Below are 72,089 nucleotides of genomic sequence, written 5' to 3'. Positions count from 1 at the left end.
GTATGCTAATTTAAATATACCCTAGTCTACCATCATAAGCGGGTAAATAAAAGGGAAGAAAGACGTGGGGCTGCAAGACATACACACACTCGCGCACACTTATTACACAATTGCGCTCACTCGGAGGGTCCAAATAAATATTACAGTCCGAATAATAAACACATTAATTATTACAGAATTTCTAATTAATTAACAGAATGAATGCAAAAAGAAAAGGTGGCCACAGCCCCCGCCTCGGGATGCGCGAATGATGCATGCTCGAACCCGTCTCGCCCAGAAAGTCCGTACCATACCACTGCTGCCTCTGTTTACACTGCCCTGCTTCTCTGAAAATTGCCAAAGTTCTGGGACAAGTCCCCTGAACACTGTGGAACACCATCGGCTGGAGGAAATGTCCACCGGCCATTGAAAATATCCATCGGCTGCTGATGAAGTCATCGGCCATTCATCAATGGCCGGTCGGCACTCTATACTGCCGGTCGGCCAAAAATCCCTGCAGAATCTGGTTTTTGACAGCAACAAGGACAGACAGTGTATGGCATGGAATTTCAAGCAAGTGTATGCATAACTACTCTCCCAGTCATGTAACGGACTCAAGGGAGTATGGCCCTTGACCCTCGGGCTATCGATTGTGCATTTGATGCATGATAGCCTAAGGAGCCAAGGTTGCAATTCAATGTAAAATGCATGCAACACACAAATGAGGACCAAGATCCTATCATGCCAAAGTCAAGGGCCTCGGTGACCGAGGGTTGAGGTGTGTTTTGTCACTCGAAGTACAAACACCCCTCATTCCTCAAGTTTGGTTTGACACCTAAACCAAACAATGTAATGCATGTATGCACTTGTGATTCAAGTTATGCAACATGAGGCTAGGATGCAAAACATGTCAAACATGATGCAACCTATCATGTTAAGTATGCAAAGTGCTAATCATATGAGATGTAAATGTAATGCAAACATGGACAAATATGCCCTAAGGCTAGCATGGGACAACATGTAATGAGCCAAATAAGCAACAAGCATATGATAAGCATGTAATGGTGGACTTAAACCATAAATGGCAGACGTCAACCTTGCCATAAATAGAGGCCAAAAATGGTGTACAAGAGCACAAATGATGCATGCAAGTGTGCCCACGTCAAGGTCTATCACCTAAGCATGAAAGGGGGTAACTCTAAGCATACTTGAAGGCGATATAAATGGAAACTAAACCAACATGCTAAGCTCTGAAAATGAATAGAGGATAATGCCAAATCAAACAAAACATGCAAGTAAGGCATGCAACAATGACCAACACTTGAAGCCAATAAAGGGGGTCAAACCAAAGCTATGTCAACCAAACCTTAAAGGACCAAAATGAACTAAAACAGTCCCAAGGGACTCCAAAACAGGACTAAAGCATGCATAGATCATGGTCAAAACATGCCAAGGAATGAGTCCAAAACAAGGGCATTGAAGGCCACCAAAAGGGAGCATCACTCAATACCTATCCCAAGCAAACATGGCATGAATTCTTCAATGCAAAACAGAGTTCTAGTATACAAAAGGGTCCTCAAAACCCACTGATATGGCAGCCCAAGTGACTTAAACATACAAGCATGCACAATGCCCATTTCAAGGCACAAAACTACCACACCTCAAGACATAAAAGGATGATAAATGCTGTCATACAAGCATGATATAGGGACTGAAATAGCATAAGAAGTGACTCCAAATCATTTAAACAACCTAACCAAAGCATGCTAATGACTCATTCGCTCAAGGCCAAAATTCTAGAATGCAAAAGAGCTATGCAAAACACGATGAACACGACAAAAACAGTGGCCAACAGACCTAAAGCATGACAAATCATGACCAAAAGCTTCAATAAGCTAAGCCAAATCATGAAGATATACTAGGCTAAACACATGGCACATTTCTAGGCAAGATAAGGAATTACAAAGAAAGTACAAGATGCATGCTAAGGGCTACAAATCCGACCAAAGATAGAGATATAATATGACTAATAGGCACCCAAAAACCTCTGAGATGGGACCAACAACAACCAAGCATGCATGTTTCCCTTTAAGCCAAAACAAGGATAAAAGAGAGACAAAAGGGGAGAGGGGTGTCCTTCCCCTATGTAAGACCTCAAACCATCTTCTTCACCACTGAAAATCCACTGGATTTCAGTGGTGAAAAGAGTAATACAACAAAGGTCAACAAAGCTTAAAGAAAAGGCACCAAAAGGGGCCAAAAGAGGCCTAGGAGGGGGAGTTCGACCCCCAATGCCAAAACACCCTTAATGAAAGATGTTAAGCACGAAAATATAAGACTTTTTCATGTTATACCCAAAGCCTAAATCAGCATGCAAGACAGGTAGAAAACTAGTGCAAGATTGGGAAAACTAAAGCAAATGTCTCACCTTTGAAGAAACCTTGAAAAACAGAGGATCCAGCCACTCTCTGTTGATCAAAATCAGTCCAAAACCTTAACAAACAACCCTCAATGCCTCTCAATCTCGGAGCAAGGTGTAATGGTGTGTGTTTTAGTGCAAAAGTAAGGCCAAAATGCACTTTTAGGCTTCCAAACACACCCTAAGGATTAGAGAGAGGGAGATATAGAGAGAGAGGGAGATATAGAGAGAGAGGATGATATATCAGATATATAGATAAAGAAGCTCTGGTTTTTTGATTCAAAAGCTCTAACCTCTACAATGGAAGAAGAAAGGTGCTTAAATAGGCAAAGAGCCATGACTTAAGCTTCTCAAGGAAGCTAAATGAAAGGGGCAAAGGGTGCAAAGGAGTCTTGGCTTCTTGGAGAAGCTAATATAGCTGGCCAAGCTTCCCCAAGAAGCTTGGCCAAAGGGTTCAAGCTTCTAGAAGGAAAGGGGGTTCAAAGGCTCACACCAGCCAAAAACTGCACGGGAAGGAGTGATGGTGCATTCCAGCTGGCACAACTGGCATGCACCATGCCTCAAGGGTACAAAGGAGTCACACTGGCCAGCAAAAGAGGTCGCCGGCAGAATAAAGTGCCGGCCGGCCAAATATAGTGCCGACCGGCCATTGGTTTTAAGAAACCATGGCCGGTGGCACCCATAAACAGTCGGTGATGCTAGGTGAAGGCCGGTGGAATGTGGGGATGGCCAAAAGCCATTCCCTGCCTCTCAAGGCAAAAACACAAGTGTTTGGTGCAAAACCAGACACCGAAAAGTCGAGTCGAGAGATCTTGAGGCGAGGCGCGCAGCCGAGACCTCCGGGAACTCGGGATGAACACAAGCACGGATGATCACCGAGTGTTCCAACAGTGACGTCCAGGACTTGAGGACGGTCAAAAATGGGGTGTCTACAGTTGCCCCTCTTTGATAGAACTCGGAAGTCATAACAATGACGGGAGTAAATGTCAAAGCCCAGAGACGACCCATTTTTGACAAGGCCGAAGACTTAGACAGACATGCAAGACAAGCAGGATATGTGCCCGAAGGCAGGGGCAAAATGCAAGACAATGCACAAAGCCGAACATAACTTATGATCATGCAAAGAAAGATGTAATGAAGCATACATGCGACAGTTTTAAGCTGGCATACACCAAACTATACTACAATGCAGAAAGGAAGTAAGAGAATTATGCAATTCTCGATACGTCTCACTCGGAGGATACAATACCTGTGCGGCTCGTCTGGTTACACCAACCGCAAATGAACCGTACATACAATATCGTGCCTGCAAAGAAAACAAACTTAACAGGTACAATATCGTTAGCAACATGCATAATAGTGTACTTGAAAATGCGTGACAACGCGAAGCAAGTGGGAAGCATAACAATGCTGTGAAGGCACAGATATGTAAGTGGAACACGCGGTCTACGCAGGCAACGAAATTGATCATGAGCATGCGGTCTACGCAAGTAATGAAATTGAGCATAAGAACGCGGTCTACGCAAGTAGAACAGGCGGTCTACGCAAGTAAAATATGCGGTCTACGCGAGTAAAACATGCGATCTACGCAAGCAAAACATGCGGTCTACGCAGGTAAAACGTGCGGTCTACGCAAGCAAGGCATGCGGTCTACGCAAGGAAAACATGCGATCTACGCAAGCAAAACATGCGGTCTACGCAAGCAAAACATACGGTCTACGCAAAGGGAAACATGCGGTCCACGCAGGGAAAACATGCGGTCTACGCAAGGAAAACATTCGATCTACGCAAAGGGAAACATGCGGTCTACGCAAGCAAAACATGCGGTCTACGCAAAGGAAAACATGCGGTCTACGCAAGCAAAACATGCGGTCTACGCAAGGAAAACATGCGGTCTACGCAAAGGGAAACATGCGGTCTATGCAAGGAAAACATGCGGTCTACGCAAAGGAAAACATGCGGTCTACGCAAGGAAAACATGCAGTCTACGCAAGCAAAACATGCGGTCTACGCAAGCAAAACATGTGGTCTACGCAAAGGGAAACATGCGGTCTACGCAAGGAAAACATGCGGTCTACGCAAAGGAAAACATACGGTCTACGCAAGTAATGAAATTGATTACAAACATACGGTCTACGCAAGTAAGACATGCGGTCTACGCAAGTAGTGTGATTAATTATAAACATGCGGTCTACGCAAGCAAAACATGCGGTCTACGCAAGTAATGAAATTGAACAAACATGCGGTCTACGCAAGTAATGAAATTGAACAATCATGCGGTCTACGCAAGCAAAACATGCGGTCTACGCAAGTAATGAAGTTGATTGCAAACATGTAAAATGCAATAGATGCGCAAAACCGCGCGATGCGTTTCAGACAACGCGAGCGCACAAGACAGTGCGATTGATATGCGATACGCATGGGGCAACTTTTGAGTTTTGTAAAAGCCAAAAGGATACGAAAAGGATACACCTTGCATGAATTCGAGTGCCACGCACAGAAGACACGACCTGAGGTCACAACGGAGGCCGGTTGAGTGTCGAAGATGCACTTTCTTGTACTTCTTTGAGCTATGAAGACCCAAAACTACAAATCTGACCCAAACAAGGATGCAGGAGGCTCACCGGCCGGAAGAGGAGGCCACCGGCTGTCCATCGGCCATTAATACATTCCACCGGCCAAATATTTGGCCGATCGGCCAAAAATGTAGCCGACCGGCCAAAAATGCCTGAATCGGGGCAGATTCGACTTTTCACCTCGGGTCTTTTAAAATAGGGTTCCAAACCCTATTTTACACATCTTCCTTAGCCGAAAATCCTCTCCCTCTCTTTCTAGAGTGTTCTCCTCCTTCGATTCTCCCATTTTCGTGCGTTCTAGCCCCCGTTTCGTCGTTTGATTCGCGTATATCTTCGCGTTTCGAACATTTTCATCCGAATATTTCTTCATTTCGGTGCTTCCTTTGCCATTTCCACCTTTTGGGGTTTATTCCCCTCGAGTTTCTCTCGACTTGCGTGCCTTTTCCACTTCCCGGCTTCTCGGGCCACTTTTCACCCTCTCGGGTTGACTTTCCGATTGACTTTCTACATTTTCGCCCAGTTTTCCCTTTTTCGACTATTTTCTCACCATTTTTGACATGACCGACGATATTCCACAGGACGGGACTCCCTTGGATCACGAGATGGATCCCGGGGTTGAGCTCCTCCCGTTGAGCGTCCGCCCGTTCAACCCGGCGACCTACCGGCCGACGATTCATGAGCTACCTCCTGACGGACTTCGCCAGTTTCGGAGTTTCGACAGAGCGATGCCACCAGAGCTCCTCCTGCGTGAGCATACATCTCACTTATCCTTCGGCGCTTCTGAGGTAACATTCCTTTCTCTGTTTTATTTTTCGCAATGTAGAATATAAAAACTGCCATAGCTGATTACATTCTTTAACTGCTTGACTCAGATACACTAACACACTGTGCACTGTAGTTGAACGCAACCATACTGGCAACTGATATCTGTTTGAGGCTGACATGTGCACACACTGTAGTTTAGTGCAATCACACCAATGCCCGATATCTGTTTGAATCTGAAAAACTTGCACACGTGCTATATTTGTACTGAACCACACAAACACGCTGACACATCACACGTTGTAGTTCACTATAAGCACACCAGCACCCGGGATCTGTTTGAATCTGAGAAACTTGCACGCATGCTATATTTGTACTGAATTCTGAATGCCCTTCAAAACTAATATATTTAGTATTGCCTCGCAATTATTTGTTTGAAAACAGGGAGATTCTCATACCGTCCGCGGGTATGGGAACATTGCCACTCGGGACTGGTATGCTGAGCTTCCCGACACGATTCGCCACATTGTGGACCAGGCGGGCTTCGGCACTTTCTGCAGGGGATTATCCAGACTCACCGCGAGCAGGCCTCTCCTTGCTGCTCTAGTGGAGAGGTGGTGGGACACCACTGACTCGTTCCATCTATCTGCGACGGGAGACATGACGATGACTCCCTATGATTTCTTGATGCTCACAGGCATCGGGGTAGGGGGTGATCCGATCCCCTTCAACACTGATATGGACGAGTGGACTGCCGCTCAGATCCATCTGCTTGGCGAAGTGCCACCTCTCGCCCGTCCAGGCTTTGTTCGTTACTCCTGGTTCGAGGTGCAGTTCAGGGTCCAGCCCGTGTTGGTGAAGGAGGCGCAGATGACTCAGGAGGCCATGGAGAGATATGCGCGCGGCTTTCTCATGTTCCTGCTGGGGACGACCATTGTCGCCGACCGGGCGAACACCGTGCCCCTCTGCCTGCTTAGTGCACTGGTGGATGTCAGGCAGATCCTGCACTATGATTGGGGTGGCGCCGCTCTGGCCACACTCTACGGGTATATGAGCTCAGCTTCCCGTGGCAGCGGACAGTTGCTCGGGGGCTACTGGCGTGCTTGGGAGGTACGTTTCTTTCCCGCTTTTCATTTCTGCTTTTCTATCTTCTGTACTCTGTACTGTATTCTGTATTGCACACACTGTAGTCTGCTTGTCACTAACTGTATACTGCACACACGGCACACACATACACTCTGCTTTACACTGTCTGTACACTGCTCACACTGTACACTATACACAATACACTGCACAACACACGACTCTGCCATTTCTGCTTTATTTTGTATTTTACTTTATCTGATAGTCATATTGATGTTTTCTCTGCAGTTGTGGGTCTATGCCTACTTTTCCAGGCTTGCACCCGTGCCAGACACGGAGACCCCCCTCGTCGTCCCGTTCTCGCGACGCTTCGACGGGAGATGCGTGCGGAGGCCACGAGAGACATTTAACTTCTTTCGCCGCTACTTCGACACTATCACCCCTGCCGAGGTATGTTTTATTTCAGAATTTATCTAAGCTTTGCTTTTCACTGCATATTTCAATAACGATAGATAACAAACTGTGTGTCACTTTCAGATCACTTGGCAGCCTTGGGCTCCATTGCCGGCGATGATTCGGGACTGATTTGCCGGTGTTAAGGAGACCTCGCGTTTCCGGATCTTACTGGAGAGCCCGATCTGTCGGGCTTGGTACCTGGGTGAGCGTTTCCTACGCCAGACCCTAGGGTTACCAGAGCAGATAGTCCCGGTTCACCCTCCTGAGGACATGAGGGAGACCGAGAGACTCACTACCGAGCAGATGGCCGATTATACCATCAGCTAGGAGGCGACCCGCTTCAGAGGCGTCGGCGACTACATTGGAGTTTGCTACTCGCAAGTAGGCTAAAATACAGATTTCAACGAGTTTTTCCAACTTAGACAATCCAACCTTCACCCACAGGCATTCAAACAGTTTATCACATAAGCATCTAGCCACATGGTAAGCATGCTGTCATGATAGCATTCACACGCATGCGATATGCTAAATACTCCGAGCCAAAACAAAAAAAAACTAGTTAGTAATCATATGCATGATCCTAGTTCATGTTAAGATGGCTAATGCAACACATGCAAGATGCAACTAAGATAGGCTCGGCTAATCTATAATGACATGTGAAATGCTACAACTAACATGTATTCAGTTTGGAATTGAAATACAAATGCAGTTAGAATGATGCGCCGAGCCCGGTGCATGCAAGACAAATGTATGAATGCACGCATGCATAGCATAAGGTATGCTAATTTAAATATGCCCTAGTCTACCATCATAAGCGGGTAAATAAAAGAGAAGAAAGACGTGGGGTTGGAAGACATACACACACTCGCGCACACTTATTACACAATTGCCCTCACTCGGAGGGTCTAAATAAATATTACAGTCCGAATAATAAACACATTAATCATTACAAAATTTCTAATTAATTAACAGAATGAATGCAAAAAGAAAAGGTGGCCACAGCCCCCGCCTCGGGATGCGCGAATGATGCATGCTCGAACCCGTCTCGCCCAGAAAGTCCGTACCATACCACTGCTGCCTCTGTTTACACTGCCCTACTTCTCTGAAAATTGCCAAAGTTCTGGGACAGGTCCCCTGAACACTGTGGAACACCATCGGCTGGAGGAAATGTCCACCGGCCATTGAAAATATCCATCGGCTGCTGATGAAGTCATCGGCCATTCATCAATGGCCAGTCGGCACTCTATACTGCCGGTCGGCCAAAAATCCCTGCAGAATCTGGTTTTTGACAGCAACAAGGACAGACAGTGTATGGCATGAAATTTCAAGCAAGTGTATGCATGGCTACTCTCCCAATCATGTAACGGACTCAAGGGAGTATGGCCCTTGACCCTCGGGCTATCGATTGTGCATTTGATGCATGATAGCCTAAGGAGCCAAGGTTGCAATTCAATGTAAAAATGCATGCAACACACAAATGAGGACCAAGATCCTATCATGCCAAAGTCAAGGGCCTCGGTGACCGAGGGTTGAGGTGTGTTTTGTCACTCGAAGTACAAACACCCCTCATCCCTCAAGTTTGGTTTGACACCCCAAACCAAACAATGTAATGCATGTATGCACTTGTGATTCAAGTTATGCAACATGAGGCTAGGATGCAAAACATGTCAAACGTGATGCAACCTATCATGTTAAGTATGCAAAGTGCTAATCATATGAGATGTAAATGTAATGCAAACATGGACAAATATGCCCTAAGGCTAGCATGGGACAACATGTAATGAGCCAAATAAGCAACAAGCATATGATAAGCATGTAATGGTGGACTTAAACCATAAATGGCAGACGTCAACCTTGCCATAAACAGAGGCCAAAAATGGTGTACAAGAGCACAAATGATGCATGCAAGTGTGCCCACGTCAAGGTCTATCACCTAAGCATGAAAGGGGGTAACTCTAAGCATGCTTGAAGGCGATATAAATGGGCATTAAACCAACATGCTAAGCTCTGAAAATGAATAGAGGATAATGCCAAATCAAACAAAACATGCAAGTAAGGCATGCAACAATGACCAACACTTGAAGCCAATAAAGGGGGTCAAACCAAAGCTATGTCAACCAAACCTTAAAGGACCAAAATGAACTAAAACAGGACTAAAGCATACATAGATCATGGTCAAAACATACCAAGGAATGAGTCCAAAATAAGGGCATTCAAGGCCACCAAAAGGGAGCATCACTCAATACCTATCTCAAGCAAACATGGCATGAATTTTTCAATGCAAAACAGAGTTCTAGTATGCAAAAGGGCCCTCAAAACCCACGGATATGGCAGCCCAAGTGACTTAAACATACAAGCATGCACAATGCCCATTTCAAGGCACAAAACTACCACACCTCAAGACATAAAAGGATGATAAATGCTGTCATACAAGCATGATATAGGGACTGAAATATCATAAGAAGTGACTCCAAATCATTTAAACAACCTAACCAAAGCATGCTAATGACTCATTCGCTCAAGGCCAAAATTCTAGAATGCAAAAGAGCTATGCAAAACACGACGAACACGACAAAAACAGTGGCCAACAGACCTAAAGCATGACAAATCATGACCAAAAGCTTCAATAAGCTAAGCCAAATCATGAAGATATACTAGGCTAAACACATGGCACATTTCTAGGCAAGATAAGGAATTACAAAGAAAGTACAAGATGCATGCTAAGGGCTACAAATCCGACTAAAGATAGAGATATAATATGACTAATAGGCACCCAAAAACCTCTGAGATGGGACCAACAACAACCAAGCATGCATGTTGCCCTTTAAGCCAAAACAAGGATAAAAGAGAGACAAAAGGGGAGAGGGGTGTCCTTCCCCTATGCAAGACCTCAAACCATCTTCTTCACCACTGAAAATCCACTGGATTTCAGTGGTGAAAAGAGTAATACAACAAAGGTCAACAAAGCTTAAAGAAAAGGCACCAAAAGGGGCCAAAAGAGGCCTAGGAGGGGGAGTTCGACCCCCAATGCCAAAACACCCTTAATGAAAGATGTTAAGCACGAAAATATAAGACTTTTTCATGTTATACACAAAGCCTAAATCAGCATGCAAGACAGGTAGAAAACTAGTGCAAGATTGGGAAAACTAAAGCAAATGTCTCACCTTTGAAGAAACCTTGAAGAACAGAGGATCCAGCCACTCTCTATTGATCAAAATCAGTCCAAAACCTCAACAAACAACCCTCAATGCCTCTCAATCTCGGAGCAAGGTGTAATGGTGTGTGTTTTAGTGCAAAAGTAAGGCCAAAATGCACTTTTAGGCTTCCAAACACACCCTAAGGATGAGAGAGAGGGAGATATAGAGAGAGAGGATGATATATCAGATATATAGATAAAGAAGCTCTGATTTTTTTATTCAAAAGCTCTAACCTCTACAATGGAAGAAGAGAGGTGCTTAAATAGGCAAAGAGCCATGACTTAAGCTTCTCAAGGAAGCTAAATGAAAGGGGCAAAGGGTGCAAAGGAGTCTTGGCTTCTTGGAGAAGCTAATACAGCTGGCCAAGCTTCCCCAAGAAGCTTGGCCAAAGGGTTCAAGCTTCTAGAAGGAAAGGGGGTTCAAAGGCTCACACCAGCCAAAAACTACACGGGGAGGAGTGATGGTGCATTCCAGCTGGCACAGCTGGCATGCACCATGCCTCAAGGGTGCAAAGGAGTCACACCGGCTAGCAAAAGAGGTCGCCGGCAGAATAAAGTGCCAGCCGGCCAAATATAGTGCCGACCGGCCATTGGTTTTAAGAAACCATGGCCGGTGGCACCCATAAACAGCCGGTGATGCTAGAGGAAGGCCGGTGGAATGTGGGGATGGCCAAAAAGCCATTCCCTGCCTCTCAAGGCAAAAACACAAGTGTTTCGTACAAAACCAGACACCGAAAAGTCGAGTCGAGAGATCCTGAGGCGAGGCGCGCAGCCGAGACCTCCGGGAACTCGGGACGAACACAAGCACGGATGATCACCGAGTGTTCCAACGGTGACGTCCAGGTCTTGAGGACGATCAAAAATGGGGTGTCTACAGCCCCTGCCCTGACTCTGGCCCTGAGGTCTAACTGAAGAAGAAGCAGCTCGCTGACCCCCTCCCTTCTGCGGCAAACCGAAGACTTGTGACCCAGCTGGCCACACGCAAAACAAGTCAAGCCTCCCTGACTACCTCTCCCAGAGCCTACACTCGGCACTGGAAAGGTCGATCTAGCCAAACCACCCTGAGACTGTTGAGGGTTAGAACCCCTCTGTCTCCTGCCGTCACCCTAACCATCTTAGCTCCTCTTGGAGCCTCTCTGCCCCTCATCTTCCTCCTGCATCATAATCTCCATATGAGCTGCAGCATCAACTAAACGTCTGTACTCTCGGATAAAGGACCCTCTAACCCTCAACTTGAGTCCACGCCTCAACTTTCGCTCAAACTCTAAACAACGGCGTTCCTCGGACGCCACCAGTTCAGGTGCAAACCTGGACAGACTAGTAAAAGTAGCCTCAAACTCGGCCACTGATAGGCCCTGCTGTTTAAGCTGGCAAAACTGCTCCCTTAGCTTCTCCCTAGCAGCTGAAGATAAAAACTTCTCCTGGAAGGTATTCACAAAAGCCTCCCAAGCACCACCAACACTGCTCTTCTCGTACTTCCACCATTGACCCGCATCTCCCTTCAATTGGAAGGATACCAAGGTCACCTTCAAAGCCCCGTCCTCGATGCCAAGCATCTCGAACGTCTTCTCCATCTGTTCCAACCACTCATCAGCCTCAAGTGGCTCCTTCGGATCCCCAACAAACTCGTCCGGATTGGACCGGAAGAATTCCCTCTTCAAGAAGGAAGGCCCTGCCTCAACAACCTAGGCTTAAACTGGAGCCTGAACTGGATTCTCAGCTCGGAAAATACCCACAGACTCCCTCAAAGCATCGGCTATCCCTCGGGCTAAAGCGCCCATAGCCTCCTGACCTGCTGGCTCGGCCACATTGGCCTGACCAACCCCCTCCTGCTGTGTCGGAATATCATCCAGTAAAGGCATCTCCTGCCTACCACGTCTGCCACACCTACCACGTCCTCGTCCTGACATCCTAATAAAGGTAACCAAGACCATTAGCACATTCACAAATGTGCCGAAGCTATAACACTCACGTCCTAATGCATGGATAACTATAATTCACTCCACGTAAGCACATAATCACATAAGCAATTACGAATTTCATTTCCGAATAATGACAGTCCCGAGGCGTTACTAGAGTTCCGGTTAGAAACAGCATTGATCAAGTGCTTTTCCAACAAGACTCCCAGAAACCCAAGGATCTAATCAACATCCTAGAAACTACATTCCATACCCACATAGTCACATAAGCATGTTATCAATTAAGCACATAGCATATGACACTACATCTAAGTCTCTATCAAGCGAGACAAATCCATTGTGATCCTAATCACTTCCCACGCACCCAAAGTATTCGAACCCAGTAGCTCTGATACCAAGTTGTAACGCCCTCAAAAAAAATACATAAAACCCATCACTTTAGACATACATTGATATAAAAGAAACCAACCATTTCTATTCATCAGAGTAATTCTTACAACTGTATTACATTTTAACAACAAAAGCAAATGCCCCATGGGCTTACAGCTTTCCAAGTCAACACCTGGTTACACAAAAAAAGAGTACTAACTCTATACAAAATAAGCCCTTGGCTTGATATACATGTAATACAAACAAAATAAACAAAAAGAGTCTTCAACTCTCATCATCATCCAAGCTATGTCCTTGGAGGTGGCATACTACCTGTACCTGAAAATAATGTCCCATATAGGGTGAGCCAACGCCCAGTAGAAATATGCTAAACACAGTATGAGCAATAACTAAGACATTAGAAATTGCTAAATGTTCAATTTCCATAAATCAATTCATAACCCATTTCCATTTCATGACCACTATGTTCATGTTTCATTACAGTTTCCATTTCTTATCAATTTCACAATTTACATCAACGGCTCAGAACCTGGCCAACCACTTATATGAGACAGCAACTCATATTATACATTTCCCATTTTACAATAGATAAACATATTGGTTGTATCAACATTTCAACAGATAAGCATACAAGCTGCATCCACATTTCAACAGATATGAATATTAGCTATATCAACAATTCCAAAGATAAGCATATGAGTTGTATCAACATATTAACTGACAAGCATATGAGCTGTATCAGTGGAGTCCATCCCTTATCTCCTCCCAAACAACATCCGGTTTAGAGGTCCATCCCCTATCTTCCCCTAAACCATGGAGTACATCCCCTATCTCCTCCCACACACACAATGTACATACACATAGGTCATATACACAATCAATCAATACATAACGTTAATGTATTCTATCAACCGTCATAATCAATGACATGCCCAATTGATTAGTTTTAGTTTACCTAATCATCATGCATTGTCTACAACAATCAAAACTACCCTCCACCGATAGTCCAAGCAATTATTTCTAAACAGATAATAAAAGCTCCAACAGATAAAATATCAATGTTTTCAAAAGTGAGCGATTAACAAATCCAACTCCACAATTCTACTATATAATGAGCAAATTTCATTATGTCCAACTCAATTCCATATAACCACAATTTTCCCAAATTAATCATACCAATTAATTTATACAACCAATTAGGGTTTTCTACTCCATTTCCCAATATTGACCCAATGGTCTATATATCAACAACCAACAACAATATCATTATTTTGAAACTCAAAATACACATTTTTAGAATCAAAATAACAAAACCCTCTTTTAGCATTTTGAAACCCTAAGTCCCAAAATTACCCAACTTCAACGCTTTATCAAAACAACCAAAAATCTATGTCAAGGACCATAAGAGTGAGTAGGAATCCCTACCTCAAATTCGGAGCCCAAGGAAAGATGATGAAGAAACTCAACGTGCTCCAAAACTCAATATTTTCGGATCAAAATGTAGCCCTCGACGATCAACCCAACTCTTACAAAGGCCGAAGGGAAGGAAAGCACTCTAACTAGATCAAACCCTAGAGAGAAGGGAGTTTCTAGAGAGAGGAGCTCTCAAAATATCTATTTAGAAAGTAAGAGAGAGAGAGAGAATGAAAAAAAGTGATTTTAAAATGCCCAGCTGCCAACTGATATACGACATTCCCGCTCGAGCGGAGAACACAACGCTCGAGCGTCAAGAACAAAAAACTAGGTACGCTCGAGCGCCAAGACACAGGAATAAAGTACATCCGCTCGAGCGCGAAAACCAGTCCGCTCGAGCATAGATTTTCCCCTCCCAAAACTTACACCAAAAAGTACTACCCGCTCGAGCGCCATAGTACCCGCTCGAGTGTAAAAATCACACCTGCAGAAGTTTTGCAGGGACTCGAAATACTGGGAGTGTGCAATCTCCGCTCGAGCGCAACAAGGCCCGCTCGAGCGGAACGACCAAACACCTGGCAACAAGATTTTAGACCAAGGTTCAACCCACCTGTTCGAAACATGCCCAACACATCCTAAAACTCAAACAAATGGAATTAAAGGATGACAACAAGATAGATACAACTACCAACTCCACAGAACCGAGTCTGGAATACAACAGAACAGTAAAGGGACAACCGGGATCGCTATAGTAAACTTTTCTAAAACAGAAATATATGGTTAATTACAAACCCTTAGTTCAAAACTCATGGATTTAGTTAAATTGAGTTCAAAACTCCCATGCATGCATGTTCAAAAACTTTTTCCCTCAAAGTCCATATTCATAGAAAAATTGAGCTTCTAGACTTCAACATATATACAAAACTCTTTCTCAAAACATGATTTAAAGGCATTAAGTGATGATTCAGACATGCATGAGCCAATTATCTATAATTTCTACATGAAGGATCAAAATTAAACTTGATATGGCAAAAACCAACATGCATGAAAACTTCTTTACAAAACTCATCAAACATGGAATTTTCTTTCAAAGCTTGATCTAGTATGCATGCATGTTAATTTCATGGTCTCAACTCAACATGATATCAAGGCTTATATTCAAAATGATGATGTAACACTCTTACTTCCATGCATGTAAGAATTATGAGCCAATTCTTCATTTTCTTGATAAACTCATTAGAAATATATGCAAATGATGATAACTCCATGAATGCATCTTTATAACACAAATTCTTCATGAATTATGGATTAGATGCTCACCAAAAGCCTTCAATTACACAAGATCCTTGCCAAACTTGAGCTACTCTAGCAAAATCCACAACTTCTACTTTGAATCTACACTTTCTCTCTCTAAAATGGAGTCTCACTCTCACTCTTGAATAAATTCTCAGATTTTCCCACTTGAATCAAGTTTGTTAAGCACAAATGAGCTTATAAGGCAACTTACATACTTTTGATGTATTAATACATTAATTAGAGCATTTGGTCCATCCAAACACAACTTAATTAATCGATTTGAATCAATTTTTTTTTTTTAATAAAAATTTGCCAAATGATTCTAAAAAATTCCAAATAACATATTAATGTAACTAATTCCGGTTTTCAGATGCCGATAAGGCTTTCAATTTTCATATTAAAGCAGACTCCTTGACAGATATTCCACAAGTAACAGATAGAAAGCCAAAGATCATACAAAATACATAATAAACACATAATTTACTTTACCCACTTAATTAACATCCTTAATTATGGATTAGTAGCTAATTACGAATCGGGGTTGTTACACTTTCCTTAACCCTTTTTTCCATACTTTCCATTCAAAAGTTCTATTTATTTATTTATTTTTAATTATATGTTTTATAAGCAATGAAACGGTGAAGAAAGTTGAAACTTTCAATTTCCTTTTCCTTCCTTTTTCTCACATACCAAACAACAATGCATAAGATTCAAACTTCATTTTCCTCTTTCTATCAACAATCAACAGCCAACTAAAAGAGAGAGAGAGAGAGAGAGAGAGAGAGAGAGAATCCAAAAAACAGAGATCAAAGTACTAACTAAAGCGTTGAGAAACAATCTGCAAGTAAGAACAAAACACAATCAGAAATCAAACAAAAAATTAAAAAAGAACAAAATAAAAATCACAAAAATAAAAAATTCTGACAAACCGTCATTTTGTCAACCCATATTTGGTGAGTAAAAATATGGCTATTGATAATTATGGCCGTTGATAATTAAAAAGAGTCTCAACCCATTTAACTAAGATGAAATAAAAATGATTCTTAACATGAAACCCATTTTTCCCTAACCCCCATTTGATAGAGACAGAGAGAAGTGGGTGTTGAAACCCAATTGATTATTAAAGAAAAAAACACAATACAAAATTTTATTTTGTATTTTGAGACATTTGATAAAATTTTTAAAATCTCTTAATATTTTTGTTTTTGTTATTAAAGCTCATCCTCGACAACATCATTTAATAGATTATGGGTTAGTTATCAGTCCTTTGAGAGCTTTGGTGCCTTATTAGAGGAAGACATCCTTTAATGTTTCAATTTCAGTGTGGTCCGAATGTAATTGTCATTGGTAGGGTTCAATGAGATTTTTGCTTCAAATTTTTTTTTTAAAGAGAGTCTCAACCCATAAGATGAAATAAAAATGATTCTTAACATGAAATCTATTTGTCCTTAACCCCCATTTGATATGATTCTTAACATGTAATGGTCATTTAAAATGTTTAACATTTTTGTTTTTTCTATTAAAGCTCATCCTCAATAGCAGCATTTAATAGATTATAGGAATTATTATCACCAAAAATAGGGTGCAAAATAAAATGGGCTTTTGATTATGCCTTTTTTATTTCTGTAAATAGTTCTCGCAAACAGCCCTATAATGCAACAAAACCAAACCAAAAACAGAATGTTAATGTTTCAATCCCAAAATAGAAACCCATGTCATCAGCAACCATTTACTCATAGAAATCTTATTCAATAATTTTCTGAAATCCTCATAGGCTTAGTTGATGAAGCCCACAAATATGAACCCAAAATCGAAACTCATTTCGTAGAAATCCAAAATCGAAATATAAACCCATTTCCAAAATACAAAACCAAAATACAATCTGTACGAGCACGAAATAATCTTCTCGTATAATCCTGTTGATCAAGTTTGCACTCCTCTAAACGTCATCGCTTTACTACCTGAAAACACAAACGTGAGCTAATCGGTGGGTGTGTGCAGGAAACCCCTCCGATGCCTAAGTCAGCAATTAGAAAATAAACAATAAGCTCTGTGTATTCTAGAGTAAGAATTGGGATACCTGTACATAGGTCATGCTATGAGCTTTTATAGATTCTATCTAGCACAATCCTAGTAGGATTCCAACTCTCCTTATAAGAGTCCTCCTAGGAATCACACACCTTACTCACTACCAACCAAGTGAGATGGTTTGCACAATCTTAGTAGGACTCTACTCTCCTTAGCAGAGTCCTCCTAGGAATTACATTCCCAAGGATAATGCATATTCTGATAACTCCTTACTTACTACTTGTCTAAGTGAGATAGCCACACTCTGTTCGGCTGTTGATGCCCAATCGAGATAACCTGCTCTAAACCGCACTGTGTTTTACCGAGCTGCACACAGCTCGGCCTTTTAGAAATAAAACACCACAGACTCCAAGTTACGCAGTTCAAGGTCCAGTAATCACCACCGACCGGTCTGCATGATCACTTATTGCTTTGAATCCTCTCGCCGGGCTACCTCTAGCTCGACTTCCTATATATGGCTGACGTAACACTTTGGCTCCTTATACGTGGCCGACATAGAACTTCGGCTCGCCCACAGACTGCAACTAGAGCTCACCGACTGGCCTATTAACCATTGTTCCCATACTGAGCTATCCTGAGCTCGTAACTTGGCCCACAACGCGACCCAATATTCAGAAACAATGCTTTCTAGCTCGGCCCAATTTGGCTATACAAATTACCCTCTCACAATCTTATAGAAATCAAAACCAAAACTGAAACCCACTATGATCATAGGTTAGTTGATAAAACCCATCAATGAAATAGAAATACATAAACCCATCATATTTGCAACTAATTTCAAATGTACAAAAAGAAAATGTAAATTTTCAACCCATCATATTTTCTAAAATACATATAGAAACAAAAACCCACTTTAATGAAATCAAAATCAATCATATTTGTAACCCTTTTCAATATTTACAGAAATAGAAACCCATTTCATAGGTTAGAAGAGTGAAAGAGCAGAGAAGAATAGGAGTGTCACCTATGAAGAGTTGCTAGAGATTGCAGAACCGAAACTGAGAGAAAAATTTGAGCTAAAACCAGAGAGGAAAATGGAGAGTTGGTGGAGTATGTAAGAAGAGAGAGAGAGATGAATCTATCTCTTAACATGGGAAAGAGAGACAAAGTAAGTGAAGAGACACATTTTGGAGGGAAAAAACTAAAACAAACAAATCATCTTGACCCATAGATGTTTGATAAATATAATCTCAACCCTCCGAATGTGAGACAAAATTTTTTGCTTCAAAAAAAATTTTTTTTTTTTTTGCTTCAGAAAAAAACAATGGGTGAAGCCATGGAAGAGCAAAATAAATATGAGCCATTGTTTAGCATTCAAACTGAAGGTAAAAAAATCTGAGCCATTGTTTAGCATTCAAAATAAATCTGAAGGTAAAAAAAAAATAATTTGTTCTGTTCTTCCATTGTTTGGCATTCGAACTAAAGGTAAAAAAATCTGAGCCATTGTTTAGCATTCAAACTGAAGGTGGGGATGACGGGATGATGAAAAAAAAACAGAGGTAAAAAAATGAATCGAAAAACAAAAAGACAGTGAGGAGAGAAGAGTGTCTCACATGGTGATGGTGGAGATGAGAGCTTTCGATTGAGCTTTGTTCTTCCTTCTTTAGATCTTTCTTCCTTCTTCAAAGCTTTATCAAAGCTTTGTTCATAGATACATATGATGTAAAGAGTGCCTTACCTGGTAAAGTGCAGTGGGTTAGTGAGAGTTGATAGGTAAACAAATCTGGACCGTTGAATTTTAGCCATTGATAAATCTAAACCATTGAAACTCTTTTCAATCTCAGCCATTGTTTTTAAATTGGACAAATCTAAACCATTAAAAATAGTTTGTGAGAGAGATATTTTTAAAAATAAATCTGAGCCACTGTTTTTTAAATTAGATAGATCTGAAGCATTTATTTCAAAGACATTTTCAAATGAACCCTTCCATTGTTATATATATATATATATATTTGGAATATTATTAGATAATATATCATAATTTTAAAAAATTTAAGTATTATAATTTATATATATTATATTAATACACTAATTAGGGGTGGTTTGGGATGATCTAAATAAGTGCACCTTTTGATTTTTTATAAAATATGGGTTGGGTTTGAAGTGATGTGGTAGAGAGATAATGTGACTTAAATAAAATGATGTGACTTAAATAGGATAGTGACTTTTTAACATTTTTTAAGTTACGACAAACAAGGCCTAATTGTAATATACCAATTCATACATGGAACTCAACTATATCTGTGAAAAAAGACAACACAAAAAGTAATAATATTAGAAGAAGACAACACAAATTCCATAATAGAATAAAAAAGTAAAAGATATATGCAATTTAGAAATTTGTATAAAAATAGAAGGAGTATAAATTCAAATTCTGAAAAAAGAAAAGGAGGAGGATTCTCCAGTACTGAGCTTTAGAAGATCTCGGATATAGTGATTTGATTCTATGAGAAGAGTATATATTGGAAGAAGAAGAAAGGATTAGGAAGACGAAAAGAGAGAGAGAGAGAGAGAGAGAGAGAGAGAGAGAGAGAGAGAGAGAGAGAGAGAGAAAGAGAAAGAGTTCTGTTTTTTTCTGGGTCTTTGTGCAATCGTATCCCAATGGCCTAAGGAGATCACGAAATACCTGTAATCCTTGATTTCATTACGATCTCTTTGCTCTTTCCCTCCTTCTTCTTCACATACACACATCTACATCTACATATATATATATATAGATACCCGTTTGTACTCTCTCTCTCTCTCTCTCTGTGTGTGGAAGGGTTCGTGTTTTTGTTAGAAAAACGTTTCTTTTGCTCTTTTTGTGTGTTGTTTTCTTTAGGGTAGTTTCTGTTTTGTTTTTCTTTTCCAAGGTTTGTGTTTGGTTCTAGAGAAAGCAAAGGAAAATGGTTTGTTCATCATCAAGTAAGGGTATTAAGGAGAAAGAGGAGAGGCCACATGTTTTAGCTGTTGATGACAGTTTGGTTGATAGAAAACTCATTGAAAGGCTTCTCACCAACTATGCATGCAAAGGTATTTCTTTTTTCACTTGTGATTGTTTTTCTTTGCTCATTTTTTTTCTTTTAAAATTTTTTTTTTTGATTGATCCAATTTTTAATCATAAGAGAAATAAAATTTCACAGTGTCTATTTTTTATCTGTTGCATAATGGGATGGTCTTCGTTTGGAAAGTGATTTGATTTTTTTGGCTATTTTAGTTTGGTGTTAAAAAGTTCATTTGGATTGGATTTTTTAACTTATGTGAGAGAAAAATAAAATGATTATAATTTAAATGTGACATTTTATCTCATTAATTTTTTGACTAAATTAACTCCCAATCGAAAAGAGAAAAGAAAAATCATTAAAACATCATTCAAATGAGAGCTAATCAACAGTAATTGGCCTTCAAACCCAATAGATCAAACTGGGCTCAAGCCTATAATGCTAGCGAAATAAAAAATGATTTGCTTATTGAGCCTTGGTTTGAGTGTGGGTTAAATTTTTGGTTTTTTTACTTTTTTTGCTACGAATTTTGGTTTGGGCTGATTTTTTTTTTTTTGGCTATTTTAACTTTTGTGAAAGAAAAAAAGAAATGATTATGGTTTAGATGTGATATTTTTTATTGACTTTTTAGCCTATTTTGTCTTTTTGTGACTAAAATAATCCTAATCTCACATGCCAAACATAGCCTCAAAAGGTCTGGTCTTCGGTTTTCAGTTTTTGGAAATAATTTGTTAAATTTTCAATTCATATTTTTATATTTGTGATAACTTTTTTAAATATTTTAATCAATTATTTTAAATTTTTAGATTCGCTTAATCTTAATATACTTAAAAAATAAAACAATTTGTACAAAAATTTAAAAAAAAATTCATTGAATATAATAAAATATAAAAATGTATTAAATTTTCGTATTTTTTAATTTTTTTGTATTTGGTGAACTTTTTAAAAAATTTCACAAATATTATTTATTTTAAGTGTATTTTAATTAAGTGTATCTAAAAAAAATAAAAATAAAAAATTGTGCAAAATATAAAAAAAAAAATTACTTAAAAAAAAAAAACACAAAAAACAAAATATGTACTTGAATTTTTGGAACCAAACGTGGTGAAATAGTCCGCTATTGCAATATATCTTTCAATTCATAAATAACTTTATATGAGGAACTAGTGGATTCAATCACTCACCTTGAACTCTTCAATTTTAGTTTTCTATTAATTTTGATCCATGCAAAGTCAATTCCTTGGTTACATTTCACTGTATAGTTGTTGTGGATTTTAATAGCTTTGTTTGACTTTGATATAGAACATAATATGATTGTAATGCAGTGACTACAACAGAGAATGGGCAAAGGGCCTTGGAATTTCTAGGCCTAGGAGACGGACAACACTCCATCAGCAGTAGTGTAACTATTCCTTCATAACCTACTACAATATGTATGTCTAGTAAACTACCTTAACATCTAAATTATATTCAACAGTATTAGGAGAAAAAAATACGTCATTGGAGGACATAAAATCTGGGAGAGAAATCCTGTGTACCCATAACTCAAATCCAAAAAAAAATCGATTGTCATGAATCATAATGGGGCACTTTAGGAAGCTAGTTAAAATTAAGTTTTTGGCTTTTAACTCGTTTTGGGTCACATCACCTTTCACATTTTTTACCTACAAAAAGACAAAAAAAAGTTAAAAAAACCAAAAAATTAACTTTTAACCAACCTCCCAAAATGAATTTAATACCACTCATTTATGTAGGTTTACATAGCTATCACATAAAAACATGACATTTGATTAATTTGTAGCGTTGTCACACTAAATAGTTACTCCAACGCTCTCTCTCCGCTATTAGATGCGCTAAGATAATTAATTAGAACTTTGCACATCATGTGTGATGAGGAGAGTGTTTTTAAGACTCGGATACATGAAAAATCGAGGCAGAAGATTCATTCCCAAAAACCACATTCATTTCAAATAGTTCTTTTTGGAAAATATTCCCACTTGTGGAAAATGATTTAAGGCAAATGAACTCTGTGTTCTTGCACTATAATTTTCTACAGTGTACACTATAAATTAATTTTCAACATTAGATGTCTCTTGGAGAAGATGTTAGGTGTATCTGGCATTGACAATTTTTGTAGGACTCCAAAGTAAATTTGATAATTATCGATTATTGTATGCTTGGAATGTCAGGGTATGAACTGCTTAAAAAAGTCAAGGTAAAATAATAATATAACCCCTCTTAAACATTCACCAATTAATCAACTCACATTGATTAAGCATCTATGAGTATGTTACAATGCTTAGAACCTATGATTTGCCAAGTAGAAGTCTTATTTTATTTTATTTTTCCTGAATGACAAGAATCATCGGACTTGAAAGAGATACCAGTAGTGATAGTGTCATCTAAGAATGTCTCGACTCGAATCAAGAAGTAATCACTCACTCTTACACTCATCCTATTTTAGCACACTTATTAATTTTAATTTGTCCTTTTCTATAAGTTGCTCGTGTATTAATTCACATGAATTTTGTTGACATGAACAGATGCTTGGAAGAAGGAGCTCAGGAGTTCATGCTGAAACCTCTCCAACAATCAGATGTGAAGAAGTTGAGATGTCACATGATGAAATTTAGAAAACCTTCTAGTGGGAGGCTATGCATGGGAAGGTAAATGAAACACGCCATAACAGAGAGGAAGAGATGTAGGAGAACTATATGTTGAGTTAACAACAACAACAAATACAGAGATAGAGTAATCTAAAATGTATTGGTCAATACATAATCGAACCCTGTCCTGACTATATGAGATACATCCAGCCTTCACAACTCATCTGTTGCTACTGTGTGTCTGATATGGATCTATGAATAAATCAAAGGTTTTTATCTAAGCAGATGCTATGGAGCTTGTTTTCACTTTTCTCATTGGTGGTGAATTTTAAATTTTAGTGTGGCATTTGTGTTCCCTTTACCCAAATGCTATTTTGCATGAATTCTAACTTGAGGCATGTTTTCCCTCTATATAATGGCAAGTCTTCACTGTGTCGTGCACATATATGCTTCCTCTTGTACCATATAGAAAAGTGTTCAAAAATATAAATAATGCAGGCTAGTTTCTTTTCAGTGGGACCAACAATACATTAAATTTGAGTTTATACCATTTTTTTTATTATTATTTTGAACACCTTTCGTGGATACATAACTTTTTTGTTTGAACCATATTTATTTCGTATCCATCCGTGAAGACTGAACAGTGCTGTTTGGCCTATGAAACCATCACGTGTCATATTTCAATTATCTGAATTATTTATTTTGTAGGCTCTTATGTATATTGAAAGATGAACAATCAATGGCTAAGTGATTGGTTATCCCGTGAGGGTATTTATCACGCAAGTTGGAATTGATAATCCAGAGACAAAGCAGGGTGTGAATGTATGTTGATTTTCAATGCAAATCAGTGAACCCAATATGTCAAGTATTTATACACATCTTGGCTACCATTGCCATGAGTCACCACTTGTTTGGCAATGATCACAATGCTTCAAATATGATGTGAAGCATTGTGTCTTTTAGTGTTCAAATTCGAACACCCTGTTTTTGTTTCCAGATCATTCAATTACCTTGCGGGAAAGTTTCCAGGTCACCTATATCAAGATTTTATTCAATACGGAGAGGCACACCACATTATGGTGTGATCACACTTAATCTAACATCTCCCACTTGATCACATCATAATGAGGTGATAAACCTGAGTTTAGCATGTTTACCTTGGTACCAAAATTTTGCCTCTTGCCAACTTTCATCTATAAAATGTACCTCATAGATCGACATCCAATCGTGACTTGGCCATACGTGTGTACGTTTTTGCCATCAATCTGACCGCACCTGTACGAATGTGTTCTCCTACTGGCAACACACTCCAGATTACTTCAATTCACTATATTTCAAATGAAAAGCATCAATTTCCAGTGCTAGGTTCATAGTGCCCAATCACCATTGACGAATTTAGCCACACACATTTCTCATGTGTTGACCTGAGTCGAAATTATTGTTAAGTACTTCCTCTAAAGCCCATTCCTAAAGGTTTTCCTTAACACACCTTATCAACGACTTTATTGCTGATAAAGCAGACAACATCATCTAGTCAGTACATTGCATATCATGGACTTTACTTCTTATTCTCACTATGATGTTTGTATCTTGTCAGTTCCTCTATCTTATTACCTGACCAAACGCATGTTTCCATGCAAGATAGAGTCGTAAAACATCGGTTATCTAGGCGTCCCCAGAGTCATCCAACTATACTCTTATATAAGTAGCTAAACTGCCTAGCTAGGCATTTTTCAATCCCATATTAGCTACATGTTCTCTGAATTTTTTCAAAGACAACCCTTTGGTCATAGGGTCAGCCACCATCTCTTCTGAGGGTATATAGTTTACTTTAATTTCACCTCTCTCCACTATGTCCCGAATATAGTGGTAACCTACATCAATATGTTTTCCCTTACAGCTATTCGCTCCACTTTTTATTTATGAGATGGCGGACTGATTGTCACAAAACATATTGACTGGTCTGGCAGGTATACCTAATTGTAAACTGTCAACAAATCATTTTATCCAGACTGCATTACTTACAGCTGTGCTGCAAGCTATGTATTCAGCTTCCATAGTGTACTTCGCAACACAACTCTGTTTCTTACTTAACCAAGAAACTGTTGTTCCACCAAACAAGAACACATGACCACTAGTAGATTTTCTATCATCTATATCTCCTGCAAAATCCGCGTCAGTGTATCCTTTTATGTTTAGATCACACAAACCAAACCAAAACATAACTTCAAATTTTTAGTGCCTTTTAAATATCTGAATATTCTTTTGACTGCTTGCCAATGTTCCTTACCTGGATTGGATTGAAACCTACTTACCAATCCGACTGCATGACAGATGTCAGGTCTTGTACTTGTCATAGCATACATTAGACTGCCTACTGCCTGAGCATATAGGACATTTCTCATTTCCTCAATGTCAGACTTAGTTTGAGGACTCATACTTTTACTAAGACTTTGTCCCTTGCAAATAGGCGTGCTTAAAGAATTACAGTTATCCATATTAAATCTTTTAAGCACCTTGTCTAGATATTTCTCTTGATCTAGATATAATAATTTTGAATTTCTATCTCTTGAAATTCTAATTCCTAGAACATAGGTTACAAGACCCATGTCTTTCATTTCAAATCTAGATGCTAAGAAAGTTTTGGTTTTTATAATCATATCTGGACAATTTCCTACTAACAAAATGTCATCCACATATAAAGACAATGCTACTAACTTGTCATCATTTTTCCAGATATAAGCACAGTGATCTAATGGACTTACAACATAGCCCATTTCTAAAATGGCTTGGTGGAACTTCAAGTACCATTGTCTTAAAGATTGTTTAAGTCCATACAGAGATTTCTTGAACTTATAGACTTTATCCTCATTGCCTTGGTTCTGGAAACCATCATGTTGCATCATATAAATTTCCTCTTTTAATTCTCCACTGAGAAAAGCTATTTTAACATCTAATTGATGCAGTTCCAAATCCATCCTGGCTACTACCACCATTAGAATCCTTATTGAGGCAAATTTTACAACAGGAGAATATGTATCTATGAAGTCTATTCCAGGTTGTTGAGTGAATCCTTCGGCTACTTACCTGGCCTTGTATTTATCCAAAATTCCATCTACTTTGAATTTCTTTCTAAGAACCCATTTGCAACCAATGACTTTTCTTCCATTCAAGAGATCGGTTAATTCCCAAACATCATTTTTCTTGATCAAGTCAAGTTCTTCATTCATTACCTCAAGCTATTGTGTAGCATCACTGCTACACATTGCTTCATTATAACTAGTAGGATCATCTACTAAGTTATTAAGTTCTTCAACTTGAAAAACATAATGATCTTTCAAAAACATAGATGGACGTCTTGCTCTCTTACTCCCACTTATCTCAAGATTCGAAACAGGTAAAACAACGTCATGTAATTTGCATTTTCTCCCACTATTAGATGGTTGTGGAAGAATATGATGATTGTGTGAAAAAGAAAGAAGAGAAGAATCCTGAGATACTTCAGAGAGCAATTCAATTTGTTCAATAGGAGTAACAAGATCAATAGATTTAAGAAAAATAGCATCTCTACTTTCTATAATCCACGTTCGAGATGGTAAAAACAATAACCACTCTCATTTTCAACCTAGCCAATAAACTTGCATTCCCAAGTTTTACTTCCCAATTTATCCCTTAAAGGTTTGAAAATAAGCACATGTGCTTTATATCCCCAAACTTTGAGATTATGAACATTAGGTTTAGTACCATACCAGCATTCGTAAGGAGATAGAGGTTTGGCTTTTGTTTTAACTCGATTTAAAATATATACAGCGGTAGACAAAGCTTCTCCCAAAAATGAATAGGAAGATCAGCATGAGTCATCATAGACCTTGTCATTTCCATTAGAGTACGATTTCGTCTTTCGGTAATCCCATTTTGTTGTGGGGTGTATGGCATTGTAAACAAATGTTTTATACCATTGTCCTTGCAGAAAGAATCCATAGCTTCATATTCACCACCTCTATCGTTATTCAAGTTTTTAATGGACCGACCAAGTTGTTTTTCTACCTTTAATTTATAATCCTTAAACTTTTCAGTTGCCTCTGATTTGTGTTTAAGAAGGTAGATATGTCCATATCTTGAATAATCATCAGTGAAAGTAATAAAGTATTCCATGCCTCGATGAGTTTTAGTTCTTAAAGGGTCACAAATGTCTAAATGAATTACTTCAAGTAATTCCAATGATTTCCAATGTTTTAAAAATGGCTTATTATTCATTTTTCCTTTGATACATGGTTCACATATAGCAAAATTATCAGAACACGCTCTAGGCAATAAACCACTTTTAAACATTCGAGACATTTTATTTTTATTAATGTGACCTAATCTGAGACGCCATAAATAAGAACTATTACTAATAGAAACAGACAAATAATCATAAATACATATTTTATTTTTATTATCAATAGGAAGAGAGTACATGCCATTCACTCTTACACCTTTCACGACTATATTCCCTTTCTTAATCAACACTGTGTTAAACCTAAAATTAATCTCAAAACCCTTTTGGGTTAACACTGGAACTGATATTAAATTTCGACGAATGCTAGGTACATAAAGCACATCATGAAGCATAATAGAAGTTCCATTAATAAAGAATTGACAGTTACCGACGCCCAAAACATCACTATAGGAGTTGTTGCCCATGTAGATTCTATGTTCACCAATCTTCTTTTCATTAAACTCCACGAACATGTTTTTATTTTGCACAATATGCCTAATTGCAGCAGAATCAATCCACCATGAATTTGATGAAGGTTCAAGCACCATTGCTTCAGAAACTGTCATGGCAACAGGGCTATGATCCTTTTTCTGCTTCTTCTGAGGACAAGTGGCTTTGATATGACCTTTTTGACCGTACTTGCAACATGGGTCAATCTGATGCTTGTGATGTTGTTGTTTTTTCCATTCTTGTTGTTTCTTTCATCCTTTCTGAAACCCCTTCTTTCAGTTTCTCTTGAATGAAGTCGTCTTTTTCTTGTTAAATGGTGTGTGAGAATTATTCTGTGGTTGTGACGAAGATTGTGCCATCAACAAGTTAGAAGACAAACCTTTTTTACGCCTTCGCTTTATTCTTTCTTCTTCCAACACTAAGAGTACAGGCCATGTCACCATTGAAATCTCTCGTCCGCTATGAGTTAAAGATGTGACAACATGATCCCAAGATAATGGAAGACTATTAAGTATGGTAGTTACTTGCATCTTGTTCGACAAAGGGTAATCAACGTTGGATAATTCTTTAGCAATTAATTCCATTAAATTAACATGATCACCAACACTATCATTATCACTCATACGAGTGTTATTATATTTGTCTAAGAGCAATTGAATTTGAGTGTCCGATCAAACTCCATACTTACTTTCTAGTGCTTCCATTAATTGTTTTGCAGTTTCATGTTCTTCAAAAAGCGGAATAATGCTGTCTTTCACATTATGTAACATAGTTGCCTTTGCCATTGTATCATCTTCTATCCATTTATTTTGAAACCAATTAGAATCATTATCTGGTTTAGAAGTGGATAAAGTGTGCAATGTTTTTTCATGTGTAAAAAGATAAGAAATATGGCGTTTCCATGCTCGGAAATTATTTCCATTAAGCATATTAATTCTTGAAGAATCCATGGCATTTTTAATAGCCATACTAAAACAAAAATGTGTTACAATAAAAAAAATTAAAATATGGATATTACAAACTAAAATAAACAAATAAGGAAATTAAATAAGTCAACAACAAGTCTTAATAAAGATAAGTCTTGAAATTGTTGAGTCACCCCTTGCAGTAAGCAAAAGATCAGTCGTCTTGCCTTGGGTAAGAAGAATGATGAAAACCCAATGGCCTATTAAACCCAATACTTTGCTTATGAGTATTGTAAAAATAGTTACTAGCCCAAGGGACACAACGGTGCTTATTAAATATTTTTCCTTTGGATGTTTTACTGTGTAACACCCTTGGATAGCCTCCTTGCCTAATTATTTCTTACGAAAATTTAGTACAATTACCCACAAAAAAATTCTTAGAAGAATTCTGAAAATTTTGGCTTTTAAATGATTGAAAACGGCCTTGAAATGAGTGAGAATGAGCTAAAAAATTGTTTAGACCAGACTGATGTCGGTCCAAGGGCTAGGCTAAACCGGTTTGGGCCGGTTAGGGTTGAACCGGCGGGTCAAGGCGCGAGTTTGGGCTGGAACGCAGGTCAGCGCACTGGGTAGTGTCGCGCAGGTCTGGGCTAGCATGCGGGTCTACATGCTGGGCTGGCAAAGTTGTTGCCCTGGGCTGTGCCTCTGGCTCTGGGCTGATGGGCTCTGTTTGCGGCTCAAGGTTGTTAGGCTGTGCCTGGCTGGTTTGGGCTCCTACCAAAATTGGCCCAATTCGCTTCTTTTTAATTTTAAGGCCCAAGGGAACAGATTTTCTGGCTGTAATTTTTATTTTTGAGTCTTTCCTCTTTGTTTTTGAATTTAGCCCAATGGAAGGTATGTTCAACACAAATGTTCCAACGGAATTATTCTGATCTTCTTCTCCGACAACTAGAGTCAGAGACCACAAACTATAAATTGAACTTTGTGGGTCAATTTTTTGCCCTTTTTCACAACGAATTTCACCATTGTGATCAAAATTTTGAGAAGAACAAGATGGTGCCAATTTGAAGACGCAATTTGAACCGAAAAATATTTTATAAAATTGCTTCCAATGGTACAATTCGGCCTCACTTTCGACAAGGTTTGGAACAATAGCACAACCAACGGTTATTTTCTTTGGATAGTTTTCTGGGAATATAACACGTTGGTTATGATTAAATAAACAAATAGAATTCACCAATACCGAAGATTGACGATCAATAATTTTCTGAATTTTTGGTAAAAAGAGTTAGGAAACTTTTCGTTCTTTCGAACTATATTTCGACATCTGCGATAATGTGTAAACTTGCTCTAATACCCCATGAAAGATAAACAATTAATGGCTAAGTGATTGGTGATCCCGTGAGGATATTTATCACACAAGATGGAATTGATAATCCGGAGACAAAATAGGGTTTGAATGTATGTTGATTTTCAATGCAAATTAGTGAACCCAATATGTCAACTATTTATAAGTATCTTGGCTACCATTGCCAAGAGTCACCACTTGTTTGGCAATGATCACAATGCTTCAAATATGATGTGAAGCATTGTGTCTTTTAGTGTTCAAATTCAAACACTCTGTTTTTGTTACCAGATCATTCAATTACCTTGCAGGAAGGTTTCCAAATCACCTATATCAAGATTTGATTCAGTATAGAGAGGCACACCATGTTATGTTGTGGCCACACTTAATCTTACATATATTTCATCCAAAAAAAAAAAACAAACAAACAAACAAACACATTGAAAATATATTTTTGAAAACAAATCGTCTAATTTTTTAAGACAAATATTAATTAAATATCTACAATGATCAAATCAATTTATTTATTTATTATTAATAATCTACATATATGTTGGCTTTTCTGGCTTTCGAAGGTTACGTTCGTACTTATGAGCATGCCAGCAAGGATCAATCAGTCCTTACAGAATTGCCAAACAATTATTCAGACGATTGTGTTATGGTTCTTTCGGCCTCAATAAAGAGGACTTTTACTGGTGGCTTACTGGTAATTTAACTTCAGAAAATTTGAACATAAGAACAGTTAACTAAACTAGAGTATTTCATTAGTATAAAAAGAACTTACAATGATCTCAGTTCCGTAGAGAATTACAGCGGCAATATACTCGACAACTACTCCTACAAATGAAGTGCAGCGCAGAAACTTAAAATACAGGAATATAAAGGACAGGAAATAACACTGGAATATGTAAAGTGATTCTTTAGATTTTTCTCCGTCCCTTCTCTGAAGTCCTTCCTGCTATTTATACTCTCCGAAGATAACCATCGAATTGTACTTCAAACCGTCGAACTGCTCCTCCGCAGTTGCTGATCATGCTACCTTATAAGTAGTTCCACTACGCCTTCACTTGCAGTTGGGCTTCCCCCTTATATTCGAATTTGAAATGTGAGCAACCGTTGAAGCCACGTCACTGTACGTCTCTTTGTTGATCTGCTACTACTCAGATCTTATAACAACCAATATTAATTGCCACGTGTATGATCAGGATCGAAGACCTACCTGGTCTCCCCATATTACCCTCACTTTGCCACGCGTCGGATTGTCACTGGCTTAGTACAAAATGTGTAGCCAACATTACCCCCCGCACTAATATACCCAAGACTTGGTGATATTAGTGGATCAGAGTCCCTTTTCCCACGTCTTAGAACGTGCATGGGTTTTGCATATTCCCGGAAATGCAACTGTCACACACCATCTGTATTAATACTCTCGTCTTGATCCTTAAGTATTTTCACTGTCTTATTAGTCGAACAGACTGATACATTTCATGGCCAAATTAATTCCATCTTCCAATGATGAAGCATACGAAGAGTCATATGTCGATGCTATTCCTCGTCGAAAGCATGCATTTATTAGCCACCTTTACCCACCTTTCTATATTCAGGTCATGGACGCCTTTGCAAATTACCGACCTTTGGATTACGAACACATTGCTCTTAATCCTTTGATTCAGAAGGCTAAAATCAAAGACATAAGAATTTTCCCTTCTGACCTACCTTTACAGTTCTAACAATCTGCTCTCAAACCTCTGATTCGTAAAATTACAAATATGGATTTGAGCAACTCTTCTTCGCAAATTTCTGTATGGGATAAAGCTGCAGCTACTTCCTCTGCTGGCTCTTCTGGAAGTTCTGACTGGACAAACTGGTCAGTACCTGAGACTCCTGATTTAAAGGAGCGAATCAACCACCATTTTGTTGAGTTCACTGACCCTTTAGAGTTTCCCTCCTATGCTCGAAGTTCAGTTGTTTATCCTTATGTGCCCATTGACCATCGGCGTAGTCTGGAGGAGAATCTTCTTGTAGCATGGTATACATCTTCCATGCCTACAAAGATAGTGCACACTGCCCCACGTCCAGAAGAAGCCCAAGGGTATAACCCATCATTCTTAGCCCAGAAGGCGAAGCTCTGTTCTTCTGACTGGCTTGATTATATTAATGCCTTTGTTTCTTCTGCCCCCGTATCATCCCCGGAAACAGAAGCGTCCACATCTTCTTCTTCATCCCCAGAAGTTGAAGTATGCACACCTTCTCCCCCACCAATTCTTTCCTGGACAGAGAAACTAAAGATTGCTCTATCCATGGAAAAAGTCTTTCCTCCTTATAAACCTCCACCTCCTCCTACCTCAGCTGAGCGGAAACAGGCTCTACTCCTGCTTGCAGCCTTTTCTCACTTGCCTTTCAATGTACTCGAGGATGAAGTCCCTCTCATAAACCTTCAATGGGCTTGTGATATTCTGACTAGGGGTAATGTCCTTAATCCCCTTGCTCAGGCAGAACTTCACATGTTTCTAGACCAACTTCCATTACTCCTTCACTGGTATCGCAATTCTATGGCTACTACACAATCGTTAGACCAGCTTTCGTCCCTTCGAATTCATACTCAATACGAAGCAGAGAACTTTATGGAAGAATTCAATGATTTCAAGAATAAAGACTCTACCTATTGGGATGATTTAGATATTGATGAATTGGAACAAGGGTTAAGAGAAGTGGCCTTCGAAATAAAGGCTGAAGAGCTCTACTATGAAGTGAGAGCACATCAACTTATGCAGCCGATGGTAGAAAATTTAGAAGATAGAATAAGGAAAGAACAAAAGTTCATTGATCATTGTTGGACCAAATTTCATGATCTTGTTATTTATTCCATTCCTTATTTTTATGAGCTCGAGTTCATACCGAGATAGGGTCAGCTGATGTAATCACTCTGATCTTAATATAAACAAAATTTGTCTCTGTTTGACTCTGTCTTCACTTGTATTTCTTTTTACTCGTGTTTTAAAAGTCAACTCAGAGCTTCGAACTTCGAACAATTTCATCCTTTAAATTTGGACTTAATTGTTTTAAATAAAACACTAAATGAGCCAATTGTAACCTTTCCAATTTGTGGAGTTGAGTTTTGGCTGATTTTCAATTGGAAACAGTGCTTCGAATTTAACAATCTTATATTCAAAACCTGTTTTGACCATAGACAACATCTAGTCATTGTCATTAATGCTTTTGATGTTTCGAACACCAAATCCCATCCTTAAAGACACTCAAGTTTTGCTTCGAAGGACATTACCTTTAAAGAAACTCAAGAAACAGGTTTTTAGCCCCTTTTCAAAATAAATACTCGAGTATTTTTATTTCTTGGGTAGGGCAACCCATTTCGAAGCTGGCTTCTCTGTTTTCGAAGCCGTTTGACTCGGCTTCGAAGCAAAATATCTTACTTCGAAGCTAGCCTTAACAACCGGGCTTTGTTTTTCCCTCCAAAAGCATCAACGTTGAAGGAAGCTCTTGTACTCGTACTTTTAATACTTAACAGCTCATGTAATATATTTTCAAATACGAGGGCTTTAAAAACCCTTTTGTTTCGTGTTCTGAAATCACCTGCTCTTCTAATCGCACAAACCCCTTTGATTATCAATCGTCGGCTTTTCTTTACTTCCTTTCCCGAAGAAAAACATATCGTCCATGGCTTCTCCTTCGGTATCAGTCGTAGAGCGTATGAGCCCATCTGTGGCCCTGAAGAGAATTATTGACGCGGAATGCGAAAAGTACAAAGCTGGGGAGAAGAGCGCTATTGATGGATGCATCTTTGTCCCTTGTCGCCATGTGCAATCAGACTATGTGCTCGGCCCCATATTCAAAGAAGTCCTCACTAAGCTTCCAGCCATGTACCCCCGATTGGAAAACCAATGTCTTCTCTATGAAGGTGGTCTTGACTGGAGGAACTGGAGGATGAATCGCCCCCACCGATGCTGGCCCACGGTGAGACCAGAGTGGCAAGAGTGGTATGATCGGGTTATTCCTGCTAGGACCCTGGACCTTCAAGAACTCTGCCTTCTCGATGCTCTCAGACTGTCTAGGGTAACTATTTCAGAAGACCCTTTCCTTGTTCCCACTGCTCTATGTTTTTGGAATCCTATTTTTAACTTTTTCCAATTTAGATGTGGGATGATAGCCCCTGTTGTTCTTGATATTTGCCATTTACTGGGACTATCTCCTATTAGCACCCCTTTTGGACCAGATTATCCTGATTTAGCGTTCCCCTTCTCTCTCCCCTCCCTTAACTCATCTTATAGTGATTTTGCTAGGGCTGAGAATAAAAGACAGGGCCCTGTGACTGATAGGGAATTTTTTTCGTTCTTATTGTATTGGCTTTGTAAATTCCTTTTTTGCACTTCTTCTCAGAGAATTATGCCTGAATTTGCCCCTCTTGCCAAAGCCTTTGTTTTACAGAAAAAGGTGGCCTTAGCCCCACATGTTCTAGGACATGTATATAGAGTCTGCTCCCTTTTTTGTGAGAAACCCTTAGATGCTAATCAAGGGGGGCCATTCTGGATCCTTCAGTTTTGGCTTTTCGCCTATTTTACTGAATTACAATCCAAATGCCTTAAATTTTCCGAGCCAAACCCTCTTACTCATGGCATAAAGATAGCCAATGCTTCACTTTACCCTTCTACCTTTGCTTTTTACTTCTCTTTCTTTCATCAGCTTCCAGCCTCCCTTCCTGCTTACCGCTTTTGTCCCTTCGAACCTTCCATTGGTCCATCTTGGTTGAGGAATTTTCTGAGTGACCAGTCTTGTACTTTGCTTGCTCACAAGGATATATGGGCTTCTATTCTAATTCCCAGAGAGCTATTTATCGGGACTTTAAACCCGAAGGCATATAAATGTATTGCTGAACCTTACTGTCCAGCCCAGTTTGCTAGACAATTTGGCCTTTCACAAGGAGTCCCAATACCCCTTTGTAGCAACACAAATCTCAGCCTCACCAGAAGGGACTTGAAGGTCCGGAAAACCAGGCTAGAAGAAGCAACTTTGAAATTTATAGATGACTTGGCCAACTTTGAATACACTCTTTTCATTCCCCAAGGTACCGTGTTGAAGAGGTACCAAAGCTGGTGGGTAACTAACATGGAGATTTATCTGGCCATTCCACCTTTAAGCCTACTAACAGTGTTAGATGTGACCAAGCCCAAAGAAACCGGGGAGGTTACTTCTTCCACTGTTTCAGAATTGGCACATGCTGCTCCTGCTGCTTCAATTCCTCCCAGAGTCACTCGGGCTGCCTCGAAGAAAGGTATACTCTTGTCTCTTCTCCTTTCGTCTTTCATAATGCATTTTGTCTTATCTTTAATTCTTCTTTTGTGGAGGTGGCCCATCACAAAAGAAAAGGAGCCTTTTTGAACTTGAGAAAGGAACATCCAATGTTCAAGAGGAAGAAAATGAAGGATCAGATGAAGAGGAAGAGTTATTTTTAAAAAGAAAGAAGAAAGCGATCGTCTTTTCATCCGACTCGGTAACTGCCAGAGAGTCAGAAGATGAATTCATTTCTCTGGAATCTAGATCGCAGCTTGAAGAACTTGAGGGAAAAGTTGAGAAAGAAATTGAGAAAAAACAGACCCTACCAATACAGAGGAAAAGGAAAAGAAAAATGACTGTTTCTCCTTTCGATAAGCAGTCATCAAGACAATAGAGCAAGAACATCCTAAAGCCATGATTGTCTTTGAAAGAGTTGAGAAGAGGCGGCAGCAACAGTTTATGAGAGATGAACCTGCTGCTGCTGACACACTACAAAGGGAAACTGTAAGAAGACAACAGACTGCTAGAGCTTACACCCTTCACAGTTCCCCCATTATCGCCGATACTTCTGGAGCAGGTAATTTTATGCTTTTTTGCGATTTTTCCCTCTGTTAGCCCTTGGTATCAAGATTTGACATTGCCTTACATTTCTTCCTCATGCAGCAGCAACTTCTGAGCTCATCTTCCCGATAGAACCTCTCTCAGTTTCATTCGAGGCAAATCAGACGCAGGATACAGGGACTACTCAGACCATACTTCCATTTTTGGGCTTTAAATTTTCTACCCTTTTCCTCTTGGTTTGGCTCCCTATCTTTCTTACTTGACTCTTGACTTTCCTCAATCTACTTCTTTACTGAGTCTTGCTCCTCTCTCCCCTTCCAAGGAGGCTCCAAGTGCTACCCTGTCTTTGATGAGTGCTGACAGCTCTCCAATCCGTGACTCACCATCCTTACCTAGCTCCAGCCCTCCTTCTCTTGATTCATTGGTGACCAGGACCATGGAGACCATCAAAGATGCTCCACCCATTTCTCCTGTTGCTATGCAATCTTCTGTGTCTCCCAAGGCAACTCTTTCTGCTCCCCTCATGTCTACTGATGAGATTGATATTTTTGAAGCAAGATTAGCTAGTCTTTTTGACATCACTTCTACTTCTCCAACATTCGATGAGGAGACTGAGCCATTAGTTTTAGCTGATTCTTTGCTGGAAATCTTTGAGAGTTCTCCTTCCTCTAGCAGCCAACCTTCTGTACCTTCGATAGACTTGGACACCTGTCTAGACCTGCTACTTTCTTTTTTGAGGATTCCCTTCGAGGCTCTACAAAGGCCTATAATAAAAAACGGGTTTCTTCAATGCTGCAAACTTGTTGAGCAGTCTGGTATGGATGTCTCTAACCACCTATCCCAGGCAGCAGCTACCATTGATTTTTACATCAGCCTCTGTCATGCTGCCAAGGCCGCAGATGAGAAATTGGTCAGAGATCAAAGTTTTGTTTCTCAAGTGCATACTGAAGTATCAACGCTTAAGGAACAACACTCCTCTGCCTCTCATTTTCGAACTCAATTGCTGGAGAGGAAGGCTCAACTCGAAGAGGAGCTTTCTGCAGTGAATCAAGCCTTGCTCCGAACTGACCTCAAACTGCAAATCACCAATTAAGGACTGGCTGATCAAAAGAAAGATATGACTGCAGCTATTCAACTGTTTGCATCATTTACAAATAGGAAATCTGTTGTACAAAAACAGCTAAAACATTGTAATGATTTTTGGGCCAACTTGTGGCACAATGTACTCGATTCTTTATAAAGTATTTCCTTGTTTATGTTCTTGTGCTCACTGTTTATTTTGTTCCCTGTGTTTCCCAAATAGTTGGAAAATAAGGTTTTAAATATCTGCCATTAATCTTTTTGGGATGCACATAACCACTCAGATCTTTCAAATGGTATGCCCCAAAAGGCAAAACTCTATGAATTTGATATGGTCCTTCCCAGTTAGGTGACCATTTGCCAAATTTATGGCTTCTAATCCCTATTGGGAGTATTGTTTTCCACACCAAATCACCTTCATCAAAGCCAATGTGTTTGACTTTCTTGTTATAATTTTTGGCTGCTTTCTTCTTCTGAAAGAGAATACTATTTAATGCCAAAATTCTAGCTTCATCTATATCTTCTAATTCCAAGCACATACTTTGATAGTACTGCTCAGGATCCAACTGGTCTTGACATCTTACCCTTAAGGATTTAACATTAATCTCCACTGGTAACACTGCGTCATGCCCATAAACTAAGGCATAAGAAGTGACTCCTGTACTTGACCTTGGGGAAGTTCTATAAGCCCACAATACATCTAACAATAAGTTATGCCAATCTCTCGGATTATCTTCCACAACTTTTTGTATTCCCTTTTTTAAGGACTTGTTGGATGACTCAGCTTGACCATTGGCTTGTGCGTAGTATGGAGTGGAATTCACAAGGCTAATCCCGAACTCAGCCACAAAGGACTTCACCATTTTCCCATCAAAAACAGTCCCATTATCGACCGTTATCGTTTGTGGGATGCCAAATCTATGAATCAAATCTTTAATGAACACAATAACCTCCGTCTGATCTACAGCTTTATATGGTTTGGCTTCGACCCATTTGGTGAAATAATCAGTAGCCACCAAAATAAAACAATGATGCTTCGAAGAGGGAGGGTGTACTTTCCCCATCATATCCATGGCCCATCCTCTAAATGGCCAAGGCTTTACTACTGCATGTAGATCAGTTATGGGCACATGCCTTATTGTACCATGCTTTTGACATGCCTGGCAGCCCTTTGCATATTCTATGCAATCTTTAAGGATAGTCGGCCAATAATAGGAATGTCTTCGAAGCAGCCATCTCATTTTTACACCAGGCTGATGTGCACCACAGATACCTTCGTGAACTTCAGCCATAGCTATTAATGCTTATTTTGGCCCTAAACATTCTAACAATAGACCATCTCCCCCTCTCTTGTAGAGATCATTGTTGTATATGATATATTCATAGATTGCAATTTAACTCTTCTGCTGGCTTTCGAGGATGGGCCAGCCAAGTATTGTATTATTGGATGTCTCCAATCCTGTTCCTACAGATCATTATAGTTGATTTCCAGGACCATGTTCCTCTCACTCAAGGGAGGTATAGGTTTTTGGTATGTCGTTTGGCTTACATCCCAATGGGTACCATCTTTACTCTTGAAATTCGAAGTTTTCTGCGCCACATCATTAGCTCTATTATTCAAGAATCTCGGGACATAAGTTACATTTACTATTTCAAATTGAGAGAGAAAATGTAATGCGACGACATAATAAGGCAGCATACTTATACTTTGACACTTGAAAATCCCTTTTACTTAGTTAACGACCAATTGGGAATCTCCAAATACGTCAACTGCATGTACTTGTAATCCAATAAGAATTTCCAATCCTACTATCAAAGCTTCATATTCAGCTCGATTATTAGAACAAGCAGTTCCATCTATTCTGAAACCATGTGTGGTTTCAATTCCTTGTGGTGACTTAATTACTATACCAATTCCAATTAGGCCATTGGCTTTCGATCCATCGAACCACATTTGCCATGGTTCGACACTAGCTATACTGAGTTCCATTATTTCTTGACCCTCTGTTTGAGATGGATGGTCTGCCAAAAAATTGGCTAAAACTTGTCCTTTTACTGCCCTTTGGGGCACATATTCTAAGTGAAATTCTGACAAGGCTAATACCCATTTACCAATTCTTCCCCTTAACATAGGTCTAGATAACATGTATTTAACCAAATCTGTGGTTGCAATTACCAAGACAGTTGTAGGCAAAAGGTAATACCTTAATTTCATTACAGCAAAATACAATGCAAGGCAAAGCTTTTCTACAGCTGAATATTTACATTCGCAAGAATTTAAAAACCTACTAAGGTAATACACAGCTTGCTCCTTGCCTTCCTCATTGTCTTGGGCCAAAAAAGCTCCCAATGAATCTTCTGCTGCGGCTATGTACAACTTCAAAGGCTTAATGCCATTTGGTGGCATCAGTACCGGAGGGTTGGCCAAGTAGGCTTTGATTCCATCGAAAGCACTTTGATGCTCCGTTGTCCACACAAATTCCTCTTCATCTTTCAGCCTTAATAAAGAAGAAAAAATTTTAGTTTTCCCTGCAGTGTTAGAAATGAATCTTCGAAGAAAATTAACCTGACCAAGGAACTTTTGTAATTCTTTCTTACTTGATGGAGGTCTGGCTTCAATGATGGCTTTGTCTTTATTCTGGTCGATCTGTATTCCTTTCTTGTGTACTACATAGCGCAAGAAGTTTCCAGATGATACGCCAAAAGCACACTTAAGAGGATTAAGCTTCAATTTGAACCTTCTCATTCTTTCAAAGGCTGCCTCTAAGTGAAACAAATGTTACTCCATGGATTGGGATTTAACCACAATGTCATCAATATAACATTCCAAATACCCACCAATAAGGTCATGAAAGATAGTGTTCATAGCCCTCTGATATGTGGCCCCAGCATTCTTCAGGCCAAACGGCATTTTAACCCATTCGAAGGTCCCAATATTCCCAGGGCACTTAAATGCTGTCTTGTGAACATCTTCCTCCGCAATGCAGATTTGGTTATAGCCTGAGTGTCCATCCATCATTGATAAAATGTGATGTCCTGCTGAGCTATCTACCAACAAATCTACTATAGGCATAGGATATTCATCTTTTAGAATTGCCAGATTTAAGTTTCTAAAATCAATGCATACTCTCATTTTGCCATTTTTCTTGACTACAGGTACGATATTAGATAGCCACTCAACATACCTGGCTGTTCTGATAAAGCCTGCCTTGAGTAGTCTAAGAATTTCTTCCTCGACTTTCTGGATCACCTCTGAACCCATTCTTCTTGGTTTTTGTTTGTATGGCTTGAAGTTGGGCTTCATGGGAAGCCTATGTTCCACTAATGACCTATCCAATCCTGGTAGTTCATTGTATGACCATGCAAAACAATCTTTATATCTTCTTAGAATAACCAACAACTGGTCCTTATCGGGGGAACTCAACCAAGCACTTATATAAATGGGTTGTTGTACAGAATCTTCCCCCAAATTTATTTCTTTTAAGGGGTCTTGTATCTGAGTACCTACTGGAACCCCTTCTTTGATCTTCTCTGACTCCGCAGGAATCTCCTTGCTGTGTTTCGCTTCCAGGCTTTTTGATTCCTCCTCTTTATTTTCCTCCTCATGGACAAAATCTGTCCAAAAGGATTCTTCTTCCTGTATCTCTTGGACCTTTGTTTCTATGTCCAATGCACAGTATTTATCAAGAGTTAAAACTCTAGCTTGTTGCTGCTCGCGCTTGCAACCAATCATCATGACCTCTTTCTCCTGCTCTCGAACTTTCTGGACTATTGACTTTATATCCAATATTGAAAATTTGATTAAAGCCAAAGGCCTGGCTTCTGGTGCTTCATCTTGCTGCCTATAACCAGGCATCATTGTCATCTTTAACCTCCAATTCTTCACCAGCACTCTCCTGGACTAAATGCTTCAGGCGTGCTACTTCCTTATCAGCCGTTTCTTCGGCTGAACCATCGAATTCCATCAGTATACTGAGCGGTGCCACACCGTCAATATACAACTTGGCTTCTGCGAAATCAGCACAGGCTACGAAAGGTTGAGGATCTGCATTAATTTCCTCCGTCCTCCCATTGCTTAGAGCTATTATCATTTTTTGATGCAGAGAGGAAGGCGCGCATTTATTAGTGTGGATCCAATCTCTACCAAGCAAGGCATTGTACTTAGCATTGCTATCGATGACGAAAAACGCCGTCATGCAGTCCTTGGTTCCCACACTGAGGTTGATGGGTAGAATTCCCTGGGCCATCTGCTTGTCACCAGCAAAACCAGTGATGGTTGTACTGGTTGGGATCAACCTGGGATTCCTCTTCCCTAATTTCTTCAAGGAAGATTTTGGTAATAAGTTCACCGCCGCTCCATTATCCACCAAAACTCGGTTTAACTGAACCCCATCGAAGAAGGCCTTAATGTACAAAGGCTTAACATGCTGCGTCATGGAATTCGAGGGATATTCAAATAGATACGAGAGGTTAATGCTTGCCACTTCCTCGCTCTCATATTCAGCTTCCATCGGGGTAACCATTTTGAAATTATCTTGCACCATACTCGCTTGTGAATCTTCACTAGAGACCGGAATTGGATCAGCTTCCTGCCCCTCTTGATTCTCATCTCCAGCTTGGAATTCTTGTGGTAGTATGTGTACCATGTTTACTGATACCGGGGGAAACGAGCCAAACTGGATGGCTGGCTGTACCTGTTTTCCCTCTTGGTCACCTTGGTCAATTTCTTCAGAAACATCATGTATGATGCATTCTGGTGTTTCGTTGCTAACGGGTCCCCTCGAATGATTTTCCTCAGCTGGCTTTCCAACCAGAAATGTTTGCTCAGCCATGAAGGCTTCGAACATTTCTTCTTCCACCATTTCTTTCTTCTGGCTAACGCCACTATCTTCTTCCGTTTCGCTACCACTCTCCATCAGAGCTTTTTCCATCCCTACTAGACTTTCCTTCTCTCTGGCTTTTAGTTCAGAATGAACCTTGGCCAACTGTTCTCTGCTGCGGTCCACCTCGTTTTGTGTAACTGGCTTTGAATTATAGTCTGACTTCTTCTTTTCTCCTATATGGATCATCGAAGAACTTTCTCCACTTTCTTTCAGGTCTCTCTGGTATTGGGTGTACCTACGCTGAATTTTTCTCCTTTGTGATCTGGAAATAACGGGGACCATATCTGGTTCCCTCGTTCTTGGGTGTTTCAGCAATACCCAGTTATTGGGGGTCACCAGAGGAGGCTTAACCATCCTACTTTGATTTCCAAAATTCCTTTGGGAAGGCAGTTCCCTAGGTTTGTTTTGCATCACAAACCAATCTGGGACTCCGGGTACCCACGAACTTACTGACTCAGACGTTGAACCGCCTCTTTCTTGTTTCGAAGTCACCTTCGAAGCTGGCCGTGAAGACAATTGTTTGGCCCTGTCTCTAAGCTTTGAGCCTAATTCAGGTTCTCGATGATGATGATCATTTTCTGTCTTTCGTGAAGCTGGCCCAAGGGGCCAATTCCTGGCTTTGATACCAAAACCTGAACTCTTTTCCAGCCTTCTTTCAGAATGACTACTCTCCAGTCTGTAATAGTTAGGTGATCTGGACTCATAGAAGGGCCTCTTGCCTTTAGCATATATTCTGTTGACTGCAGGTTCAACCACTAATGGCTGCTGCCTAACATTAGCCGGATACGGCCTTTTGTTATAAGCATTGGTTGGTTTGGGACGCCTCTGCACATCCCTGTAATACTGCTTCCCATCGACTGGAAGGCCTTTCAACCACTTATAACTCAGTCTGCACCTAGGACACATTCGTTGCATTACGGCTACCTCTAGGGAGTCATCATCCAGTGCTTCTTCATCAGAGTCTTCCCTCTGATGTGGGAAATCTCGTCCCATGGCTGGTGGACTTCTAAGGTCTTTTTTGGTTGCTGTCTGGTTGGCTACATGCATCTGTACATTGACTTCCTCCAATTCTTTCAGAGACAAGTTCTGAAAGTCTGACATAATGACATTGGCTGCCACCTCTCCAATTTCTGGAAATGGATTGCTATCGATCCCCATGGCTTTTTCAGCTTTGGCTGGGAACTTCAAACTCCCCTTCCGAATTTGTTCTTGGATCCTGTCTCGAAAAACAACACAGTTTTTAGTCGAGTGAGACCAAGAATTATGCCATTTGCAATATATCTTTCCTTTAAGTTCATCAAGAGATGGAATTTTAACACCCTTTGGTAACTTAAGGAAGTTGGCCGCAAGAAAATGATCAAAAATGTCATCTGCCTTAGTTAAGTCGAAAGAATATTTCCTGTGGAGATCTTTCTTTTTAAACTGCTGGTCAATTGTTGTATCTTTATGGATTAATGCTTCACAGATCATAGGCTCTTTTCCCACAATCTCTGTCGCATCAATCTCATAATTAGGATCTTTGTAGTATGTCCTATATGATGCATTATTTCGATCCTGTTCCTCTTCTAGTAATGCTTCATATCTAGATACTTTATAAGTCAGTTCCACTAAATCTCTAAACTCTGTTGAATCAAACTTCTTTCGAAGCCTGAATTCTAGGCCATTTTGGGCCAATCTTACAAATTCAGTTTCTGGCAAGATTACTCTACATTTATTTCGAGCCCTCTTAAATCTGGAAATAAACTGAGTGGCCTTCTCTTCAGGCCTTTGACTCAATCTGGCCAAGTCTGCCATGGAAACTTCTGGCTCTGATTGGAAGAACTGGGCATGAAATGCCTCTTCCATTTGCTGCCAAGTCTGGATGGAGCCAGGTGGAAGATTAATATACCATACAAATGCTCCTCCGGTCAGAGAATTTGGGAATAGTCTCAACTTTATATAGTCATGGTTGGTAAACTCACCACATTGAGCGGCAAACCTAGCAATATGTTCTACTGTGGATTGGTTTCCGTTCCCATGAAAGAGGACAAAATCTGGTATCCTGAAACCTCTTGGATATTCATGTACCCTATCGACCCATTCTGGGTATGGTTTTCTATACACAGGGGTTTGGACCCCCCGAGCCATTGGTCCACACAACTCCCTAACTATCTCAGTGATCTGGTCCCTAGGGACCATATTTTGTGCCTGTTGAACCACCACTGGGGGAACAAACACAGGATTTGGTGGACACACTTGTGCTTGTGGTCCTCTTGGTCCATAAGGTGGTATATTTGGGACTGGTTGTCCCTGTGGTAGAGGGTGCTGTTGGGGGTGTAGGTAACCTCTTTGAGCCTGTCCTGCGAAAGGACCCACGAAAGGTGCTGGAACAGGTATTGTATCCCTTCCACTTGTAGGAAAACCTTCCAACCCCCCAGGTATAAATTCGAATACAGGATTATTGTACCCCCTGGTACCAGGTATGGCTTCGAATGTGGGATTTGGACTCATTCTTATGCCATTTTCTTGTACCGGGCCAGATCCACCGATCTGCATGGCTTCACTGTTGAACATTGAGGCATTCTGGCCTGCTACAGGCCTCGAAATGGGTTCGTACCAAGACTGAGGTGGTAATCTTTCATGGTTCTGATTACTAGTTTGACCATTAGAATGTCCATTAACTTGCATAGGCTGTTTGTCTCTAGCCAATCTTTGCTGAGGGACATTTACCTCCTCTATGTGTCTTACATTCGTTGGTTGGTGGTTGTTCACTCGATCCAAAAAGGATACTGCCCACCTTTCCATTGTGTTTATTAATTGCTGTCCCATGGCATCTACCAAGCCGCCCCACGGATTGACTGGCTGAGTAGATGGGACACTGGATGGTCCAATTCCTTGGTCTCGTCCACTATTACGAACAAATGGTATTTGCTCTGAGATATTGGTCTGTTCGACCATGGGTTCTGATAGGATAGGAGTTTCCACAGGATGTGTTATCACATTATCCTCTAGATTGGATGTCTCCACCTCTCCTTCCACGCCTTCTTCCAGACGTTCATTTTCTCCTTGTCTCCTACGTCTAGCCATTTTGTTTTTAAAAGGTCCCACCGGGCGTGCCAAAAATATATGTTGGCTTTTTTGACTTTCGAAGGTTACGTTCGTAATTATGAGCGTACCAGCAAGGATCAATCAGTCCTTACAGAATTGCCAAACAATTATTCAGACGATTGTGTTATGGTTCTTTCGGCCTCAATAAAGAGGACTTTTACTGGTGGCTTACTAGTAATTTAACTTCAGAAAATTTGAACATAAGAACAGTTAACTAAACTAGAGTATTTCATTAGTATAAAAAGAACTTACAATGATCTCAGTTCCGTAGAGAATTACAGCGGCAATATACTCGACAACTACTCCTACAAATGAAGTGCAGCGCAGAAACTTAAAATACAGGAATATAAAAGACAGGAAATAACACTGGAATATGTAAAGTGATTCTTTAGATTTTTCTCCGTCCCTTCTCTGAAGTCCTTCCTGCTATTTATACTCTCCGAAGATAACCATCGAATTGTACTTCAAACCGTCGAACTGCTCCTCCGTAGTTGCTGATCATGCTACCTTATAAGTAGTTCCACTACGCCTTCACTTGCAGTTGGGCTTCCTCCTTATATTCGAATTTGAAATGTGAGCAACCGTTGAAGCCACGTCACTGTACGTCTCTTTGTTGATCTGCTACTACTTAGATCTTATAACAACCAATATTAATTGCCACGTGTATGATCAGGATCGAAGACCTACCTGGTCTCCCCATATTACCCTCACTTTGCCACGCGTCGAATTGTCACTGGCTTAGTACAAAATGTGTAGCCAACAATATAATAACTCTTACAACAAATAGTTTAAATTATTAAATTAAAACTCATGATGAATTTCATGAGCTCAATTATATTGAGACAATCCTTATTCTTTTTGTTTTCACAGTGAGTATTTGGTCAAGAAAGGAGAGGGGAAAAACAAGAGTAATGATTTTTTATTGATATAAAAAATAATAATCAAAGTTTATTTTGATAATATTGAAGAGGAGACCGACTAATGAAGACCAATGAAATTGGAACAAATTTGATGTTGGAAAATAGGCATAATCAACAACAACAGAAATTATAAATAAAGACCAAAATATGTTTGAGCCAATCCTCACAAGGTCAGTCAACCTTAGCGAAAACAAGATGACCAGAGCTTTGGGGTCCAGCATGATGCTGCTCGCAACCTTACTTGTGCCTACATCGCACCTAGGTAAAATCGACCCTGGTTCCATGTATGGTCGGCCTCCGTCTTTATTTTAAATTTGTGTTAGAATTATTTTATCATTTATTTCTGGGATAATTACAAAAAATATTAAAAGTCAGGATTTGACTTTTATAATAATATAAATTTTTAAGTTTTAATTTTATCAATTTGAACCATAATATTTTCATTTATTTTCAATCTAAACCATTTAACTATTTTTGTTAACTAAAACCAACGAAAAACATAGTATTTTATTTATTAAACTCAATATAAGTATATACTAAGTGTAACGCCCCCAAAATAAACCTATTGTTCATACATTCATGATACAAGAAATTGACAATATATTCAAGAGAATAAAGTGTACATCTATTTATCAGAGTATTTATCACAAAAGTATTACATGTTGACAACAAAAGTAAATGCCCTACGGGCTTACAACTTTCCAAGCCAACACTTGGTTATAAAAAAATAGAATACTAACTCATACACATTAAACCCTCGGCTTGAATTTACATGTAATACACAAAAATGTGAACAACAAAAGGGATCTTCAGCTCTAAGCCTCCCAAGCTAAGTCCTTGGAGGTGGCATATTACCTGAACCTGAAAATGATATCCCATATAGGGTGAGTCAATGCCCAGTAGAGATATACTAAACCAAGTATAAGAAATAACTAAAACAATAGCATTTGATATAAGGTTGACACTTATAAACCAACTCACAACACTTTTTAATTCAACAACAAGTACATCCATTTTTCATTTCAGTTTCCTTCACTTATACAGTTTCGTTTCATAATTATGGCTCAGTACCTGACCAAACAATTCAATGAGACTATAACACATATTAAAACACTTCCATACTTCACAATTCACATGAAAATATAACTCATATTAAAACACTTCCATACTTCAACACTTCCATATTTCAAGTGATACACTGATTTGCTATATCAGTGGAGTCCATCCCCTATCTTCGCTCAAACCATGGAGTACATCCCCTATCTCCTTCCAAACAATATACATATACAATATATTTAAACACTTATCATATATAATGATCAGTCAATACACACATTTGCTGTATTATTCCAACCGTCATATTCAATGACATAATCAATGTGATTAGTTTCAATTTTCCCTAATTATCATACAATGTCTACAACAGTCAAGACTATTCTCCACCGATAGCCCAAAGCAATTATCTCTAAACAGATAATAAATTTATCAATAGATAAAATATCAACATTGTCATAGGTGAGTGATTAATCAATCCAACTACACTATTCAATCTCAATTCCATCTAATTTCATGATTTCCGACTCAATTTCATATTCCCACAATTACTACATTAATTATACAAATTAATGAATTACATTCAAGTTGGACATGTTGCCCCTTTTTCTCAAACCTCAACCCTAAAGCTCAATTTCTTAAATTTCACACCAACAACCTCATTTTCCAAGGTCTCACATACACATAGAGTTCAATACTTGAAAACCCCTCTTTTGTAATTTCAAATTCAAAACCCTAACTCCCCAAAATCATCACAACCCACCATTTATACAAAATGACAAACATCTGTGTTAAAACTCATAGCAAGGAGTAGTTTATCCCTACCTCAAGTTTAGAAGGGGAAGAAGGAAGAAAAATCCAAAAGTCGACGGAGAAGAAACCAAGCTTTGCTCCGATCAAAATGAAGCCCTCGACAAGCTCTTCACTTTATCTCAAAGGAGCAAGGTGAGTAGAGGTCTTCAAACAAGTAGATCTAAGGATCTTTGAGTGAAAAGTGCCTTAAGAGAGAGAGAGAGAGAGATGGTGTTTCACGGTTTAGAGAGAGGAAAGGGAAGAAAAAGTGAGAGAAATTGTCAAGTGAGGGCTTTTATATAGTACTAGGTCAAAAATAGATATAAGCCCCAAAGTCAACTCAAAATATCTAGTCAAAATATCCCCAAAAAGTAGGCCCAAACCGGTAGAAAAATCTGGGAAAAAGTCGCAGGTGTCGACCCCAGCAACAGTGGTGTCGACACCAAAGAGGAAAAAAAATCTGGGAAAGCTTTGACTGCACTGAAGGTGTCGACGCCACCCCAGACTGGTGTCTACCCTATGTTCCAGCAACCAACACACAGACAGAAGAGAGTCGACCCTCTCCCAGTCTGGTGTCTACCCTATGTTCCAGCAACCAACACACAGACAGAAGAGGGTCGACCCTCTCCCAGTCTGGTGTCTTCCCTATGTTCCAGCAACACTTCCAGAACTTCATCAACAGGTAAGGGTCGACTCTAGGAAGGCTGGTGTCGACCCTAGAATGGAGTTTCTAAGTCTCCAAGGAACTTTGACAAGAATAAGTGCGAACAACCAAACCCAACAAATTTAAATCAATTTGTACTCCTCCAAAACAAAAGTACAATAACACCAAAGGTTCCCAAAATCGAATAAAGAGTCCAAATACATTTACCAAAAGCTTTAAAAGGCACAAGTGCTACACTAAGTGTATAAGATATCCATTTTTATTGAATTTAATGACTAAAATACTCATTTTCTGTCGATTTTATTTAATGAAAATAGGCAATTAATTCAAAAGTTTTGAATTGAAAACAAATCAAAAGTTTTGAATTTAAATTGAAAAAATTAAAAATCCAGAAGTTATATAGTTATAAGGATCAAACTTCAGTGCTTTTTTTTTTTTTTTTTTGTAATTTTCCATTTTTTTATCATATTATTGCGTCTGATTACTTTTTTATTTATATTTGATTTGTTTCGTGTCTTATTTAAAAATACCAAATGTATAATATAGAACTAATTTTTAACCATTTTCATGAAACTAATATGAACTAGATGAAATTATTCAAAATAATTTTGATTACAACTTAATTTCATTTTCGCAATTTACAAAAACTATGCCCTCCTATTATAATTTTTCACTAGATAATTTAAAATAGTAGACAAAAAATTACATTACATTAAATAAAAAATATTATTAATTTTAAAATTATATTTTACATATTTTTTATTCAATTTGATCTAGTTACATAAGAAAATTTAAAAATATCATGACATCTCTTAATAAAAATAATATTTAGTAACTAATTTTTATTCCTATCAATTTTGTATTATGCATTTTGACAATAACTCGATTAATTTAATATTTAATATTATTAAATCATGTCATTTATTCAAGTCACGTTAGTCGAAAATTCTCAGTTCACACTAGCACAAACAACTATAAAACAGGTGCTTGCTCCTCGGCAATTCTCTAACTCTGAGCTCAACTAATTAAGAAAAAAATGGGTGATGAGGTTGTCCTCCTCGACATCTTGCCTAGTTGTTTTGGAATGAGGCTGAGAATTGCCTTAGCAGAGAAAGGCGTGGAATACGAGTACAAGGAAGACAACATGGTAGACAAAAGCCCATTGCTCCTACAAATGAACCCAGTTCATAAGATGGTCCCAGTTCTGATTCATAATGGAAAACCCATATGTGAATCACTGATCATCCTTCAATACATCGACGACGTTTGGAACGACAAGTCTCTGTTGCCTTCTGATCCTTACCTGAAATCTCAGGCAAGGTTTTGGGCAAATTTCATTGACAAGAAGGTGACTTCAAAAATTAATTACACTTCGGAAAAAAAAAAAAAAAAAAAAAAAGATTGATTACATTTTTAGTATCTAAAGTATGCATTTGGTTCAATATTTCAATTGTGCTAATTTATAAAATGCTAATTTTATTTTATTTTTTATAAGGTGCAATGTTTTGTTCCAAAAATACCTCTAATTCTAACAATCATAGAGTGCTTATTTTATTTTCTGAATACATAATTAATATTTAATGTTGGATTAATGAATAGGTATATGACAGTGGGAAGAGGGTACTGATGACCAAAGGGGAGGTTCAAGAGGCAGCCAAGAGGGAGATAGATATGTTAAAATCCACCTACTCTCCACCTACTTCACCCACTTAAACCTACTCCACTAAACCTAACCCACTACACCACTACCACCTCACCTACTTCACTAAACCTTCACCCACTTAAACCTACTCCACTAAACCTAACCCACTACACCACTACCACCTCCACTTCACCTACTCCTTACCTACTACACACTCACCCTCTTCTATATATAGGAATCATGAATCATTGTAATAGACATCAATATATATCAATTAATAATACAATCATTTCTCTTTATACATTAAATTTCTACATGGTATCAGAGCAAGGTTAACAACCTAGTCATTCTGCTTCACCGGCGGGCGGCAGTCTCGCCTTGGCCGCCCGCCGGACCTCAACACATACCTCCTCTCCTTTCACCTTGGTCTCACCTTTCCGATGCTCTAGTCTATACCATTGAGGTGCCAAAGGGCTATCTGGTGGAACCCTTGTAGGCACTTCATTCATGTCGAAAGTCACTTTCGCTATAATATCATCACCACCTTCATCGGCGTCATCCAAGTCGGCAACGGCAGCTTCGAAAGCGTCCTCTTCACAATCATCCCTCTCTACTACCCTTTACTGGGTACACTCTGGGCACAGTACCATGCCTGACCGGTTCAGGCCCTTGACCAAGGAAGCCCCAAGCCCACTTGTTAGGTGGCCTTGGTTCATAGCTCTTGCTTTCCTTTTGTATGCCTGGAGAACAGTCTTGTGGGAGTTGTCCAACTGGAAAAAGGTTTTATCAAGTATTACCCAGTTCGTGGGATACCTCTTAAAACTTGCACTGGCCCTTATTTTCCATTTCATTGGTGATCCAGTAACTTCTCTGATCAGAGGAATAGAAACTACACTTTACACCATTCGAGCTTTCTACTCAGCAGTGATAGCATATACTCCTATTCCAGAGCTGACTCTGATCATCGTGCTGGTGTCTTCCGTAATTGCCATTGCTGAAGCTTCTGTTCCAGACTCTGTAGACAGCCAACCATACCTTCTTACAGTAGCTGGCTTAATCGTTTTTGCAGCCGTGAGAGACTTCATCTCCGAGCTGTCCTTCTGGACGCTCCTATTGGGATTGTTTGGTTTTGCTCGGTTTGTTAAGAAGAGGGATTATGTTTCTCCTGTGACAGCTACTCCGAATCCAGATGTTCTCATCTGTACACTGATGTTTTCCATCGCTGAAACAAAGTTTGGGACGTAGATTTTGCTGTACCACTTGGCATATACCACTCCACTTCCTTTTCCTCTCATCTTCTCCGATGCTCAGATTCTCCAACCTATATTTTTTCCTTTTTTCTTTCCACACACTCCTGTTCCCCACTCAACTTTCTTTTTCTTTTTTTTTTATTTTATTATTTTACTCCATCTTTTGAAAAGAAAACGAAACACAAATTGATTCTTTTTCTTATATATATATATATTTCTTTTTCTTCTTTCCACCGCCCAACTTTTCCTTGAACCTCAACTTTTTATCTTTTCTTTTTTTAAAAAAAAAATATATATATATATATATATATTCATTCCCTCTCATTTTTTCTGCTGAGTCTTGTAGCTTCCAGCCATTCGGATTTGCACAATACACCCATATTTTATTCATCTCAGGGATCAACCCCGATCACAATTTTACACACACACACAAAAAAAAAAAACAAAAACAAAAACAAAAACAAACAAACAAACAAACACCCACCCACAGTGGGATTTTTCTTCTCTACTCTGCCGCCGGTCTTTTCTTCTTGCCTCCGTCCTGGGCGGCCCTTGCCAGTGTTGCCTCCGTATTTCCCACTCCACTGGGCATGATCACTACTCCCTGCTCCTCCACTGCAGCATATGGCGGACCTCCAAAACGGAACATCACGGTGGCCTTCCGCTTCAGCTCCTTATTTTCCGCCTTTAGCACACTTATCTCTGCTCGCGCATCCTTATACATGCGTTGGAGCAGAGCCAGCTGGGAGTTTAACTGCTGCACCTCATTTGCCCTACTCTGCAGCCGGTTCGACAAGTTTGTAACCGCAGTCATGGTTTCCACACATGACTTCAATGTATACTGATTGGCTTCCACAACCGACTGCACTGCCATTCTTTGCTCCACCGACCGCATCGGAAAGTTCAACGGAGCAAACTCCGGGGCGCTTGGTTGAGGTTCCAGTGCCACCGCACCAGTTATCTCTCTTGTTGACTCGTTGAGGTCGGGAAAGAGGGTGAGCAGACCGCGGGAAGACGAAGCCATTTTCTGGGTTACAAAGTGTTCCAAAGTTTCTCTCTCCGAAGAGGCAGAGTTTTTCAGAGACGGGTTGGTTTCAGCGGTTTCAGACTGGTATGCACAGCCTCCGCCTCACCCTTGGTTTAAATAGCCAGGGCCGATCCGCGCATCGCGCGCCACTTGCCGACAGACGACAACACGGGCACGCAAGCCAAGGCGCCCACGTGCCTCGCCATCATGTCCGGCACGCCTTTTGATGAATTGGGCACGCCTTTTGATGGCACGCCTTTTGAAAAATTGGGCACACCTTTTGAGGGTGCATTTTTTAAGGGTCCGACAAGACTCTGTAAACTGTCCCGACATTGATTCCGGTTAGCTCCTTTACGGGTCCGACAAGACTCTGTAAACTGTCCCGACATTGATTCCGGTTAGCTCCTTTATGGGTCCGACAAGACTCTGTAAACTGTCCCGACATTGATTCCGGTTAGCTCCTTTATGGGTCCGACAAGACTCTGTAAACTGTCCCGACATTGATTCCGGTTAGTTTCTACAAGGGTCCGACAAGACTCTGTAAACTGTCCCGACATTGATTCCGGTTAGTTTCTACAAGGGTCCAGCAAGACTCCGTAAACTGTCACCACAACTGTCACAACATTGTCTGCTACAACGGTCCGACATGACCCCATAAACTGTCTTCTACATCGGTCTGACACCGCCATCCAGTGTCCTCTACACCGTTATGACACCACCATACAGTGTCCTCTACATGGTTCTGACACCCACATACAGTGTCCTCTACAACGTTATGACACCACCATCCAGTGTCTTCACCAATGGTCTGACACGACCATACAGTGTCTCTTATCCTCTTTTATTTTTATGTATTTTCTTGTTTTGTTACTCTCTCCAAACTCAAGTTGGTTAGTTCCTATCCCCCTTGAGTTTGCAGGGGGCTGTTAAAATCCACCTACTCTCCACCTACTTCACCCACTTAAACCTACTCCACTAAACCTAACCCACTACACCACTACCACCTCACCTACTCCACTAAACCTTCACCCACTTAAACCTACTCCACTAAACCTAACCCACTACACCACTACCACCTCCACTTCACCTATTCCTTACCTACTACACACTCACCCTCTTCTATATATAGGAATCATGAATCATTGTAATAGACATCAATATATATCAATTAATAATACAATCATTTCTCTTTATACATTAAATTTCTACAGAGTGCTTGAAGACTTTAGAAGGAGAGTTGGGAGAGAGGCCATACTTTGGAGGTGAAAACCTAGGGTTCTTGGACATAGTTCTTGTACCCTACTACCCTTGGTTCTACTCTTATGAGTCCTGTGGAAACTTCAACATTCAAGCTCAGTGCCCCAAATTGATGGCATGGGTTCAGAGGTGCTTGGAGAAAGAGGGTGTCTCCAAATCTCTCCATGACCCTCACAAGGTCTATGACTATGTTTTGCAGCTCAGGAAAAGGTTCGGAGTCGATTGAAAATCGAAAATTGCAAATTAATAGAAGCAACTTAAAATAATTGTCATTTTTATTGAAATACAAGTGGATCATTTGTTTTCTACTTGTACCTCTATCGAAGTACAATTATTTTCACTTTTTTACAATTAATCACAAATAATACTTTGCCATGGATTTCATATATTCTACTCTCTACTTGATCGTTTGTTCAAGCGTGATGTCATAATTTCTGAGATTGGTATTATGTGGTAATAATGTTACTTTTTTCTTTTTTGATCGGCAAAAGAAATTTATTGATGTAAACATGAGGAAACACAATCGCCAAGGAAAACATCAATAAAGAGGAGATGGGGGGAGGGTGTCAAAGCTTACCGATCACATCCCAACACTAATGAAATACTCACTGAAATAAAATTACAGATGTGAGTGCTGCTGCTTCTTAGCTTACCGATAAAATTGCAAAAAGTCATTTGTTGAAAAGCCATCAAAGCCCGAGTGAGATTTGGACCTGAAGCTTGATTTCATCAATTAGTTTGTCCCAGTGGAAAAAAATAATAAGAAGAAGAAGAAAGGAAATGGGTAGACCAAATTTATTTTGGATATAGCTCACATTATTTAAACTTACAACACATTGTATTTTTAGTAAATTTTCAAATAACCTTTTCTATTCTCTAACATTTTCCAATTAAAATTCTCGAATGCAACATCTAAAATTAAAGCAAACCATTTGTTTCCTGACACAAAAGTGTTTGAAGATTGTAACCCTCACAGACTAAATAGAAATATTAAATACTTGGAAAATTACTTAAAAGTATCTAGAATTTAAAATCTACAATACATATTTAAAATTTTTATTGTAAGGTTACTCTTTCAAATTTGTTAAAAAAAAAAAAAAAGTTACTCTTTCAATAAATTTAAGACATTTTCTAAATAAATATTTAGTTGCCTAATCACCATTAGTGACACACATTGACATTTTATATTATGAGTAGTGCTACATATAAATTGATTGGCAAATAATGTGAAAATAAAAATTTTATATAAAAAAATCTTACCAGAATGATATGATGGTGATATTCTTAAAATAATAAGTCATTTTGATGAGTTTTTTTTTTTTTATTTTTATATATGAATTGATAGAAATTTATGTAGTATAATAGTTTTCCACGTCAATAAGATATGCATGTTGGAGATGATCATGAATTGACACATAAATAAATAACCCGTGTCAAACTTATCCTCTATTAAAGAATTTGAATACATGTCGCTCTTTATTTATTTTATTTTTCTGAGTTCTCTGCTGCGATATCAATGGATGGAGAGTTGGTAGGACCAATAAAAAATTCCATGTTAATTTTAGGTATCTGATCTTTCCATTCAAAGATCAATCAGTGGTGGTAGTTTCAAAAAGAATAAATTATAAATATATTTTTTTAGATTTGTTGAAAGTAAAAATTATTTCATATGATTTAGAAAGTTATAAATATTCTTTCGTCAGAATTTTTTATTTAACAAAATTAATTAAAAAATAAAATTTACAATTACTCTTCTATATAATAATAAAATTACTTAAATTATTAATTGAAATATATTTTTAACATCATTAAAATTGTTAATTGACTTGATAATTTATTAATAAAAAGACAATTTGTTATGAAATTGAAAACCTCATGGGTAGAATGTAATTTTCAAAACCATAAGGGGCGATTTGTATTTTAATCAAATCTCAATGGGTGTATTTGTAATTTATTCTTTCAAAAAATTATTATAGATTAGTAAAAAATTTATATTTTTAATTATCAATATTTGTAAAATTTATCACTTATTTTAAGTTATTTTTAAAACTTCAACTAAAATGAAAATTTTCCTTGTATATATGATAAGATTGTATTTTGTTTATAAATTTGGATAGAAAATTGAATATGAATTTGAAAAGAGAAAGAAAAAATGAGTAAAATATGAATAAAATACATTTTAAACACCTTTCACACACTAAAATATAGTTACATTTTATACATCTTTCGTATGGAATTTTAAAAAATAAATAATAAAAAAATAAATATAAATTTTATAATTATGAGCGTTAAAATGTACAAAGTTTAAAACAAATAATAACACACGCACGAAAAAAAAAAAAAAAAAAAAAGTGATGGGTGAGTTCCAATTTAATTTGGCTCTTGCCTAATTGCAGAAGAAAAATATATTTGTTAGGTTGTTTAGAGTAATCTATATTAGCACACTTTTTATCTTTTTATTTTTTTTTTATCACATCACTATTTTATTTTTTTACATATTTTCATAAAAGACAAAAAATATATTTATTTAAGTCATTCCAAATAATCTTATAATCAGAGCTAAGTTTGGGCCCCTTGCAGGCCCAAAATGAATCTAGGCTCAAGATAACTATAAGCCCATGAATGCTCAGCCCGTGGTAGAGCATGGCCCGGGGCTAATTTCGCTATTTAAGGAAAGAGTGGCTTTTTAGTAGTTTCAAGAAGGAAGGAGGAATAGAACGAAACCCTAGCAGGTTCTCTCGAGCCCCGCCTATAAATATCAATCACAAACTCAGATTAAAAAGAGTCTCTCATATTCGTTTTTTCCGAGAAAATTACTCGCGGCGCCATTGATTTTTTTTTTCTTTTGAGATTTCTTTTTCTTTTATTGAAAACTTTGTAATCTTTTGCAGTGTGTAAATTTTTTACTTTTCAATGGTATTTTTAAAATCTTATGAATCTTCGAATTGATGATAGTGATCTGTGTACAATAAGCCGATGCTCTGGATAAATAGTAATGAAGGAAGCATGGTAATGTGCACAGAAATTGAAAATCGGGTCTTCATGTCTGCCCTCTCTGATCCACTCTGATTTGCGGGCCTGGATACGACCCACATCTTTCTTCTTCTTGTTCTTCATGTTTGAAGTATGTGTTTAAATTGATTGATAATTATTTGTTTTTTATTTATTTATTTTTGATGAACAAATGAAAGTAAAATATGATTTTGAAAGAAACCTTACATTTTTATATGATAATAAAATATAAAATAAAAATGATGCTTATAAAAACAAAATTATAAATATTGAATTTATTATATAAATTGTAGTTTATTGGGGCATCTTATATCAATTTGTAAGAATTATTTACAAAACCTTTTATTTGTAAATTATTAACCTTCTTAATAAAATTGATTCGAAAGAGGAACAACACTAGTGCTTCCAGCCCCAAAGGGTTTCTTTGGGGGAGTTAATTGGCTTTTTAATTTTTGGATTATGTTAATTTGTGGTTAGAAAGTCTATTTGGTAAGATTTTTTTGATTTTTTTAACTTTATGTGAGAAAAAAAAATGTAATGATTATAGGTTTGATGTGATATTTTGACTTATTAAATTAAAAATTTTATTTTGTCTTTTTGTGATTAAAATAGTCTCAAACTTAACCTATCTTTCCAAACATAAGCAAAATAAGATGAAATGGCCTTATTCGTTAAGGCCTTATTGGTCATAATTTAAAAAAATTAAAAAGTCTCAATTTAAGTTGTATCATCTTATTTAAATCACATCACCTCTTTATCACATCACTTTAAACTCAACTCATACCTAATTCATATTTTATAAAAAGTCAAAAAGTGTTACATTACGGTAGTTTAGATTTTGTGTCATTTTAGTTCATAATTTTTAAATTGTAACATATTTGACTTTGAATTTTGAATTATGTTCTAAATAAGGACAATTAAAGATATCATTGTTCAATTTTAAGGGTAAAGTCGTTAATTTTGTTAAAATATAAACTAATTTAAGAGTTGCTATTAGGATCTATTTTTTTACTTTAGGAGTTGTTTAAGGTGTCCTAAATAAATGCATTTTTTTTCTATAGCAAAATTATATTTTTACCCCTACGTTTTAGACTCATCAGTAACAATGTTGCAAAAGGACTGTACGAAATGGTTGAAATGGTGAGAAGAATCTGAACCATATGTATATATAGCATGAGGCTTCACAGGTATTGTTGGGCCTGTGAGGGTCCACCACGAGTTCCGTTTCGATAATTTAAACCGTGCAATGTGTAGAACTCGTTAAATACTATATGTCTGTAAAAAGTCACTTTGATCGGATATCGATAGCTATGTAATCAAAACAGTTTTGTATGAGAAAAATGGACAGTGAAAAATAAACGGCTGAAAAAAAATCTGATTTGATCACATAACTATCAATATCCAATCAATGTGATTTTTTCAAGCATATAATACTTGACAAGTTCTACAAATAATTCGAATTATCGAAATGGAATCCGTGGTAGACCTCCACGGGCCCAACAGTATCCTCTAACTTAATAAATATTTATATCTATTTTTTTTTTGTACCATCATTGCGTAACTGTGTAACTTTTTAGATTGTATTAATATTGTGAAAATTAATTTTTTATATATATTTTTAATTTGTGAATAGTGATAACTTTTTTACTTTTTGAGTAATTTTTTTATTTTTTCTCAACATGCCAAACTAGCCTTTAATCTCCTATTTATTTGAACTCCCACCCAACAAAATGAATTCCCTCCCTTTTTCTTTAAACTCCCATTTTAATACCAATTATATCCCTAATCTTTTTGACTCCCCATGATCATCACTGATTAGATCAGTCTTTCTTAGATTCACAATCAACAGAGCTTGAATTGCCGAAATCGACGACGGTGGAGATTTCTTGTTGATAGGATTTTCACTATCATTCATAGCACACGCACTTTAATCGCCACCACCACAAACATATATGAGAAATTCACTGCTTCTGAAAGCATCCAAGACAAAAACAGAGAAAGAAATCTCAAAACCAAAAATTTAGATTGAATTGTCAACTAGTTTGGAAAGAAACAAGCAACACCTAGGGTATAGAGAAAGTAAAAAACAAAAAATAAGTTCAAACGACTCACTTTTAAGTTTGAGAACACATATTACGTCTAAAAATTTAAACAATTAAATATTAAATTAAGATTAAAACTCAATTAATATTCCATCATCTAAAAAATAAAATCTAAATATTCTCGTCTTCATAAAGTTCAAGTAAATTTTCATGCTCAAAAGATAACAAAGGATTTAAAATAAAAAAAAATTAAAAAAAACTAACAAAACGCCAATCAAACCATCCATCATAATTTCAAAACTAACCAATACCTCCAACATTAAAGTAACAATAAATAATCAAAACAACTTGTCCAACAATTATAGTTATTTCTCATCACCACCGTAGTCCCCAATTAATCTTACAAAGAAAGCTCGGCTGCCCTTAAATAGAACGCACCCAAGTTGCCAAGAGACAAAACGGGTCATTATATAAGTATACTGGCATGAGTACAAATGTTTGACACCCATGTGTCCACCAGACACAAATAAAAGTACATTTAATTCTTGTTACGGGATAAGACAAGTAGTTTCATCCGCACCGAGACGAATGGGTGGCATTTAGTTTTTGCCCGTACACAACGAAATATAAATTGAGTATAGAATAAATAAAATAAAAATAAAACTATAGTGGGTCAGCCCCAGATAAAAAGTTAGTAAGACCTACCATTCTGCAAAAAAAAATAAAAATAAAGCTAGTATAATTTTATCATAAGTAATTTGCTGAAGAAGTATAAAAATGCACCGTTTCATACTTAAATAATTCGAATTGACCAAAACTCAAAGAATAAAAGTTGTACAGAATCCAATTTCCTAAAAGACAATGCGAACAAATTTAATAGAAACGGAACAGGTTGAGAGAAAAACTTGATAGAAGAACCTGAACACAATTTAACCGAAAAATTTGAAACTGAAAACAAAAAAAAAAAATACTAAAAGTATTCAGAATAATGTTTTACTTCAGCTCATACAAAACCAATAAAAATAAGTTCGTTTCGTGAGTTAAAACAGCATCTAAAATCTACATTGCTAAAATGAACAAACCATGATAATCCGATTACAAGTTCTAATCGATCTTTTTAGTACAAAGTTAAAATACAAAAGTTGTCTAGAATTACGTATACATGCATCTGTCCAAATTTCATAATTTATCAAGGTCGTTTACTATTTTTCAAAATGTACAACTCAATACAATTCGCACTAAACTAATAAACTTATAATTAAATTCTTTATACCTTAACTCCACCACTTTAGCCCTTCACTTCCGGCCTACACATATATCCCATGTGTGTCCCGTATACCTAACACTGCTTCGAAGCCAAACTTGCATGGAGATATCGTCCCGAGTTTGACACACACTCCCCAGATGGTTAGCATATACGTATGCGCGTAAATCAAAACACTCATCTGCTCATGAGAACGAGACAACAATATATATATACACAATCTCTCATCTACTCATGAAAATAAACATAACAATGCCAAGCCTAAGGCATTTAAATAAATCTTATAATTCTCACTTTTTTTTTTTATACACTCTTTCTCACCAACACTCAAGTAAAACAAGAATCCATGGAGTCATGGTAAAATATAAGGAATTTATCTATGGGTTCTAAGTTTATTTTAATTTCATATAACCATGAGTGTGATTACAACTATAAAATAAATACATATAAAAACCCTAAACCTTACACACACATCTAGCCAAATAATGAAATCAATTCATCATCTATATACAAATACAAAATCAAACCAATATCAAATAAATAAAAATAAATAAATAAAAATAACGAATTAAATATAAATCAAGGAAAGTGGATTTGTACTCACAATATGTTGTTCAAATTTTGAAATTAAATAAATAGATTTATGAAGAAATCAAATTATATATATACTAAGAACACATGCTAATAATTACAACTAAATTTCAACAGAAATACACAAAATAATAAAAGGGTAAAGAGACGAAACCGAAGCCTGCACGGAAGCAGTTTCCTTAAAACAGATTTCGCCGCCTCACTGGTCGAGTGCTTGAGGAATCCCGGCGTCTATCTTCCAAGATACGACAGTCAAAACCAGCTACGGCAGAAGCACTCTCTGTCTAGCTTAGCGAACAAAACAGTGGCAGCACTCTCACACTGTAGGAACTTTCAGGCAAACTGACTTGTGAAATGGAAGTAAAAATTTCTGTGTTTGAGACTTGACAGGAGGGTCTCAATTTATATATGTATAGGGGAGAGAGGAAGAGCCTCCAGCCTTTATGGCTGTTCATAATGCACCATTAACCTCTGCAATAAAGGCAGGAGTTACAAACCCCATTAATGCAGGAGTTACTAACTTCATTACCTTTTTTCCATGAAGCTAACTTCATGAGGTAATTTCTCATTCAAATCTCAATAGTTTTTGGCCATTCTATCTGTGGTATAAAGATCTCAATGCAAAGTATCTAGACCCACTTGGACCCAACACAATAGATGGTTGGGATCCACTTTAATATTTAATTAAAGTCACCAAAAAACCATTTTTTCCAACAATCCCCCACATGAATAAAAATTGACCGAATGACTCAACAAACGAACACCGTTCAACAATAATGACTCGGAGAGAGAGTACAACGGACTAACCCCGACATCAGAGAAGGTAGCTTTTGGCTTTGAACCTCTCCCAGTGAAAACCTATCGAGTTTACTGGCTGATCAGTGAATATGACATCTTGAACTGCTCTGCCGTTTATGTAAACTGAGACAATAGATCTCACACGGGAATTACTCCTACCACCATTCTGTTCTCACTGGTATGCCCTGTGTGGCCCTGGACACTAGCCTGGTTCAGCGAGTGGTTTTAAAGAATCTTGGCCTGCCCAATTCTTCTAGAAGCGACCCCACTTCACACTCACATAGGTGACTCTACTTGAGTATCCTGCTATACTCAGCTCAATAGCTTAACACACTAGAGTCATTAGAAGCTCAGCTTAACCTCTACACTTACAGGTATCACTAATAGAAGGAATGGCTGGAGGTTTAACCTCCTCAGTGACATACCACCGTTACACGCAATTAGATTGTCCCATTGAACCTAGATCTTGGGATCTCCAGTCAACTAGGTTGGGTTTCCATTCTGGTAACTTCCAAAGGCCTCAACCCCATTCCTTTTGAAGACGTTTCGACTAACACTCGATTTAACCCTTTGGTTAGCGGATCCGCAATGTTGTCCTTAGACTTTACATAGTCTATAGAGACAACTCCATTCAAGAGTAGTTGTCGTATGGAATTATGTCTACGACGGATATATCTAGACTTTCCATTTTACATATTACTCTGTGCCTTACTAATTGCAGATTGACAATCACAATGAATACAAATAGCAGGCACAGGTTTGGACCAACTTGGAATATCTTCAAGGAAATGGCAAAGCCATTCAGCTTCTTCCATTGCTTTATCCAAAGCAATAAACTCTGATTCCATCGTTGATCTAGATATACACGTTTGTTTGGAAGATTTCCAAGACACCGCTGCTCCACCAAGAGTGAACACATATCCACTAGTGGACTTTGAGTCCTTTATATCTGATATCCAATTTGCGTCACTATAGCCTTAAAGCACCGCTGGATATCGAGTATAATGCAGCCCATAATCCCGAGTGTAGCGTAAATACCTTAACACCCGCACAATACCCTTCCAATGAGAAGCATCGGGATTACTTGTGTATCTACTAAGCCTGCTAACCGAGTAAGCTATATCCGGCCTAGTACAACTCATCAGATACATTAAACTTCCAATTACCCGAGAATATTCTAACTGTGAGACACTTTCATTATTATTCTTGGTAAAATGTAGACTTAAGTCTACAGGTGTCGATGACACACTCGTATCTGATCCACTAAACTTCTCAAGTATCTTATCAACATAATGAAACTGAGATAGTACAATTCCGTCAGAGATTCTGGTAATCTTAATTCCCAGAATAACATCTGCAATGCCCATATCCTTCATGTCAAACTTAGAGTTTAACAACTTCTTGGTAGTTTTGATCATTTCATCGTTACTACCTATAATGAGCATATCATCAACATATAGACACAAAATGACATAACCTCTGTCAGTGTCTTTGACATAAACACACTTGTCACATTCATTGATTCTAAACCCATTTGACAACATTGCGTTGTCAAACTTCTCATGCCATTGTTTAGGTGCTTGCTTCAAACCATACAAAGATTTGACAAGTTTACAAACTTTCCTGCTTTGCCCTGGAGCTGAAAATCCTTCAGGTTGCTCCATGTAGATTTCTTCATTCAAATCTCCATTTAAGAAAGCTGTCTTTACATCCATCTGGTGAATTTCTAGATTGCGCAAAGCAGCAATCGCAATCACCATCCGAATGGATGTTATCCTAGTAATAGGTGAGTACGTATCAAAATAATCCAGGCCTTCTCGTTGCCTGTACCCTTTGATAACGAGCCTCGCCTTATACTTGTCAATAGACCCATCGGCCTTCATCTTTCTTTGAAAAAATCCATTTGTAGCCTAAAGGCTTACAACCTGGAGGTAAATCTACCAACTCCCAGGTGTGGTTCTGTAAGATGGAGTCAATCTCACTTTTGATCACTTCTTTCCATAATGGACTCTCAGGAGAAGTCACAGCTTCGTGGAAAGTTTGAGGTTCGTTCTCAACCAAATAAGTTAAGAAGTCTGGACCAAAAGATTTGGATATCCTAACCCTTTTACTCCTTCTAGGCTCATCTAAAACCTCAATTTGATTATCACCTGAATCATCAATATGATCATCCTCACTAGCAAGCTCATCAAATTTCTCCAAAGACCTTGGAACCCTTTCATGGGTTCGGCAAGGAAAAATGTATTCAAAGAAACATTCATTCCTTGACTCCATAATGGTATTCCTGTGTATGTCTGGAATTTCAGACTTATGTACAAGAAACCGATATGCACTACTATTATGTGCATAACCAATGAATATACAATCCACGGATTTCGGGCCTATCCTAACCCGTTTGGGTGTAGGAATTGCCACTTTTGCAAGACACCCCCACATTCGTAAGAATTTATACGAAGGCTTAACGCCTTTCCATAACTCATGTGCTAAGCTCTTGGAACAAAACACACTATAGAGTGAGTCTGCCAAGCTGTTGAACACATAGTTCCGGCAAAGATAGTCTGTCTGCTTCCATGTGTCAAGCGCCATGACTTTCTGCCTATCAAGCTCATTCTCTGCCACGGCTGGAGGATCCTCGCTCAGAACCTTTGCAAGGTTTAGCATGGTCAAGTAGAACAGCATCTTTTGCTGTCATCTCTTGAAGTTCACCCCAGCAAATTTCTCTGGGCGCTCATGATGACTGAGCGGTCCTCCCGGAACAGCCGGAGTAACGCCATGGTTGACCACAGAGGTCACAACAGTAGGGGTTGGCAACCCAGTTGCCCCGGGGTTCAGATCCCCACCAACATTAGTAGTAGCAGCAGCATCAATGATAGTTGCCATTTCTGAACAAATAAAACCTCCTTTTTAGCCAAGGCTAAACACTTTGGTTTCTATTCCAGAAAACCAAACCAAAATCCAAACTTACAAGCAATTTAAACCTGCAAACAATTTAAAATTGCTACAACTAAATACATGCATATAAAATGCGTCTAATAAGCAAATAAAACTTGCTACTACAAATTAGTAAACAAACCAACTAAATTTCAAGAAAAACATTTCTTTAAACATAAAGAAAAATAACCAATCCAATTAAGGATTATAAGTAGTCCAAACAATTCCTTTCTACGCTTAGGTATGCCTATAAAGAGAGTTAGTAGAAAACGACAACATAATATAAAGCAATTGTACATACAATCAAATATTATTTAACCTTCTAGCAAATCATAGAATAGCAAAATAACTAAGGAATTAAGATACTATACAAGTTACAAAACCTTATAACTTCTACATTAAATTAAAAAATTAATTGCATAAATTATATAAGAATTTAATTCACAATAACCATGTAAATAAATATAGGCAAGTTACACAAATTTTATAACTCCAAAGAACTACATTTAATTCAAACTTTAATTCATCCAATTAAATCACACACTATTCATGGAAATAACTTATGTGTATAACTCTAGAAAACTAGAAGCAATTTCACATGCAAATTAGCTAGTAAAGTTAGAAGCATGCAAAATCAAAATATACATATGCAGCATTAGACAAATAGGATGAAACCAAATAAGTAGCATGCAGTTTATGTAAATAATTTGAATTGTTTATATGTAATAAACTAATAACCAAGCACTTCAAGTATATAACCATTCAACCATTAACATGCAAAAATTCTAAAGATTAAATCATGTAATCTAGTCTAGAAAATAATAAGCATGTAACAAATTAAAACCTAGAATAGAATAGAATTAGCATGTCAAAATTGCAACATCAATAAAATTCATGCAAATCATAGAAGGGGAATGATAAACCATACTCACAAAATAAGATCAGAGTAATACAATTAAGTATACAAATTATGATAGAGCATTTTAATTAAACTAAACAATTAGAGAATCACATTGCATAATTTACAATCATTGAAATAGGGAGCAATTCCGCAACAGTTCCTAGTAACATTATACAAATGTCTATATAAATCTATTCGATCAATTTCATAGGAAAACCATATATGAAAAATCTGTTTTAAGCTTGTTGTTCAAATTTTGAAATTAAATAAATAGATTTATGAAGAAATCAAATTATATATATACTAAGAACACATGCTAATAATTACAACTAAATTTCAACAAAAATACACAAAACAATAAAAGGGTAAAGAGACGAAACCGAAGCCTGCACGGAAGCAGTTTCCTTAAAACAGATTTCGCCGCCCCACTGGTCGAGTGCTTGAGGAATCCCGGCGTCTGTCTCCCAGGATACGACGGTCAAAACCAGCTACGGCAGAAGCACTTTCTGTCTAGCTTAGCGAACAAAACAGTGGCAGCACTCTCTCACTGTAGGAACTTTCAGGCAAACTGACTTGTGAAATGGAAGTAAAAATTTCTGTGTTTAAGACTTGACAGGAGGGTCTCAATTTATATATGTATAGGGGAGAGAGGAAGAGCCTTCAGCCTTTATAGCTGTTCATAATGCACCATTAACCTCTGTAATAAAGGCAGGAGTTACAAACCCCATTAATGTAGGAGTTACAAACCCCATTAATGCAGGAGTTACAAACTTCATTACCTTTTTTCCATGAAACTAACTTCATGAGGTAATTTCTCATTCAAATCTCAATGGTTTTTGGCCATTCTATCTGTGGTGTAAAGATCTCAATGCAAAGTATCTAGACCCACTTAGACCCAACACAATAGATGGTTGGGACCCACTTTAATATTTAATTAAAGTCACCAAAAAACCATTTTTTCCAACACAATATTTTTTTGAAGATCAAAGAATCACTTGAAGAATCAATGAAACCACCAAAATAAAACCCTAACCCCTTTTTTTTCTTCCTATTTCCTCCACCTGTCATCTCTCTTTTGTTTTGTTTTGTTTTTGTTTTTTTTTTTTTCTTTCTCTTCTTAACAACAGCCCCCTGATCATAGTCTCTCTCTCTCTCTCTCTCTCAATTGCCGCCTCTGTTTTTGTTTTTGTTTTTGTTTTTGTTTTGTTCTTTTTTTCTTTCTTTTTTTTTTTTTCAACACCTCTCTAGGACTTATAACCTAATTGACATTTAGTATTATATTATATTTTATAAATACCACATAAGTACAACATAAATAAATATGGCATATATGTTTTATCAATATATAAAACACCCTTTTTTTTATTAAAAAAATATAAATATATCAATATCCAGATTAATTACATAAAATTAACTATCACATTAAATTAATTAAATTCCACATTAAATTCTCATGTAACCACACAATTAACAAAGCCAAAAAAATAAAATAAGGTAATAATAATAAATAAATAAATAAAGGCTTACGAAAAATCAGGATCGCTATAATATACACACCTCAAAAGAATCTCGTCCCGAGATTCGATAGGAAATAGTACTAAATAAAAAAACTCTCGGTGCATACGCCGAACTTTTTCTTCCAATTCTCAAGTGATATCATTTTCATCCTCGCTCCATTGACCTTTCACCAATTTCACTTTCTTGTGCCGCAACTGCTTTACATCCTGATCTAGAATAGTAACCGGTCGCACCACATACGTGAGATCATCATTAATCTCCAACACTTCTGGTGATATTACTTGGGAAGGGTCTTGCACACACTTCCGTAATAAAGATAGATGGAATTTATTGTGGAAGTGTGTGCAAGACCCTTCCCAAGTAGTATCACCAGAAGTGTTGGAGATTAATGATTATCTCACGTATGTGGTGTGACCGATTACTATTCTAGATCGGGATGTAAAGCAGTTGTGGCGCAAGAAAGCGAACTTGGTGAAAGTGCAATGGAGCGAGGATGAGAATGATATTACTTGAGAATTGAAAGAGAAAGTTCGGCGTATGCATTTAGAGCTTTTTGTTTAGTACTCTTTCCTATCAAAACTCGGGACGAGATTCTTTTGAGGTGTGTATATTATAGAGACCCTAATTTTTCGTAAGCCTTTATTTATTTATTTATTATTATTATTATCTTATTTTATTTTTGAATTTATTAATTGTGTGGTTATATGAGAATTTAACGTAATATTTAATTACTTTAATATGATAGTTAATTTTATTTAATTAATCTGAATATTGATATATTTATATTTTTTATTAAAAAAAAGTATTTTATATATTGATAAAACATATATATCATATTTATTTATGTTGTATTTATGTGGTATTTACAAAATATAATATAATATTAAATATCAATTAGGTTATCAGTGCTCAAAGAGGTGTTGAAAAAAAAAGGAACAAAACAAAAAGAAATGTGGCAGTCGAAAGAGAGAGAGAGGGCCGAGAAAGAGAGAAAGACTATGATCAGGGCTCTTAAGGAGAGAGAAAAAAAACAAAAACAAAAACAAAAGAGAGACGGTAGGTGGAGAAAAAAGGAAGGAAAAAAAAAACGTTACGGTTTTATTTTGGTAGCTCTATTAATTCTTTAAGTGATTCTTTGATTTTTAAAAAAATATTGTAAGTATAAAACCAACTTTCCTTGGTTTATATTTAATTTGTTGTTTTTGTTTATTTATTTTTATTTATTTGATGTTGGTTTAATTTTGTATTTGTATGTAGATAATGAATTGATTTCATTATTTGGTTAGATGAGTATGTAAGGTTTAGGATTTTTATATGTATTTATTTTATGGTTATAATCACACTCATGATTATATGAAATTAAAATAAACTTGAACCTATAGATAAATTCCTTATACTCCACCATGACTCCATGGATTGTTATGTTTATTTGAGTGTTGGTGAGAAAGAGTGTATAAAAAAAAAAGTAAGGATTATGAGATTTATTTAAATGCCTTAGGCTTGGCATTGTTATGTTTATTCTCATGAGTAGATGAGAGATTGTGTATATATATATATTGTTGCCTTGTTCTCATGAGTGAACAAGTGCTTTGATTTACGCGCGTACATATATGCTAACCATTCGGGGAGTGTGGGTCAAACTTGAGACGATATCCCCGTGCAAGTTTGGTTTCGGAGCAGTGTTAGGTATATGGGAGGCACATGAGATATATGTGTAGGCCAGAAGTGAAGGGCCAAAGTGGTGGAGTTAAGGTACAAAGAATTTAATTATAAGTTTATTAGTTTAGTGCGAATTGTATTGAGTTGTACATATTGAAAAATAGTAAACGACCTTGATAAATTATGAAATTTGTGCAGAGGCATGTATACGTAATTCTAGACAACTTTTGTTTTTTAACTTTGTACTAAAAAGATCTACTAGAACTTGTGATCGGATTATCTTGGTTTGTTCATTTTAGCAATACAGATTTTAGATGTTGTTTTAACCCACGAAATGAGCTTATTTTTATTGGTTTCTCGCAAGCTGAAGTAAAACATTATTCTGAACACTTTTAGTGTTTTTTCAACTTTTCCGAAAAAAATCATCTTAGGGCAGTTTCTTTTCGTTTTCAGTTTCAGATTTTTCAGTTGAATTTTGTCTAAGTTCTTCTATCAAGTTTTTCTCTCAACCTGTTCAGTTTCTACTAAATTCGTTCATGTCATCTTTTAGAAAATTTGATTCTGTACAACTTTTGATTTTTGAGTTTTGGTGAATTTGAATTATTTAAGCATGAAACGATTCATTTTTATACTTCTTCAGCAAGTTACTTATGATTAAATTATACTAACTTTATTTTTATTTATTTTTTTGCAGAATGGTGGGTCTTACTAACTTTTTATGCAAGGCTATCCCATCATATTTTTATTTTTATTTTGTTTATTTTATACTTAATTTATATTTCGTTGTGTGCAAGCAAGAAACTAAATGTCACCGTATCTCGGGAAACTACCAATTCGTCTAGGTGCGGATAGAACTAATTATCTTATCCTGTAACAAGAATTAAATGTATTTTATTTGTGTCTGGTGGACACGTGGGTGTCAAATATTTATTTTCATATCAGTATACTTGTATACTGACCGGTTTTGTCTCTTGACAACTCGAGTGCGTTCTATTTGATCGCAGCCAAACTTCCTTTGCATGATTAGTTGGGGGCTATGGTGGTGACGAGAAACAACTATAGTTGTTGGACATGTCTTTTGGACTTCTTTTGTTTTCTTGAGCTTAAGATTGATATTAGTTTATATATTTATTATTATTATTATTATTTGACCCTAGTATTTTGATAAATTGGCATGGTTTGTAAGTTTACATTATTTAAGTTGTTTTGATTATTTATTGTTACTTTAATGTTGGAGATACTGGTTAGTTATGAAATTATGGTAGATGGTTTGGTTGGCGTTTTGCTAATTTTTTTTTTTTATATTTTAAATCCCTTGTTATCTTTTGAGCATAAAAATTTACTTAAACCTTATAGAGATAAGAATGTTTAGATTTTGTTTCACCCCTAGGATTTGGATGATGGAATATTGATTGGAGTTTAGTCCTGTGATATTTGTTTCCAAGAAAGATTGCACTCTCCGCGTGTGCATAGATTACAGAGAGCTGAACAAGGTGACTATTAAGAACAAGTATTCATTACCTAGAATTGATGACTTGTTTGATCAGTTGAAGGGGGCAGCCATGTTCTCTCAGTTTGATCTCAGAACAAGTTACCATTAGATGGGTGTGTCAGAAGAAAGTATATCGCTTACTGCTTTTTGGACCTAGTATGGGTTGTATGAGTTTCCGGTAATGCCTTTTGGTTTGACAAACGCTCCTACCTATTTCATAGACTTGGTGAACAGAATTTTTTAACCGTATCTAGATAAGTTTGTGATTATCTTCATAGATGATATCCTGTTATATTCCAAGAATGAGAAAGAGCACAGAGAACACTTAAAAGTCGTGTTGCATACTTTGATGGAGCAGTAGTTATATGCTAAATTCAGTAAGTGTCATTTTTGGGAGAAAGAACTCTAGTTTTTGGGACATGTTGTATCCAATCAGGGGATAGTAGTAGATCCTGAGAAAGTTGTTCCGGTCAAAGAATGGAAGCAGCCCACGAACCCTTCAGAGATGAGGAGTTTTTTTAGCACTAGCCGGTTATTACAGGAGATTTATGGAGAAGTTTTCCACTATTGCTGCATCCATGACCAAGTTGACCCACAAGAATGTGAAGTTTTTATGAACAAATGATTGTGAAAAAGCTTTCCAGGAGTTAAAGCAACGTTTGACTACAGCTCCAGTGTTAACTATGTGCAAGGGAAAAAGTTAGTAGTGCTTACTGATACGAGTGGAACTGGGTTGGGATGTGTGTTGATACAGCATCAGAAGGTTGTATCTTATGCCTCACGACAGTTAAAACCTCATGAGAGACGATACTGTACTCATGACTTAAAGTTGGTAGCAGTTATTTTTGCGTTGAAAGTGTGGCGACACTACTTGTTTGGGGAGTGCTTTGAGTTGTACACAGATCACAAGAGCCCCAAATATATTTTTTCTCAAAAAGAGTTGAACATACAGCAACAGAGATGGGTTGAATTCGTCAACAGTTATGATTTCGTGATCTTTTACCACTCGGGAAAAGGAAATATGGTCGCAAATGCACTTAGTCGACAACATGGAATTATAGCTTCGTTGATGATTCAGGAATGGAAGTCCTTGGAGTTCATTTCGATGCATGATGTTCAACCAATAGAGAGTGTCGAGAGGGCATACATTGGTAATTTGACCGTGCAGTTGACGTTACTGGGTAAAGTTCATCAGATACAGAATTTAGATGAGTTTTTTGTCATCAAGCTTAATGACCTTGTAGTGGATTTGATCGATGATTGTCCTATTGATTGGTCTGTGGACTCAGATGGGGGATTGTGATTCAAAGATAGGTTTTGTGTACCTAACATTGTTAAATTGTGAAAAGAAATTATAGATGATGCCCATAGGTCCTGATATACTATTCACCCTGGTGAGACTAAGATGTATCATGACCTGAAGAGGACGTTTTGGCAGGAAGGTATGAAGAACGACGTAGGAGGGTATGTTTCTCGATGTTATGTGTGTCAACAGGTTAAGGCAGAACACCAACGACCGTTTGGACTTTTGCAGCCTCTCGAGATCCTTACTTAGAAATGAGAGTACATCTCTATGGACTTCGTAGATGGATTGCCACGATCTAAGCAAGGAAATGAATCTATTTGGGTGATAGTGGATCGACTTGTCAAGTCTGCTCATTTTATTCCTATTAGTATTCACTGAATTGCGGATAAACTGGCTAAGCTATATATTCAGGAGGTGATGCGACTTTATGGTGCACTAGTTTCTATAGTTTCGGATCGTGATTCGTTGTTTGTAGCAGAGTTTTGAGAGAGTTTTCAACATGCTTTGGATGCTAGGTTAAACCTGAGCACTGCTTATCATCCGCAGACAAATGGGCAAATTGAGCGAGTAAATCAAATCTTGGAAGATATGTTGAGAGCTTGTGTCCTCGATCTTGGTGGTAGTTGGGAAGGACACTTGCCATTGGTGGAGTTTGCTTATAATAATAGCTATCACTCCAGTATCAGGATGGCACCTTTTGAGGCTTTGTATGGAAGGCCATGTCGATCACTTGCTTATTGGATAGAGGTAGGAGATGCGTCGTTATTATGGCCAGAATTGGTGAAAAAAACCACAGAGAAGGTGAACATTATTCGAGAACGTATTAAAACTGCACAGAGTCGTCAAAAAAGTTATGCTGATAAAAAACATAAGGGGGGTTGAGTTGAATTTCAGAGATTTTATGTTTTTGAAGGTTTCGTCAATGAAGGATATCATGCAGTTCGG

The 72,089-nt window shown here is 37.9% G+C and overlaps 2 protein-coding genes, 1 long non-coding RNA gene and 1 other non-coding gene across 4 annotated transcripts; 3 read left to right on the top strand and 1 right to left on the bottom strand.

Annotated features, from left to right (window-relative positions):
* Positions 1-20,410: 20,410 nt before the first annotated feature.
* Positions 20,411-23,915, top strand: LOC114271159 (two-component response regulator ARR17-like). The gene is made up of 6 exons (XM_082904889.1): positions 20,411-20,589; positions 21,884-21,960; positions 22,696-22,771; positions 22,919-22,988; positions 23,102-23,224; positions 23,873-23,915. Exons 1-6 carry the CDS (start codon positions 20,463-20,465, stop codon positions 23,913-23,915), a joined length of 516 nt encoding a protein of 171 aa, XP_082761015.1. The 5' UTR covers positions 20,411-20,462.
* Positions 23,916-49,476: 25,561 nt separating this feature from the next.
* On the top strand, positions 49,477-53,968 carry LOC145807570 (putative glutathione S-transferase parA). The gene is made up of 4 exons (XM_082906039.1): positions 49,477-49,802; positions 50,054-50,119; positions 50,597-50,605; positions 53,587-53,968. The coding sequence occupies exons 1-4, from the start codon at positions 49,491-49,493 to the stop codon at positions 53,854-53,856; spliced, it is 657 nt and encodes a 218-aa protein (XP_082762165.1). The 5' UTR covers positions 49,477-49,490; the 3' UTR covers positions 53,857-53,968.
* Positions 50,123-53,556, bottom strand: LOC145807571 (uncharacterized). Its single transcript, XR_014350791.1, has 3 exons — positions 53,427-53,556; positions 50,242-53,396; positions 50,123-50,211 (listed from the first exon to the last, which is right to left on the bottom strand). It is a non-coding gene; the product is annotated as an uncharacterized LOC145807571 (long non-coding RNA).
* Positions 53,969-56,623: 2,655 nt separating the features above from the next.
* Positions 56,624-56,727, top strand: LOC145812555 (small nucleolar RNA snoR100). The gene has a single exon (XR_014355995.1). It is a non-coding gene; the product is annotated as a small nucleolar RNA snoR100 (small nucleolar RNA).
* Positions 56,728-72,089: the final 15,362 nt, after the last annotated feature.

Source organism: Camellia sinensis, chromosome 14 (genome assembly GCF_055761805.1).
Source record: "Camellia sinensis isolate YWXY chromosome 14, ASM5576180v1, whole genome shotgun sequence".
Lineage (NCBI taxonomy): Eukaryota > Viridiplantae > Streptophyta > Magnoliopsida > Ericales > Theaceae > Camellia > Camellia sinensis.
Note: the sequence above shows the minus strand (reverse complement) of the source record. Positions and strands in the feature narration are given on the sequence as shown.

What these genes read in the sequence shown, in the direction of transcription:
- LOC114271159 (XM_082904889.1), top strand. Translation starts at nt 20,463, where the DNA reads ATGGTTTGTTCATCATCAAGTAAGGGTATTAAGGAGAAAGAGGAGAGG. An exon ending in AACACTCCATCAGCAGTAGT is followed by an intron (nt 21,961 to 22,695) that starts GTAACTATTCCT and finishes CAATTTTTGTAG; the next exon opens with GACTCCAAAGTAAATTTGAT. An exon ending in GGGAGGCTATGCATGGGAAG is followed by an intron (nt 23,225 to 23,872) that starts GTAAATGAAACA and finishes TTTATTTTGTAG; the next exon opens with GCTCTTATGTATATTGAAAG.
- LOC145807570 (XM_082906039.1), top strand. Translation starts at nt 49,491, where the DNA reads ATGGGTGATGAGGTTGTCCTCCTCGACATCTTGCCTAGTTGTTTTGGA. An exon ending in CAAATTTCATTGACAAGAAG is followed by an intron (nt 49,803 to 50,053) that starts GTGACTTCAAAA and finishes ATTAATGAATAG; the next exon opens with GTATATGACAGTGGGAAGAG.